The sequence below is a fragment of the Anabrus simplex genome, chromosome 11, assembly GCF_040414725.1.
Source record: "Anabrus simplex isolate iqAnaSimp1 chromosome 11, ASM4041472v1, whole genome shotgun sequence".
In the NCBI taxonomy this organism is placed as follows: domain Eukaryota; kingdom Metazoa; phylum Arthropoda; class Insecta; order Orthoptera; family Tettigoniidae; genus Anabrus; species Anabrus simplex.
The window spans coordinates 52,179,475-52,251,563 of record NC_090275.1 but is presented as its reverse complement, the minus strand read 5'-3'; the positions used below and the strand labels follow the sequence as shown (position 1 = coordinate 52,251,563).

The following is a 72,089-nucleotide window of genomic DNA, read 5'->3' as shown; positions in this document are numbered from 1 at the left end:
GGTAAGAGGCAGGCACGCTACCCCTACACCACGGGGCCGGCTTTTATCGCCTACACTTCCCTCAAAAACCAACTAAACAAACCCTGGATGTCCTAAGATTTGTCCTATCATTCTATCTCTTCTTCTGATCAAATTTCGGCATATAGTTCTCCTCTCAAGAATTCGATTTAGTATCTCTTCATTCGTGATTCGATTTTTCCATTTCACAGGAGGGACATTGAATTTTATTAGTGAAATATAAAAATGTTTTTTAATTATCAATTTTTCGTAATTCTTTAGTATACAATGCATTTCTATAGAATGACCAAGATCTGGTTAAGACCACCCAATTTAAGTACCTCGCTTCCTACACTAGGTTATATGGTGAATAGCTTCTTCATGCTCGAATACAAGTAAATTCAGCGTTGGTGAAAAGACAACAAGTCACCGAAGTTCTCTGAGATAAAATAAATACCTGATTATCTCAAGGGGAAAGTGTATAAACACATAGTTGTAACCAGTTGCAGTCTATGATTCAGAATGCTCGCCAGCCTCAGTAAGAGATGGGCAAGCCGTCCCTGGAATGGAAATAAAAATGATTAGTTGCTTGCTCATTAGGACATATGAAACTTGACCACGTCAAAAACGACCGCATCGGACAACGGATGGGAGTTGCACCAGTTTCTGACAGGTGCGAGAAGCCTGCTTCCGATGGTATGGATATATTATGAGAAGAGGCGATCGATTAGTTACTGACACAGCTGACAAGTACAAACCGGGAGGAAATAGATCACGCGGCCAATCACAGGAAAGAGTACCTTGATCGTCTGAAGGGAGATATGATGATGCCCTTGACAGAATCAAATGGACAAGGGCGTGTAAACTAGCGAACCTTACATTGTCGCGGGAAAGGAGAAGAAGTTTCTTACTATTTGCTTTACATCGCACTGACACAGATATTTTTTTTGCTAGTGGCTTTACGTCGCACCGACACAGATAGGTCTTATGGCGACGATGGGACAGGAAAGGGCTACGAGTGGGAAGGAAGCAGCCGTGGCCTTAAATAAGGTACAGCCCCAGCATTTGCCTGGTGTGAAAATGGGAAACCACGAAACCCATTTTCAGGGCTGCCGACAGTGGGATTCGAACCTACTATCTCCCGAATACTGGATACTGGCCGCACTTAAGCGACTGCAGCTATCGAGCTCGGTCTGACACAGATAGGTCTTAAGACGACGAAGAGTTAGAAAAGGGCTGGGAATGGGAAGGAAGTGACCGTAGCCATAATTAAGGTACAGTCCCAGCATTGTTCTGATGTTAAAAGGGGAAAACACGGTAAAAACATGTTCAGGCCTGCCGACAATAGGGCTCGAACCCACTTTCCCCCGAATGAAAGATGACCCAATCCACGCAACCTCTTGGTTGGTGAAAGAAGAAGAAGATACAAAAAAATTCTTACAAATTATTAGACAGTAAATGCATTATTGTAGTTTCAAATTTTTCAGCAATTCCTCTCCTAAATCTGATGTCCCTGATCATGCTGACAACGATTGACTCATATTGAATTACTTTCTTCACATCATTCAGTTTTCCCCCTGTAGGTAGGGGCGGTAGGATAACGCCCACGGCATAGGCTATATCTGCCTGTCGTAAGAGGTAACTAGAAGGAACCCCAGAGCGTGGGTTGACGATGATTAGATGATTCCTGTCAATACTTCAACATACTTGTGCAAGGCTCCTTGCTTTCATCTATCCTGCCCGACCTCCCTTGGTCACCTTTTGTTCTCTTCGAACTCGACGGTATTAGGTCTGCGAATCCTAGAGAATCTTTCATTTTCACGCCCTTCGTGTCTTTCTCTGGCCGATATCTTCATTTTTCGAAGTATCGGATCCCTTCCATTTTTTCCCCTCTGATTAGTGCAAATAGAGGTTGGTTGCCTAGTTGTACTTCCTTTTTTAAACAATAATCACCACCACCGCCACTCATCCAATTTTTTTAGAAATTTCTACATTTCCAGTATATACTAATGAAATACCATCCAGTATTCCTGGAATGACTTCATCTCACTTTATTAAAATATTCAACACATCTTCCAGTGAAGGAACGAGCATGAAGTTAACCAGGCGTGACAGCATTCCTTAAAATTAGTGGACCTAGTCAATTGGTCACGCGGTAAGGGGTGCGCTGCTGTGAGCTTGTATTCGCGAGGCAGTGGATTCGAACCACACTGTAGACAGCCTTGGAGATGGTTTTCCATGGTTTCTCATTTTCACACCAGGAAAATAATGGGGCTGCACCATAATTAAGGCCATGGACGCTTCTTTTACACTCCTATCCCATTCCTATCCCGTCGTAACCATCAAACATATCTGAGTCGGTGCGACGAAAAGCGGACAGTAAAAAAATAGTGGGTGTAGTGGGTGAAAACATTCTTTCATTATGAGGTTTGTCAGCCTGTTTTTCTTTACTTTTTAAGGCAACTCTACGAAGATAAAAATCGATATTTTAATCATTTTGGAGAAATTTTTTATGACTGAAATTGAAAGGATTTAGTTTCTTTTTTTTTTTCTTGTCACGAAGTTATTCCGCTGAATTCAAACAATTTATCACTGTAATAATGCTTTGTTTGCCAATTGTAATTTTACATTAAAATCCAATTTTTCTCCCACGATATTCTGCCAAATGTAACACAATGTGTATGCTACAGTTATCACAGCTACATTAAGAAACATGCGACCGGGCGAGTTGGCCGTGCGCGTAGAGGCGCGCGGCTGTGAGCTTGCATCCGGGAGATAGTAGGTTCGAATCCCACTATCGGCAGCCCTGAAGATGATTTTCCGTGGTTTCCCATTTTCACACCAGGCAAATGCTGGGGCTGTACCTTAATTAAGGCCACGGCCGCTTCCTTCCAACTCCTAGGCCTTTCCTATCCCATCGTCGCCATAAGACCTATCTGTGTCGGTGCGACGTAAAGCCCCTAGCAAAAAAAAAAAAAGAAACATGCGTATATAATTTTTGATTGAATCATTTTTCAAGTATTAGGGATTTTTAAGTCCAATATTTTAGAACGTAGAAATTACACAAACTTCAGTACGATATATCCTCCTTATAGAAATTATGTACAGAAAAATCGATACGTAGTGCTTTTAAAATACAGATTATCTATCTAACTACGAATTTATATTATCATGTTAATTAAATTTCATGAAAAAATGGAATTAAAAATTTCAAAAATATATTTTGGGAAAACTATTAATTGTACACGAAAGAAATGTTCGTGATATCTCTACATTTATGTAGGTGACATTCCCACAAAGGTTGGTGAAAATTCATGCATTAGGCAAAAACATCTCCTTATCTCCGGAGTGTCACCTTAGTCATTTAGCCCCACCAATAAAAATGTGTGGCCTCCGAAAAGGCCTTTTGCACGTCTTTCGAGCTGTCGCCATATAAGTAACCTACGTGCTCATCTGCGAGGACGGGACCCTACCTGTGATCAGTTCTAATGTTGAAGACACCACAGTCACCCAGTCCCCGAGCCATGGGAATTAACCAATGAAGGGTTAAAATCTCCGACCCTGCTGGGAATTGATCCCGGGACGCCCAGTACGCTAACCATTTATCCGTGGAGCCGGACTCTTCCCACGAAAACAATGGGCTATAATTAAAAAAACACGCAGATCGTTACACTTCTACAATACAGGACAATACTTAAGTGTTACGTACATTTACCACGAATTAGAGTCCGGCTCCATGGCTAAATGGTTAGCGTGCTGGCCTTTGGCCACAGGGGTCCCGGGTTCGATTCCCGGCAGGGTCGGGAATTTTAACCATCATTAGTTAATTTCGCTGGCCCGGGGACTGGGTGTATGTGTCGTCTTCATCATCATTTCATCCTCATCAAGACGCGCAGGTCACCTACGGGTGTCAAATCAAAAGACCTGCACCTGGCGAGCCGAACTTGTCCTTGGACACTCCCGGCACTAAAAGCAATGCGCCATTTTTTTTACCACGAATTAGAAAAGTCATAATTTAGTTTCAATCTAATAGTAATAATAATAATAATAATAATAATAATAATAATAATAATAATAATAATGTGATTACGTCCCGCTAACTACTTATTGACGGTTTTCGGAGACGCTGAGGTGTCGGAATTTTGCTACACAGGAGTTCTTTGATGTGCCAGGAAATCTACCGACACGATCCTCACGTATTTGAGCACCTTCAAATACCACCGGACTGAGCCACGATCGAACCTGCCAAGCTGGGGTTAGAAGGCCAGCGCCTCTACCTTCTGAGCTATTCAGCCCGGCGATCTCAATCTAGAAACACGTTGTTTTGAAGTAGAAAGTGTCATATGACAGGTAACGTAATTCCGTTCCTCTTGAGTAAGTAATGTAAGGCGATAGTCTATGACGTCTCTCAAACGGAGACTCGCATTCAGTTACAACATTTTGCAGTAGAAGAAAGAAAGGAAAAGAACGTATAAAACTTGTATGGTGATGTTAACAGTCTTCATAACATCGAACTGAAGATATTATTAAAAATGCAATTATTTTATACACTAAATTATTGACACATTCGAGTCTTTTTAAGTTCTTTTGGGCCGCCTGAGGACCACGGTTTCTGTGCTTTAGCTGCGTTTCTTTATTTCTTTCTTTCTTTCTTACTCTGCTCACAGAGGCCGACCGATTATTATTATATTCTTATTGTTATTCTTATTCTTGGGGGCGTGATTATCTCAGTGGCTTAGCTTCTGGCTTCCCACCAAGATGGCTGAGGTTCAAATCTCGGTCAATCCTGGGTCGAGATTTTTATCTAAAAAATCACGCGGCATTAGGAAGGGCGTCCAGCCTCAAACCCCCGGCCAAAATTAACAATATTCCTGGGTGGCTCCAGCGACCTTATAAATACCTGGGATAATCTGAAGATTATTATTATTATTATTATTATTATTATTATTATTATTATTATTATTATTATTATTATTATTATTATTATTATTATCATCATCATCATCATCATCATCTGTTTACCCTCCAGGTTCGGTTTTTCCCTCGGACTTAGCGAGGGATCCCACCTCTACCGCCTCAAGGGCAGTGTCCTGGAGCTTCAGACACTTGGTCGGGGGATACAACTGGGGAGTATGACCAGTACCTCGCCCAGGCGGCCTTACCTGCTATGCTGAACAGGGGCCTTGTGAAGGGATGGGAAGATTGGAAGGGATAGGCAAGGAGGAGGGAAGGAAGCGGCCGTGGCCTTAAGTTAGGTACCATCCCGGCATTCGCCTGGAGGAGAAGTGGGAAACCACGGAAAACCACTTCCAGGATGGCTGAGGTGGGAATCGAACCCACCTCTACTCAGTTGACCTCCCGAGGCTGAGTGGACCCCGTTCCAGCCCTCGTACCACTTTTCAAATTTCGTGGCAGAGCCGGGAATCGAACCCGGGCCTCCGGGGGTGGCAGCTAATCACGCTAACCACTACACCACAGAGGCGGACATTATTATTATTATTATTATTATTATTATTATTATTATTATTATTATTATTATTATTATTATTATTATTATTATTATCGTATGGCTAGACTTGTACTTGAGTATATATATATATATATATATATATATATATATAAACATCAAGTATAAAGTTGTCCGCCTCTATGGTGTAGTGGTTAGTGTGATTAGCTGCCACCCCGGAGACTCGCGTTCGACTGCCGGCTCTGCCACGAAAATTAAAAACTGATACGAGGACTAGAATGGTGTCCACTCAGCCACGGAAGGGCAACTGAGCTATTCTCAAAGTTGTTTCCCACTTCTTCTCCGGACAAATGCCGGGATGTGGTACTTAACTTAAGGACACGGCCTCTTCCTTCCCTCTTCATTGTCTATCCCTTCCAATCTTCCTATCCCCCGGCAAGGTGTCTGTTCAGCATAGCAGGTGAGGCCGCCTGGGCGAGGTACTGGTCCTCCTTCACAATTATATCCCAGACCAAATGTCTCACGCTCCACGACACTGTCCCTGAGGCGGTAGAGGTGGGATCCCTCGCTGAATCTGAGGGAGAAACGAACCCTGGATGGTAAATGGATTAATGTTGGGCAACAATTATACAGTTGTAAGTTACTATATACTTAAATTTGACTGCCAGATTTGGAGGTGTGGTACGTATATCACACTCTGAAGAATCTCCAATCCATCTTCGAATGCTCTCAGTGTATGTCATGTTTTATTCTTCTGCACCTCACAGGCTGGTGGCCATTGTCCTTAAGGTAAGAAGTTTTGATGATCGGACACCATGGTTAGCTGGTTCGATTCCCTTTGGTGGAAAAAGATTTCACCATCAGAATGTTGGGCGGCAGGATAGGAGAGGTGTGTGCCGGAAGCCTCTCGGCAGTGTTCATATGGAGTGAGGACATCTAACGCTGCTGATGGTGATTTGTCCGTCTCATGAGGACATCATCAAGCCTTGAGCACACTCGATGGTGTTATTCGATAGGACCAGGCTGTGTGCCAACACCGGGTTTCACCATCTCCCTACCTCATTATCATCAGCATCACACACACACCCATACAACAGGTTGCAAATGTGAGATCATATTTGAACGAAAGTAAAACTACGTACATGCTGGTGTAACGAATCTAGTAACTGGCCGGTTAACTGTAGGTAAATTGGGTTTCAGATCAGTACCTGGAGGATGGCTCACGTCATGTAACGATGTCCTCTGCGTAAACTCTCCATTTATGACCGCCTTCAGCAATGGCTTGCTTATCTACGTACCTAATGACTAGATCCCGGATGTTGAGGGTTTTATAGGTTAGAATGTAAACTTCGTGAAGGGAATAACAAGTATACTTTAGTCCGGATAACAGTTCTGCCTCGAGATTTGCATAAACATTAGGGGGCCAGCCTGTTAGAACCCCTAGAAGTTATGTTTCTCTCAGTACCGAACAACAGTTCTGCTTTGAGGCTTGCATAAACATCAGAGAAGGCAGGTGCCACCCATCCTCATCGGAGGGCCTGTCTTACAAGGGATGCACTCGGCTAGAAACAGCCACACGAAATTATTATAATGCACCTGTTACTTTGTTAAGTGTGTAGTCAAATACTAAATGATTTTTAACTGTATAATCACGCCATATTTCTATTTAATTGTAAAACATGTGTAGCTATTGTTACTTTGGCAAGAGTTTTATTTTATGGCATTGGATCAAAATCTAAATACAGCAGTTAGGTTGGAATACTGTGAATTTTTACCTCTCTGCCGAAATTCGCTGAGAGAGCATAAAAAAGTTACCACTTTTTAGCTATGATTTTTCAATTTGGTGTAACACCACCACCCCATAACGCTAAATCCCTCAAAATCGGGCACTTCTGTTCGTGTAAATTATTATGCCTCCCCCCACTCGTAATTCACAATCCCTGCTACTTGTTCTAACCATACGGACTCTATAACCTATTCGAGTACTACGTTGAATAAAGGAAGGGGTTGTGCATCTGACTGGATTTAACATCAAATTTTCCCGACATATCACCGCCATGCATCACTGCCACATACGATCCTATTTCAATCTGGAACAATTCTAGCCACTATCAAAACGGTTGACGTAGAAATCTCTCGTATCGTCACGATATGTCTGCGACCTACACCGGTGGAGAAACTGTACTTCATTGCTGGGACTGTACCTCCTGACACTGAACGAGAATAGCGGCGGAAAGCGAGGTCGTTGACAGCTCTGTAAGGCTATCAGTCGGCAAGAATAAAAACCAAAATCGAGGAAAATTTTCCTCAAGTCAACAGGAAGTCTAACAAGGACACCTCATCGAGCCCGAATTGATAAATGACGTGCAAGGTACAAGAATAGAATAGATTATTCCTCCTGGTCATACAGACAAATGGTTTTTGGTAGTTGCTTAAAAGGCTACGCTGGGGTGTTGCCAAGTACAAGAGCAGTATTTAGAAGTAGGGTCACCACGTTCACAGCGTGGCGTATGGATGTGGAGCAGAACCGAGAACACCTCACCTTCTGAAGTGCAGACTGTGTCCCTCTATATGCTCAATGAACGATGTCGCAGATACAACACCGTATGCAATGATTGTTGCGCTCTTTTGGGCAGCGGCTGTTTGGAATGGATTCTCAAGCGTATATATTTCGGCTCTATGGGTAAATGGTTACCGTCTTCGCATTTGGTCCGGGGGTCCCGGGTTCGATTCCTAGTCCGGTCGTGGAATTCAAACTTAGTTGTTTAATTCCAATGGCTGGTGGGCTTGGTATGAGTGTGCAGTCTTCATCTTACTTACTTACTCGTACTTACTTACTAATTAATTAATTAATTAATGTTATTGGATTTACGTCCCACCAACTACTCTTTTACGGGTTTTCCCAGACGCCGAGGTGCCGTAATTTAGTCCCGCAGGAGTTCTTTTACGTGCCAATAAATGTACCGACACGAGGCTGACGTATTTGACCACCTTCAAATATCACCGGACTGAGCCAGGATCGAACCTGCCAAGTCGGGATCAGAGGGACAGCGCCTCAAACATCTGAGCCAATCAGCGCGGCTAATTACTTATTTACTTACTTGCTTACTTACTTAATTATTTATTTTTCTACGTGTTTAAAGTCACACTAACACATGGAAGTTTTGGGGTGAGAAAAGGGTGGGAAAGGACTAGGATTGGAGAGGTAGCGGCCGTGACCTCAGTCCCAGTGTTCGCCTAGTGTGAAATTGCGAAACCATGGAAAACCATCTTCATGACTGCCGACAGTGTATTCGAACCCGCGATCTCCCATATGCAAGCTCACAGCTGCATGAACTAAATGGCGCAGCCACTTCTTGCTGTATTTCATGTCTTCGCATTTTTGACGTGTAAAGTAGGCATCATCAATATTATCATGATAGACTTGGAACTTACACACCTCTGTCGTCCTGGGGCATTTCCAAAAATCAAAAAACTCCATCCTATCAGGCCTTCCGCTTTCTTTTGCCGATACCCTTCATTCTTACATGATTCGAACCTCTTCGATTTTCGCTCTGATTAGTGTTAATAGAGAATGATTGCCCGATTGTACGGTGAGTTTCACTCATCGGTTGGCCGGTAGGTGCGCCCAGCTTATCTGCCACCGTTGACTCATCACTGCCCGCTAGGCGGCATTGCAACAAGGAAAGCACTTCGCTCACTTTATCCGTGCATCACATGAGATAACAATTAAAATTAAGAAAATTAGTAATTAAGAAGAAAATAAGCTCGTACCTTATGACAGGCATCCAAACATTTCTGGCATTATCTTAGGAAACTCCGATTCACACGCATAAGTTCGTCTTCCCTAAGTGAGGCTTCTTCTCTCCGGATATTTTCTTTCAGTTCGTCCAGCATGTGAGGGCCCTTTGCATACACTTTACTTTTTAAGCTCGCCCGTAAATGAAAGTCGCAAACAATTAAATCTTGGAACCGTGATGGCCGTAAGTCCTTACTAATAACACGGCCTTCAAATATTTCCTCAATTAAGTTTAATGTGTCATTAGTTGTATGCGCGATGGTAGAGTCTTGCTAAAAATATCCATTTCGAAAGCCAGTGCCAGTCATTTCGTCAAAAATTGGTTTGAGTGTACTATTCCTGTACCTTTGTGCATTCATTGTGCCCCGAAAAAACATATATATCCCATAATTCTGTATCTATTCACTGCTCGCCATACTCCGATCCGTTCGTCATGTAGAGGAATTTTGTATATGCTATTTGCTTTACGTCACACCGAGACAGATAGGTCTTATGACGATGATCAGATAGGAAAGGCCTAGGAATGGGAAGGAAGTGGCCGTTACCTACACTAAGGAACAGCCCAGCATTTTCCTGGCGTGAACATTGGAAACCACGGAAAACCATCTTCAGGGGTGCCGACAGTGGGATTCGAACACACTATATCCCGGATGCAAGCTCACAGCTGCACGGCAAGTTCACATGGTTCGCAGGGGAGGTTTTACATAATTTACATAATTATCGTACATAAATAAGCTTTCCTCTACCGTGTTCATATGTGGAGGCTTTGTGAGAATTACACCCCGAAGTAACACTTCACAACTCGAGAACAGGTGTAGCGACAGATCAACACATAATCCACGTTCTAAGCACGGACATGAACTGCGAAGTGCGGGCATTCCCGTGCTGTCGCTGCACTGTGTAACGGGCAGTGATGAGTCAAATGGGCGTAGATAAACTGGGCGCGCCTGCCGGCCAACCGATAAGAGAAACTAGCTGTACTTCCTATTAAAACAATATATCCGATATATTTGACAGTCCATGGGAAACGGGGCCTTATATTTCCAAAGCTCGTTTTGCAGAAGAGACGAAAAACATCATTCGTGTCAAAATACCTGGTGTTTGGGTGACTGCAGCAATTTTATTTATTTATTTAGTCTGATCCAGGACACCCTAGATTTGCCATAAGACACAGAATAATACACGATAACCATTTTGAGGGAAGATAAAGAAGATTAATGTTTAAAAATATGATAGGTTACAATTAACCATGTTAAATGGCATGAACTCCATATAAATGGTGACGAAAGATCGAAACGGAGTATTTGATGAGTGAGACGACTATCTCATCTTGTGGACTTCTCGCTAGTTTATATTTTTGTCGCCATGTGACGAAAGATTTGGGAATTGTTCCCCTCGCGCCAAAGAAATGTCCAGTCACCGTAATTTTTTTAAGGTTATAACGACTCAAGAAAGAAAGGGATGGTCGGATTATAGATATCCTTTTTCTCATTGTCTACATCAGTCGGCTGAGAGGCTGAAGATTCAAAGCCTACCGTAGGATCAATAATTTCTGCTTCGTTCCTCCGTCTGTCAATCGTTATAATATCAGTCCTGTGAGTGCTACCTCCTTCGGCGATCCAGTGGACTTCTTCGTACACTTCTAGATTTTTGAGACGAAGAGCATTAGCAAGCAGGTTTCTGATGATGTTATGGCGTTTGATCCTAAGCATTTCTCCTTGAGGGCAACTCCCCAGCACATGTGGTAAGGTTTCATACTCACTGCAGAGTCTGCAGTGGCCTGTGCTGGTAGAACGTCCCAGCAGAGTACGTACTGGTGCAACCATCGCGGTCATCTTCAACATCTCCCTCCATTCCGAACAAGTTAAACCATCCCTTCTGGTAACCTAAGAATTAGCAGCAGGAACTTGAGCAAATAACTCAACACCTCTTCCTTTCTGTGGATATGCACATCAAGCTTCAAATTCGCGTGTTCTAAGTATATCGCGCAATTTTCTAACATATTTCGTTGATGTCTCTTTATTGAGTTGAAGTTCAGATACGCAGCGAGTTTTTATTGCTGTTTTAGGCTTGTTGAACAACTTCCAGAAGAATTAATTAATTTTTAGACACTATATGGCAAATAAGTTCAATTCTAGCGGCCACTGCAAAGAGAACTGGAGGGGTCGTATCTTCCAGTCGGGTCTGATACATAGGGTTGGTTTGTCAAATGGCAGATGAAAATATCTTCGTGATAGAATTCGACAATACTCCCATGAAGAATCATAGGATCTAGAGTGTCTCCAGCATGGGCCATGAAAATCCAGTACCAGTTCCTGAAAAAACCCACAGGAGACAAACAAGGAAATATGACTTCCTAACATTTCTCTCTTAATTGGTGCAATAATAATACTCACGGTTATCTTTTCACTTTACAAGAAAATGTTGACTTATATATGGACTGTACGTATAAAAATAGTCCGCCTCTGTGGTGTAGCGGTTAGCGTGATTACCTGCCACCCCCGGAGGCCCGGGTTCGATTCCCGGCTCTGCCACGAAATTTGAAAAGTGGTACGAGGGCTGGAATGGGGTCCACTCAGCCTCGGGAGGTCAACTGAGTAGAGGTGGGTTCGATTCCCACCTCAGCCATCCTGGAAGCAGTTTTCCGTGGTTTCCCACTTCTCCTCCAGGTGAATGCCGGGATGGTACCTAACATAAGGCCACGGCCGCTTCCTTCCCTCTTCCTTGCCTATCCCTTCCACTCTTCCCATCCCTCCACAAGGCCCCTGTTCAGCATAGCAGGTGAGGCCGCCTGGGCGAGGTACTGGTCATTCTCCCCAGTTGTATCCCCGACCAAGAGTCTGAAGCTCCAGGACACTGCCCTTGAGGCGGTAGAGGTGGGATCCCTCGCTGTGTCCGAGGGAAAAGCCGAACCTGGAGGTAAACAGATGATGATGATGATGACGTATAAAAATACATGGTCATTTCATTAAAAACGGGGATATGCTTTGATCAATTATGTTGTTTATATCTTTAAGCTATGTCACTTTGGTATCATTCTAATGAAAGATGTGGATTCAGCTGAAAGTTTCATATGAGATGGTGCACAATAAAGTATACAAGCAATAAGCCATATATGTAGAGTAAACACGAACTGTTGTTACTATTTCAAGCAGGGCTGAGTGGCTCAGGCGGTTGAGGCGCTGGCCTTATGACCCCAACTTGGCAGGTTCGAACCTGGCTCAGTCCGGAGGTATTTGAAGGTGCTGAAATACGTCATCCTCGTGTCGGTAGAGTTCTTGGCACGTAAAAGAACTGCGAGAATAAATTTCGGCACCTCAGCGTCTTCGAAAACCGTCAAACTGGTTAGTGAGACGTAAATCAAATAACATTATTATTACATTTTCAAACCATTTGTAACAAAATGGAGGTTTTCTTGGAACTTACAATTCAAAATCAAGTAAAAGCTACTTTTTTCTGAATTTTTCTTCTTTAAAATGCAGTTAATGAGGGCTACCACGCCGAGACGGTAAAAACGTGCTCGGTTCACTAGGAACGACATAGGTTCGATTCCTCGTCAGGGGATAGAAGAATTAAAAACTATATTTTAACTTTCCGAGGTGCACATGGCCTTGAGGTGTATTCAGCCTACACCAAAAATGAGTATCAGGTTAATTTCTGGAGGCACAAACGGCCGGGAGTTAAGCTAACCACTCTACCTCCCAACAAGTGCCGAGGTTAAGGATAGTGGAAGCTTTCACCTTCCACCCCTCCAAGGGCCTTCATGGCTTTGTGTAAAATGTTATTAATAACTTATTTTGGTCCAAGTGGAATATGATGTTTCTATTCCCATGGACTGAAACAATTTCGTATGGCTATAATAGTCTGGTTACCGAGCTCGATAGCTGCAGTCGCTTAAGTGCGGCCAGTATCCAGTAATCGGGAGATAGTGGGTTCGAGCCCCACTGTCGGCAGCCCTGAAGATGGTTTTCCGTGGTTTCCCATTTTCACACCAGGCAAATGCCGGGGCTATACCTTAATCAAGGCCACGGCCGCTTCCTTCCAATTCCTAGGCCTTTCCTATCCCATCGTCGCCATAAAACCTATCTGTGTCGGTGCGACGTAAAGCAAATAGGAGAAAACAAAAAAAAGTCTGGTTGGAGCCCTTCTTATGCAGACCCTCTGAGAATGGTGGGTAACGTCTGCTGTGTGAGGCCTTTGTCGTGGAGGTACGTGCAATGTTTTGGGGTCGAACCCGGGCTTCCTAAGTCCAACCACTAGAGCGCTGTCACTCAACCAGGGAAACTGACTCTTAAAACAATAATCATCAAGATCATTTACCATGGAAAAACGAAAGGATTCCTAGGCCTCACAAACACAACATTGGGGCAGAAAGAGAACAAGAATTGACTAAGAGAGGTCGGACAGAAGAAAGTAATGAGAACGGCTACTCAGGTGGGACTCCAGTTGGGGGGAGGGGAGTGTGGTTCGTTTATGGAAGATGTAAATTGTCTGTAGTCCTTGAAATGACTAGGAAGTGCCAACAATGTTGATGCCATATGGAACACAGGTTACATCAGCTTATTGATTGCATCAGCCTCCACAATGTTACATATAAAGCGAGCTTCTGAGATTCACAGCTGTAGTAAAGTATCCGCTATACAATCAGAACTAAGGAACGATCTCATTCCTCAAGGCAGCTGTTGAACTCGTAGGTATAGAATAGGAATCGCGCGTCTAATACATACGTTCCTATCTCCGTAGTCCTTATTTTCTTTCATCCAGGATGGATGTTATTCCTGAGGAACTAGTACCCAGAGTCTCACAAAGGAGCAAATAATTCTGGCGGACTTGAGGGAAATAAAATACCTCGCGCGGACCAAACACAGACACCCTGTGGGTGGGGGAGGCAGACCAAGAATTCACCCACGGTATCCCCTGCCTGTCGTAAGAAGCGACTAAAAGGGGCAACCAAGTGATGATCAAATTAGAACCATGAAACTACTTGTGATTAGTGCCATCACGCGGGGAACGCCATGGGTCCATTTTACTTGCGCGTAGTACCACTATGTTAGGTACCAAATAGGTTTGTAATTAGTAGCAAACGAGGGCTCGACAGCTTTTACAGTACCTGTAATTAGTAGCACTATATGAGCGACACCATGGGATGAGGGAACCCAAGGTTCTGGCTGGCCTGTGATTAGTACCCACTATATGAAGAACACCAGAGGCGGTAAAGGCGTGCTCGGTTCGCCCGGAAGGACGTGGGTTCGAATCCCCGTCAGAAAGTCGTAAGATTTAAGAAACGACATTTCCACTTCCGGAGGTGCATATGGCCCTGAGGTTCACTCAGCCTACTCCAAAAATGAGTACCAGGTTAATTCCTGGGGGCAAAGGCGGCCGGGCGTACAGCTAACCACTCTACCCCATCACGTGCCGCGGTTTACAATGGTGGAAGCCTTTACCTTCGACTCCTCCAAGGGCCTTCATGGCCTGTACAGAGGTGACTTTGTCGTTGTATATGAGGAACACCACGGGACAGTACGCGTCCCTGTGGTTAGTACCCTTATGGGATGAACACCACAGGTTTGCGTTGCCTGTAAATGGCGCCGCAATGTGCGAAACAGCGTAGGTCTGTATTACATGTGCGAATTTCATTACCTGTGAGTAGTACCATAGTGTGTGGAATACCGCGAGTCTACGCTACTCTTGATTAGTACCGCAACATGACAAATACCATGGTACCATTGTGTGGGGCCGCTGACTTGGATTTTGGACCCCTTCTAACTACAAGTATCATCGATTCAGTATTGTGCTATAGAAGCAGTCCCTTGGTAGGTACTACTATTGTTCTACGCCAGATTCTGTGCATGTGAGACACTGTGGGTCGGATCCACTGATCGTTTTAAATTCATATCCATCCATTCATTCATCGTCCTCGCGTTTTGAATTGTGGTCAGTGGATGTTTTGGGGCTTTTAATTTGTCATTTCATTTCGTCTCATTTCGTACCATTAGGGGCCAATGACCTTGATGTTAGGCCCCTTTATACAACAAGCATCATCATCATCAATTTCCGAGGACTACAAGCGATGTATTCTGAATGTTCAAGGTGCTGCGCACAGGTGTACGAACGTCCTGTAGCTTGTACAAGTAGCTTAAGAGTAGTAAGCACGTAAAACTCTCGATTTAAGGTACAATAGTTCTAACAAAAGGCTTAAAGATGATAAATGACCAAACGTCGTTCTTTTATAGGGTTGACCTTCTGGAGGATGATAAACTATAACTACTACATTGCACTTCGCAAACTGCTCGCACGACGTTACTGTATCGAAGACGAAATCTATCCAACCTTTCAGTACTAGCGGAAAATTAAATACATGTAGATCAGAAGCAAATTTGAGGGGGTTTTCCTGTGCAACATTGATTCACTTACAGGTAATCCCCTAGCACGGGTTCATTTGAACCTCAAGAAAGCTGCACTGTTCATTTCTTCGTATGGCTGTCACCATCTTTTCTTGATGTCGTGCAGGGCTGAGTACACAGTTCAAGTGCTAGAGCGCTGGCCTTCTCACTCCAAATGGGCAGGTTCGAACCTTGCTCAGTCCGGTGATAGTAGAAGGTGCTCAAATACGCCAGCATCGTATCGGTACATAAAACATTTCTGCGGAACAAAATTCTGGTTCATCAGCGTCTCCAAACACCGTAAAAGTAGACAGTAGGACGTGAAATAAATTACATATATACTTTTATAAGTTACTTTACGTCGCACTGACACAGATGGGTCTTATGGCGACGGTGGGATGGGAAAGGCCTAGGAGTGGGAAGGAAGCAGCCATGGTCTCAATTGAGGTACAGTCCAAGGATTTGCCTGGTGTGAAAATGGGAAAATACGGAAAACCATGCTCAGGGCTACCGACAGTGAGGTTCGAACCCACCATCTCCCGGGTGCAAGCTCACAGCTGCGCGACCCTAACCGCACGTCCAACTCGCCCGGTACAGATAGGTCTTATGGCGCCGATAGGATAGGAAATGGCTAGAAGTGGGAATGAAGTGGCCGTGGCCTTAATTAAGCTACAGTCCCTGCATTTGCCCGGTGTGAAAATGGGACACCACAGAAAACCACCTTCCGGGCTGTCGACAGGTTTCGAACAAGCTATCTCCCGAAAGTAAGCTCACAGCAGCGCTCCCCTAACCGCACGGTATTATTATTATTATTATTATTATTATTATTATTATTATTATTATTATTATTATTATTATTATTATTATTATTACAGTGTCGATCTCCGGATCCCTATATAGTCGGGTTCAAACCCAGCCAGAGGAGTCGGAATTTTGAAGGGCGGAAGAAAGTCCATTCGACACTCCATGCCATACGATGTCGGCATTTAAAAGATCTCTGGTGACACATTTGGTGTTTACCCGACAAAATTCACTAAAACTCAGCCATAGACGCCCAAGAGAGTTTCGGTATACACTGCCGTCTAGTGGGCTTAGAGTAAAACGGAACGTCTGACGAGCAGACAGCCAGATGACGTAAAATTAAAATGTCTGCACACGCTACCCGAGGCCATACGATGATTATTATTATTATTATTATTATTATTATTATTATTATTATTATTATTATTATTATTATTATTATTATTATTAATGTTTTATTCACATTTCTTCCTATTTCTTTCTGTAATGGTTGCGATTAAATTACGGTGTTTTAGATTTCACTTGTGGCTTATCAAATATCGTCTGCTGTATCACGAGTTATTCCTTTACCACTCTATTTAATTTATTACAGAAATTCGTTCTTCCAGTGAAGAAAACATTCATTTTTTTCTCTTTTGCAAACTAATTTATCTCTAGCAAACAATGACAATAAGATATTTCAAGTATATCTTATTGTATTGATAGGATATCCAGCCTCATCTTCCCAAAGATCTCATTAATTTTGCCAACTTGAAAATAAGGGAAGTACAATACCACACTGTAAATTGCTATTGTTGTAACTTCTTCTTATTGTTATTATTTTAATTTATTATATCTGGAGTAGTAATGACTTTGTTGATGATAAACAAATCAAACTAAATTAAATTTTTCACAGTATTCTGGTTGTCCTAATTGGTAATGTCTTTGTTCATGGCCGTTGGCCGGGGGAAGGGTGGTCGTCTTGAAGAGGGTGACAATACATTGGTCTTATGCGAATATCGTTCGCGCCGGATAAACGTGGTCCAGAATAGGGGTGGTTGGCTTAAACTGGTGGTCATCTAGAGAAGCTTCACTGTGCGTGGTCAGCGTTACCCACAGCCTTAAAACGCATCCGTGTAAAGTGCCGTAGTCATAGTTACCATTGTTAGATATGGCTTCAGAGTGTGAAAACTAAGATTAATGATTTTTTCAGGAATAAAAAAGTTTGCCGTAAGACAAAGTACTGTGAGGTTTAAAGAGTATATAAAGAAGTACGGACCCACGCACACCCGTCTCGGCAATCGTGGTTAAGTAGCTTTCCTTGAGCGCAATTCTCTTCCACAACTCAGCCATCATCTCCGGTATGGAACCTCTTGCACCCACTAACAATCCATAAACAGCGACTGAGTTTCTTCGTGATGTAATTGGATAGTGAAACGTAAATTGCATGCTTCTCAGAGTACATATCGTGCGGCCGTTGCTCGCCTGATTCTAGACGTACTGTTGCGTCCAGTATTACAAAGCGATCTCTCTATTTATCGATAGCTAGAATTTCTACTTTACTAGTGCCCCATTCTCAGCTAAGCAGGTAACTTCTTCATCCGTTGTGGCGAAAGGTTTCGCAATAAGGTCGCGAATTGTATGATGGCGAGTTTTCCTAAGCAATGAGCCGAAAGGACAGTAGCCGAGAACATGCCCTGAAGTTTCAATCCCACCGCAGGCACGCCTAAAGTGGTTGTTCTCCTAGCTTCTACCACACAAGATTCTTACTTGCCATCATTTTGATGCCTTCAGTCCAGACCTACCTTTCCTGCGAACCATTTATTTCTGTGAGGTTGCTGTTCGAAGAGAGTAATTCCTAAACATTTCTTTTTAGAAAGTCAGCATCATTTTTTAATTCCTTCCTTCTGATTCTTTCCCTGATGGCTTTGCTATTTGTTTCTCCCGCAGTAATGTTCAAATTACGGAAGCAGTCGACTCTGTATTTCTCAGTATTTCTCCCACAGAGTGCCTATATGTCGTTAAGGCCCGGTTGTATAAAACGTTTGATCTGAGATTAACGAGGAAAAATGGCTGCCAGTCAAGTTGAACTTAGATTTTCCGTTGTATAAACGCTAATCTAAGATCATCTCGTCCCGATCTAAGTTCAGATTTGACTGGCGAATATTCATCGGTTAATCTCCTTGAACCTAGATCATTATCATTCATATTTAACATTGAACTAGCCCTGAAGACTTGAGAAGTGTTTCCTTGTATCGTATCTGCGTAAGAATACCGCACCTTAATAATATCGAGATGAGTTATAAATATCTTGAATGCTAGTCGTTAAATAATATTGCTAAAGGTCGCTCGATTTTTTCAGAAGTGAGGTTATGTGAATATCATATAAACAATAGCCTACTGCCATACCAACACGTTGTTGTTACTTAGTTTTATGATACTGCTTCAATAATGAATTATTTTAAATTGTGTTTCAAGTTTACAAAACTAAGCAACTGTGTAATATATATATTTTCTTTAGCAGGGATGTCAGATTATTCCGACTTTTCGTCTGATGAAGAAGAGTTGATTTTACGATGAGCTCCTCGCGTCTTTCGGTACAGACGGAACGGAATCCGATGATTGAAATGGGTGATCAAATGTTCAAAATGAGATTTCGTTTCTCGAAAGATGTTGAGAAACGACTGGAACTGAAGTTAAGGGACACACTACAAAAACCTACTCAAAGAAATTATCCCCTGTAATCCATGTGTATGTTTTATGCTACAAGAAGTTTTCAAATGGTTGTTGGAGATCTCTTTAAATTGACAAGTTAACGGCTTTCTCTTTCAACTTTGATGTCACCATATCAGTTCTTTTATTTTCTATTATATGTTTGTACCTTGACAGTACAATATCCACCAGATCGTCCTTTTATTTCGGTCTGAAATTCGCAGAACGCTCCTTTGAATTTCCTTCCATGTTTACTTCGCGAGATTTCAATATTATCTTCTTCTCCTTCTTCGACAGACACGGCAGTTTCGTATTTCATTTGTTTACAGTCACGGCCAGGTCAATCCCGCCATTTATGTATTATCCAAAGGGCCGAGCTATTTCGTATTTCATTTGTTTTGCGGTGTTGCCACGTCCACGTTTTTGAACTCCGATTACATTTGAACTAAACATGTGTAAACCGAGTTCAGTTTTATACAACACGATGAAGTCGTAATCTCAGTTCATTTTCAGAACTAAGTTCTTAATTGATCTCCAGTCAGATGTCAATATACAAACAGGCCTAAATATTTCAAGGATGTTTACCACGTTAAGATGTTGGATACATGCTTCCCACTGGATCTTTACTAACACTAAACCTTTGGTTTTTTAATGTGAATATATAATGGCATCCGAAACATCAATAGGAACTGAAAGAATCCCTTTCAGCGCACTATTTAACAACTCATCCACGTCTTTAAAAATTATTTTGGCAACTGATCGAGCGGGGCATTCTGTAACGGATACATAAGTGTTGGCCATGTGTGGTTATTTAGTATCCTTAACCCTCGAATCGTACACCAGTGTTTCAGGGATACTAATAGTACACCGGGTCACTGAGTACCGCACAAATGAAATACGTATTTTACTTATTCAGACTTACGATTTATTTTTAAACTCTCATGAAATCAGTGAAATGGGATATTTTCAATGCGTGAATATATATTTTCAAATTCGAACAGCTCTGCAATCGTTGGCAATTAAATAAAATTAAAACGTCACAATTTTAAAATATGTACCCTTTGGTTTTGGTACTAATATAGGGATCACTTTGCAAAATTTGGATAGTATTTCAGCATATAGTTTTTGCATACAAATATATTTCTTCCACTGCAGGTAATAGTGATTTTAGACTCTCTGGACATATTCCAGACCTGAAACTGACTGGTTTTGGCTGACTGGGTATCGTGAATACCAGTTTCTACGCAACAGATAGGCAGATGCTTCTGCGTATTGATGGGATTTCTAGCCTCATCTTACCTAAGATCTCATGAATTCTTCTGCCAACGTGAAAATAAGTTCATCTAAAACACGAAGGGAAAACATATATTTTATCATATCTTCTTCAACAACATTATTATTATTTCCACCATCGTCTAGAGCATAGACAAAATCAACAAAGATATTAGGCTCAGATCTACCAAGTGTATGCATAAGTATTTTCCGGTTTCACTAAGGGATGGAGCCAGCGAACAGTACGCAGCGTATACGCACATACGTCAGTTTGTTCGTCTGACATTAACCTACCAACACACACAAGTTGAATCCGTTGTATCGTTCAGTGATCATATCGACGTTCGTGCCTGAAAAAGAACATTTGCGGCACGCATTGCTTTTCGTATTTAATCAAAAGTAAAAGGCTGTGGAAAGTCATCGTTTGCTGGTAGAAACATATGGTGAACACGCTCCATCGATTAGAGCATGTGAGACATGGTTTCGACAAATCGCTTCGGCAAGAAGGCCATGCTTTTTGTCTGGTGGGACCAAAGCGGTATTGAACCCTTGAAACCTGGCGAAACCGTTTATGCATGACCCTATCGCCAACAAATCCTTATATTAAATCACGCATTGATCGAAAGACGACTAGAATGGGCCAGAAGACGTGGCAAAGTGATTTTGTTACACGACAATGCACCGTCTCAAACAACATAACCAGTGAAAGTTACCTTGAAATCGCTTGGATGGGACATCCTTCCGCACCCGCCGCCGTACTGCCCCGACCTGGCACCATCTGATTATCACCTCTTCGTATCAATGGGACACACGCTCGCAGAGAAACTCTTCAGCAATTTCGAGGAAGTTGAAAAATGGCTCGACGAATGGCTTGCCACAAAAGGCAAGTAGTTTTTCTGTCATGGTATTCATAACTTACCTGGAAAATGGGCGAAGTGTGGAGAAGCCAATGGCCAATATTTTGAATAAACAAAAATTAATTTACGTTGAAAATTACGTAATTTATTTACCACAAAATCCGGTAAAACCTTATGCATACACGTGGTATATGATTTCTGACAAAATCTGCTCACAGCCTTCAAAGCAAGCGATTGCAAACACAACACAAAGTATAAAGGTACATGTTAAAAAAGTATGAAAAATCAAACTGGCTACAAGAAATAAAGTTTCATCAACTGTACACCAGGGAACTCTGATCCCGTATCTTTTGATTTACAAGCAGTTGTCACTCGTTAGAATTTTTTTGCTACGGGCTTTACGTCGCACCGACACAGATAGGTCTTATGGCGACGATGGGATAGGAAAGGCCTAGGAGTTGGAAGGAAGCGGCCGTGGCCTTAATTAAGGTACAGCCCCAGCATTTGCCTGGTGTGAAAATGGGAAACCACGGAAAACCATCTTCAGGGCTGCCGATAGTGGGATTCGAACCTACTATCTCCCGGATGCAAGCTCACAGCCGCGCGCCTCTACACGCACGGCCAACTCGCCCGGTCTCGTTAGAATTAGTCCACGACCTGAGAGAGTATGAAGTTTAAATAAGAATCACGGAATAGGTGACTATAGGGATGGCGAACACCAAATTACTGCGAATTAAAAATTCTCTGGGGCACAGTGTACGGTTCCAGGGTTTATTTATTTATTTAGCGTATGTCCCATACAATCAAATTGAGTTTAGATATAAATTATATACATATTTACATAACAAGAAAACAATGAACAAGAAAAGGCTCCCTACAACTGAATGTCAAGATCACTGATCCACTGTATTGCTTCTGGAGTTGCCATCAGGAAATCCACTTTGCTGCCTGTGTATGCCGGCGTTTCACACTCTCTGACAATATGATGTATAGTTTGTCGTGCAGCTCCACAGTCACACGCGGGTGTCGTTAACTTGTTCCATTTAAACAGCATGTCTCTGCATCTGCCATGGCCTGTTCTTATTCTATTCAGAGCAGACCATGTTTTACGTGGTAGTTGGAATCCACTTGGAAGTTTGACATTCGAGAACGTACTGTGCAGGTGCGTCTCCGTTGCTGCTTCTCACCGTCTTTTCCACTCTGTAGTTGGGTTGTAGCTTCTAGCAACCATGTCTGAGGCGTTACGTAAAGTTGGATGGCGTGAACGTAATCTGTTTTGGTTGATAGTTCGTAGATATTCGTGTTACATTTATCTATTAGCGCATTTTAAACACTTTTAAGGCAAATAGTTTCTAAAGTGGTGGAGAAAAGGCGAATAAAAACACTCATTTTCAGGAGACATGATCAATTCGCAAACTTCTTGATGTGGTCTCAAGTAGAAACGTTTATCGCCCTGGGCTGGAATCTATCAAGAACTAGCGCCATATATTTCCCGGCTCTATTGTAACCATGGCAACGAGTGTTCGTCTATGTACACTCGGTCAGAAGCGCCATCTTCTAACTGTGCGTTTTCTTCCTGTAACTAAGAGCGTGAGAAACTCTCGTATCTAGTGAACCCGGTTCTACTCGTCAGTCTAGAATTAAAATCCTTGATCTGGCCAGAAAACGCCCCCAGGACTGTATAATAATAATTGAAGACTTCCTCGGAATACATGTGTAACCAAGAAATATTTAAAAAGTGAGATTTCAGTGGAAGTAAGGTGTATCATCACGTCTCTATTCTGTGGTGTTATCTTATGTCTTGCATTTGAACTTCAAGCTTTTTTTACAGCCAGCAAAACTTTGTCCTCCGTGGTGTGAGATGGAACATCAGTCAAGATGATGGACAGTGTGTAATGCATCATTTAAATAATTTCCACAGACGAAATCACATCTATATCTCGAAATATTTTCTGGATATTTTTATTTGTTATTATTGTTATTAAACTAATATTATTTGCCATCATTTGTGTTGAAAGTACATGCACAGGATTTATCTTCTGTTATATACAAACGTAAGACATATTGTAGATTATTTTGGCACTGTCTCGCTTCCAATTCATACATCATTTTTCAAATCTTAAGTTATAGCAATAAAATATTCATTTAAATTGAGGAAGTAATTTATATACTTGCATATGCAATTGGTTCAAACAACGCATACCATGAAATAAACCCCCCAAAAAATAATTTTCCACTCTCCTGAAATGTTATTGATTTTTTGGTTATATCCTTATTCAGTGGGGGGGGGGGGATGTTCAATTAGATTGACATTATATTTACGAGGCCTAGGAAGTCTTTGATTTTCTCACAATTCCTGAGCCATACCATCCTATTTTTGCCTGCTGCCATTTCTTGATGGATACAGTACTTTTGTGTCCATCTCTTGGCACAGGCCAGAGTAAAGTGTAGCTTCCACCGAAGTCCCAGTCTCATCCATGGCTGTGACAATATGGAAGCTGCTGGGGTATGGGTGGTGCTGAGTAATGACATTTGGAGCTCAACTAGTGTCTGAGTGTTATGAAAGGTGTTGCTCATAGGGTCAGTCGTGCAGCAATAGCACTTTCTGACCCAGTGAGGAAAGCAATGGCAAACTACCTCACTCCTCGTCTTGCCTAATACGCCTCATTCTGGTGCTGCCATTGGTTTTTGCGGTTTCCTTATAACCGCATAATCTTTGGTGGTGCTATTTGAGGATCCAACCAGCCTCTGGGCTGATGACCTAACAGACAGACAGCCACCATCCTATTGTCGATATACAGTACTCAGCTTTATTTATTGGTACTTTTTATCTCCCCTGCGGGTGGAGTGAAAGGATGCTTCTCGTAATTGGTTACTAAGAGGGAACAACCAAAGAATCTGTACTTTCTATCTCTCTCTCGTCTTCTAAGTCCAAAACATATTTGCGACTTAATTTATAATGATTTTCTGTTTTTCCTTAATGTTGAAAATATTTCGTAGCAGACAAAGTAGGGGTCCTCACACTATGAAAAATGTAAAATTAAGCAATTTCCTCAATTGTGCCAAAATTTGAAGGTATAAAGGGCCCGGAAAAGTTTAAAATTTTGAGTCTTGGATAGCTCTATCGAACTAAAAAACAAAATTCGAAAATCACTTCCGGCCTAAATGCAGTTCCTAAAAATCCGCCTAAAATCGCGTGTTTCTTTACTCGTTTTTTAAAATTCAAACCCTCGCCGAATTAACTTATTTCTGCATTGTGTTCCTTGGTTTAAAACCTTCAGGCTTTTTTTTAAGATTTTTGAAAAACGTCCACACCGAACGTAGTTATAAGGGCTTAAGTGAAACTCTGCATTGACTCACATGTAGTGATAGAAAAGGCAAACTGCTAATCTAATCGACCAGATACAGATGATAAAAAATGATTTTAATTTTTACCTGAAATTCGTAGCTCATGTCCCCAGGATGTTTTCAACTATGAGTTGCTTGCCTGAAGGGCCAGAACTGTGGATTTTTTTCAAGTGGATGGTCAAATGAAGTAAGGAGTGCTCATGGCAGGTGTTTACAAGTCTACTGCTCCGAAGATCCTCATTTGCGTCCTATTACTAATATATGCCTTAAGGACGCATCAGACGATGTATTTAATTTCAACACTCAGATCTGTTGCGCTCCCAGGCAACAATTATATTTATAAATATATCTGTTATGTTAGCAGGTTCCGGACACGAGTAAACAAAATAATATTGCAATAGGGACCTGTAGAAAGAAATTCTTAACACAGAACTACGTTGGCAAGTTTAGTTATAATTAAAACGAAATTGAACGGACGTATCACAATTTTTTCAGCTACGATATCATTGTAACAAAGGATTTCACGGCCCGCAGTTTATGAGTCTGATAAAATTTATGCATCTGGCAGAGAAGTGCAAGATTAAATGTGATATTGTAATCTCGAATCTTGCTCGTTCTGATCAAGACCTTTTTATTACACAGAAAGAGGTGTCATGTTAATGTGGCACTATATATCACTATATCACTGTACATCTGATTGGAGTGGTGGTGATTATTATTGTTTTAAGAGGAAATACAAATGGGCAACCATCTACATATATATAAAATATCATGCCCTAACTGACTGACTGACTAACTGACTGATTCATCATCGCCGAGCCAAAACTACTGGACGTAAAGAAATGAAATTTTGGGGATACATGTATATAAGAGAGTAGTTGCTCACTAATCAAAGGGTTTTAGATATTCCGTCGCTAAGGGGGTGAAAATGACGAGGGTGAATTGTTTAAATGAGTATATCTAAAAAACTTAAAAGTTTACAGACGTAAAAATTGGTATTTGGAATCTCCTTTCAAAATAAAGAAATTTTTTTTTTTTTTTGTCATCGGAAAATCCACTTAAGGGTGGGCTGAAAGAATTGAAAAATTAGTTGAACATTTTGTATGAGGATACTTATATCTCGAAAACTAGAGATGTTTCAGACATAAAAATTGGTATTTAGCATCTCCTTTAAAAATAAAGAAACACATATTCTTTTCTTTTCAGAAAATCCATTTAAACGGGGAATGAAAGAATTGAAAAATTAGTTGAATTATTTGTATGAGCATAGTTATATCTAAAAAGAACTAAAGATGTTACAGACGTGAAAAGTGTTATTTTGAATCTCCTTTAAATTATAAAGAAACACGCATTTTGTGTGTGGGGGGGGGGAATCAAGTTGGGGGTGTGGGTGAAGAAGGAGTTGAATTATTTTTATGAGGGTACATATATATAACCTGAAGATGTTACAATCGCGATAGCTGGTATTTGGAATCTCCTTTATAAATCAAGAAACACGTATTTCTTGTTTTTGAAAAATTCATTTACGTGTGGAGGGTAAAAGGAAGTGAAAAATGAATTATTTTTAAAACAGGTATTTCTTTGTTTTCGGAAAATCGAGTTAAGGGTGGTTAAAATACGTAAAGAAGTAGTTGAGTTCTGTTTATGAGGATACTTATATCTCAAAAACTCATAAACTCTAAAGTTGGTATTTTGTATCTCATTTAAACATCAAGAAACATGTACTTTTTTAAAAAAAAGTCCATTTAAGTGGGGAGGTGGTGGGATGAAATGAAGAAGTAGTTTAATTCTTTTTATGAGGATACTTTAAGATGTTACAGACGTGACAGCTGGTATTTGGAATGTCGTTTAAAATACAGGAACATGTATTTTTTTTTTGTTGAATAGAGTTGAATTATGTCTTATGAGGATACTTACGTCTCAAAAACTGAAGATGTTACAGACGTGGAAATAGGTATTTAGAACCTTCTTTAAAAATAAACATGGTTTTCTTCGGCTTGAGAGAAGATTGTTTCTCACATGTAAAGTTCTATGTCGCATGGTCGTCTTAAATCCAAAAGGCAACATCACAAACGTAGTTTACGAAGAGTTTCTGGGGTAGGTGCAACTCAATTTTCGGTGAGTTTTTATTCTTTAGGGATTTTCAGATACCGGTAATGTCTTACTACAGTACCGAGGAACGATTAGTTTGATCAAATAAAAAAATCCACGCGAGCGAAGCCGCAGGTAACTGCTAGTCTTCTATATACAGGATGATCAGAAACAACGTTGCTATTTGCTTTACGTCGCACCGACACAGATAGGTCTTATGGCGATGATGGGACAGGAGAAGGCTAGGAGTGGCCTTAATTAAGGTACAGTCCCAGCATTTGCCTGGTCTGAAAATGCGAAACCACGGAAAACAATCTTCAGGGCTGCCGACAGTGGAATTCGAACCCACTATCTCGCGGATGTCCGCACGGCCAACTTCCCTGTCGGAAACAACGTGAACCGGGTATATGAGCGTTAGAAGGTTGGTCATACTGATAAATAATTTGAAAACATTAATTCGATATCTCATGCCGTCGCCATATTATCAGCTGCTGAAGTTAGCCAATCAGATCGCTTCGCGGGCGAATTCAAATTGGCATTGCGCGGCGGTGTTGCTAAATCTGCACGTGGCTTGCGACCAGCCTACTGAGAGCCATGGCGAGAAATCAGCATCAAACACAAACACACAGTAGCGTACTTACTATGGCACGATCCAGACAGCTCAAAGGTCTGTATTCGAACCCGTCCCCTGGCGAAGTTCTATTCTTGGCTAACTTCAGCAGCTAATAAAATGACAACTGGACGAGATATCGAATTGTTTCTTTCAAATTATTTATCAGCATGACCCCCACATACCAAGTTCACGTTGTGTCGGACCATTCTGAATATGATTGCTCCTGTTCCAGTATCATGCTCCTATCATCAGAGCCATTCAAAAGTAATAAACATGTATACAAGTAGTGCAAAATAATTTGGGAAGTATTAAATGAAAATATAATGTGTGTGTGGATTTAGGAGCTGTTAAATAAGACTGGATGCGCTTGAGAACGGTTGGCTGTTGAGAGAGCTCTTGCATTATTGTAGTGATAAAGTAGTGAAAACCTATTGAAATAGCTTAATTTTGTGTATATCTGATTCATTTAGTGCTGTTTATATAGTGGTGTTTAGTGCTTGTTGGTAGAAATTGGGAGTAGTAATAATTATTTAAATTTTGTAACAAGTAATTCAGTTGGTCTTCAGTAAATTACGTTTTCTAGGTTAAGTAGGCTAGCTAGGTGCACCTTGTTTCGAATTTAGGTTTAGGTAATACTTTAGGTAACAATATTAACTTTAAAAATATTTGTAAATGCCGGTATCTGTAGGTTCATTGGTTGTACTTACAAAGGCAGATTATCATAAGGAATAGTACCGTAACTTCTGCAGCAACTTCTCCGGTATTTCGTATAGATATACGTTCAAACTATCGCGAAGGTAATAATTTACTACATTAAAAAACACGATACGCCTGTAAACTTCCATTTAAAAATAAGTTAAAGAGATTACACGGTAATAGTTAACAGTCGTATTGTTATGGATTATTGTCGCTCCTCATATTCAAATATTGCATTGTTGGCTACAGTCGTGAACAAAGTGTGTAGTGTAGTCAAATAAATATAAATAAAAATCAGCTGACCTTGTATTCCATTCATTTGTACTTCTGAGTAGGTAGTTAGTATCCGTAATTTATATTTCGCTCCCTCGATCTTTCAGTATTTATGAGCGGTTAGCTAATAATAATAAAGTTCATATATCCCAGTAATTGCAGTTCAAGTCCCTGGAGTAATAGTAGTAGTAGTTTTGACAGAAATATTTGAGAAATTATTGTAGACAACCTCGTATTTTTCAGTAGGCCTAATTAAGGACACTTTTTTTTTCTCCGTCCCGTGGAGTAGGGAAAATAATAGTAATCCACCAGCTGTAATAATCACATAACCACATTTCAGTAGAATTGTAGTGAAGATAAGGTATAATATATTAGATAGTATCTTGCCAGTTATATTCGTGTTTTTCTTCGTGTACGGCAATCCTTTTGATACTTAAGCATTTAACCAAACGCAGTATAGTGTAGTGTAGATACATTGTAGTATAGATACAGTACGGTACATTTAGATAGTGCCGTATCTTGCCTGCTATATTCGTGTGTTATCTTTCGTGTGTATCTATTAGACCCTAATACTAATAATAATTTGTCTAAGCATTTAGCTTCGTTGGCAATCTTTGAGTACAGTAGTTCTTGCAAATTTCATTTCTGTTGTGCTTAGTAGTGACATACGGTACGGTACCGGTATCGTAATTAGGATACGTCTGAAAGTAGTTTAAAAATTACTGTAGTGTACTGTACAGTAGTATACGAGTAATATACTATTAGAATTTAGTGTGCTTATTTTATTATTGTAAAATGTTTGTGTAGTACTGGTGTAGTAGAGGTATCCGTAGAAACTCTTACTAAAATATTGTTGAAATTAGGATAGGCTTAATTGCAGTTTGGAATTGTGTAGTTCTTGTGTATTACTTTCGATATTCAGTAATTAACAGCAGTTTTTATCCTGTTAGGAGATGTAGGATAAAAAAAATAGAGCACGACTAAGTAGTATTGTAGTGTAGTCGTATATTAATTACCTTATTGTTGTGTACTATCCCAGACAATATATCCCTCCGTTCATTTATTTTTTTGCAAATAAGTTACTTAATTTTTTTAATTTTTAATTTTCCCCCCGTAAAGAATGGCTAAGGAGCGCGAGTGTACTTATTGTGGGTGTGGTGAGGCATTGAGGGGTATGAGGGAGGAGTTGGAAAGTTTGAGGGAGATAATTAGGATTCACACAGAAGACAGGAAGGACGATAGGACTCCCTCAAACAATGTACAGGTTACAGTAGGTGTACAAGATGGAGGGGAAGGAAAGGGAGGAGTTGTAGAAGACAGGTGGTCTAATGTTCTAAGGGGAAGGAGATTGCAGGCCAAGGGCTCTATTCAGGATCAGAATTCAGGACAGGTGTCTGTGCGAAATCGGTACGAGTCACTCCAGGTAGAACAACAGAGGGAAGATGAGGGACAGGGAACTGTTGCTGAGATGCATGGAAGTAGGAGGAAGGGAAAAGGTAGGAAAGGGAAATGTAGAGTAGAGGATAGGAAAAGACAGGTGGAACAGGGTCATGGGAAGGAGAAAAGGGAGGAGGAAGTAGCTTCTGCAGCTATCAGGAATGATAGGGCTGACCAGGAGGGGAGGGGATCAAATGAGGTGGGTAGGGTTGAGGCTCTGGTCATAGGGGATTCCATCGTTAGACACGTGGGGAAAGTGTGTGGAGGAAAGGGAACCAGGGTGGAATGTTATCCAGGAATTAGGTTGAGGCAGATGTTGAGGAAAGTAGAAGAGAGGGAGGAGGGGAAGGAGAAGGTGGTAGTGTTTCACGTTGGTACCAACAACGTAAGGCAAGCTGATATAAGTACCAACATAGTTCGAGATGTGTGGGATCTGGTAAATGCAGCACGGGTGAAGTTTAAGAAAGCGGAGATTGTTATTAGTGGAATACTGTGTAGGAGGGATACTGACTGGAGGGTGATTGGGGATTTAAATGAGACTATGGAATGGGTATGTGGGAAACTGGGAGTGAAATTTCTAGATCCTAATGGGTGGGTAGGAGATAGGGATCTGCGCTCGGATGGCCTTCATTTAAACCGCAGTGGTACGTATAAGTTAGGAAATTTGTTTGGAAGGGTAATAGGGAGGTACATTCAGGGAAACGGGATGGCCTAGGGAGCGGTGATAAGGGAACAGGGAACTGGAAATCAAGTAGGGATGACATAAAATTGTTAGTGCTGAACTGTACAAGTATTGTAAAGAAAGGAATAGAATTAAGTAATTTAATAGATATATATTTACCAGATATTGTAATAGGAGTTGAATCATGGCTGAGAAATGATATAATGGATGCAGAAATTTTCTCACGGCACTGGAGTGTGTATCGTAGAGATAGGATAGGAAAGGTGGGAGGGGGAGTTTTCATTCTGGTGAAAGAAGAATTTGTAAGCTACGAAAAAGTTAAAGATGAGACACATGAAATTCTAGGTGTAAGGCTCATTTCTAAAGATAATAGGCAACTTGATATATTTGGAGTGTACAGATCGGGAAAGGGTAGCACTGATGCGGATTCGGAATTATTTGATAGGATAGTCAGCTATGTGGGAAACGACATGGAAAGAAATGTGATTGTAGCGGGAGATCTGAATTTGCCAGATGTAAATTGGGAAGGAAATGCGAACGACAGGAAGCATGACCAAAAAATGGCAAATAAGTTAATATGGGAAGGACAGCTGATTCAGAAAGTGATGGAACCAACCAGAGGGAAAAATATTTTGGATGTGGTGCTGATAAAACCAGATAAGCTCTATAGGAAAACTGAAGTAATAGATGGTATTAGTGATCATGAAGCTGTTTTTGTGGTAGTTAAAAGTAAATGCGATAGAAAGGAAGGTCTTAAAAGTAGGACTGTTAGGCAGTACCATATGGCTGATAAAGCAGGTATGAGGCAGTTTCTAAAAAGTAACTATGATCGGTGGAAAACGGTAAATAAAAATGTAAACAGACTCTGGGATGGGTTTAAAGAAATTGTTGAGGAATGCGAAAACAGGTTTGTACCTTTAAGGGTGGTAAGGAATGGTAAAGACCCACCTTATTATAATAGAGAAATAAAGAGACTAAGAAGGAGGTGCAGACTGGAAAGAAATAGAGTTAGAAATGGCTGTGGAAGTAAGGAGAAATTGAAGGAACTTACTAGAAAATTGAATCTAGCAAAGAAGGCAGCTAAGGATAACATGAGGGCAAGCATAATTGGCAGTCATACAAATTTTAGTGAAAAATGGAAGGGTGTGTATAGGTATTTTAAGGCAGAAACAGGTTCCAAGAAGGACATTCCAGGAATAATTAATGAACAAGGGGAGTGTGTATGTGAGGATCTTCAAAACGCAGAAGTATTCAGTCAGCAGTATGTAAAGATTGTTGGTTACAAGGATAATGTCGAAATAGAGGAAGAGACTAAGGCCAAAGAAGTAATAAAATTTACATATGATAACAATGACATTTACAATAAGATACAAAAGTTGAAAACTAGAAAAGCGGCTGGAATTGATCAGATTTCTGGGGATATACTAAAGACAATGGGTTGGAATGTAGTACCATATCTGAAGTACTTATTTGATTATTGTTTGGTCGAAGGAGCTATACCAGATGAATGGAGAGTTGCTATAGTAACCCCTGTGTATAAAGGAAAGGGTGATAGACATAAAGCTGAAAATTACGGGCCAGTAAGTTTGACATGCATTGTATGTAAGCTTTGGGAAGGCATTCTTTCTGATTATATTAGACATGTTTGTGAAATTAATAACTGGTTCGATAGAAGGCAATTCGGTTTTAGGAAAGGTTATTCCACTGAAGCTCAACTTGTAGGATTCCAGCAAGATATAGCAGATATCTTGGATTCTGGAGGTCAAATGGACTGTATCGCGATTGACATGTCTAAAGCATTTGATCGGGTGGATCATGGGAGACTACTGGCAAAAATGAGTGCAATTGGACTAGACAAAAGAGTGACTGAATGGGTTGCTATATTTCTAGAAAATAGATCTCAGAGAGTTAGAGTAGGTGAAGCTTTGTCTGACCCTGTAATAGTTGAGAGGGGAGTTCCTCAGGGCAGTGTTATCGGACCTTTATGTTTTCTTATATATATAAATGATATGAGTAAAGGAGTGGAATCGGAGGTAAAGCTTTTTGAGGATGATGTTATTCTCTATAGAGTGATAAATAAGTTACAAGATTGTGAGAAACTGCAACGTGACCTCGAAAATGTTGTGAGATGGACAGCAGGCAATGGTATGTTAATAAACGGGGCTAAAAGTCAGGTTGTGAGTTTCACAAATAGGAAAAGTCCTCTGTGTTAATATAAGGAAATATCTTCATTGGGGTAATCACATAAATGGGATTGTAAATAAAGGGTACCGATCTCTACACATGGTTATGAGGGTGTTTAGGGGTTGTAGTAAGGATGTAAAGGAGAGTGCATATAAGTATCTGGTAAGACCCCAACTAGAGTATGGTTCCAGTGTATGGGACCCTCACCAGGATTACCTGATTCAAGAACTGAAAAAAAATCCAAAGAAAAGCAGCTCGATTTGTTCTGGGTGATTTCCAACAAAAGAGTAGCGTTACAAAAATGTTGCAATGTTTGGGTTGGGAAGAATTGAGAGAAAGAAGAAGAGCTGCTCGACTAAGTGGTATGTTCTGAGCTGTCAGCGGAGAGTTGGCGTGGAATGACATTAGTAGACGAATAGGTTTGAATGGCGTTTATAAAAGTAGGAAAGATCACGATATGAAGATAAAGTTGGAATTAAAGAGGACAAACTGGGGCAAATATTCATTTATAGGAAGGGGAGTTAGGGATTGGAATAACTTACCAAGGGAGATGTTCAATAAATTTCCAATTTCTTTGAAATCATTTCGGAAAAGGCTAGGAAAGCAACAGATAGGGAATCTGCCACCTGGGCGACTGCCCTAAATGCAGATCAGTATTGATTGAGAGAGACAATTGGACATGAGTCAAAAACTTAAGTTGAGAGGGCAGTAAGTTGAAACTCAGGAGGAATGAAAGCACGAACTCAAAAGACTGTAGGAGTGACAGGATTGATTCTGCAAGTCGTGGCATAATGGGATAGCTCGCGACTAGGGGGAACAGCCTTGTCGAAAAACAATGGCGAATTGGCTAATATGTTCCTTTTCCTTGCAAACTTTTGCATTATTCCCAGTCCTAAACGAAAAGAAACCAGTGATTTCCTTAATAATAAAATTCTGTAAAGTAATTGTGATGTTAGTGCTTACCTGTTTATAAATTCATTTGTAATCGTGCCCGAGTAAATTATGTATCAAATAACTAATCCAGCCCAATAATTTTTTTCTTGTTCTCTTCCCATCAGTGGTGGTTTCCCATCCCGAAACTGAGGTTCCATCCAGGATTGAGAAACAACACGTGGCGTCAAAAAGGGACGGTCAAACAGAAACGAGTCTGGGTAGCTGCAGAAACCCTAGAAATAGCTGGAATAAGCTGGAGTGCGTTTATTCTTATGCAAATAATGTTTCTGAGAAATGGCCATCGAACAAATTTGATGAACTTCTTTGATACCTTTAACTGTTTTTAAAGATGATTATATTTTTGGACGGAGTTAATATGTGTAGATTTATCCCAGTTTTACCTCCGAAAACCCCTCCTGACACTGACCCTATTTGGACGGATATATTTACCACAGCATGTTTCTGTGCACAGTACTTTGGTAGTGTGGTGTGTCTTGTGTAGACGAAGAGATGTGTATTAATACGAATATAAACAACTAGTCCACGAGCCAGAAGAATGAACGATAGGCATTCTAATCCCTGGCCAAATCGGGAATCGAACCAAGTGTCCTCTTAACAGAAAGGCGTGGAGTCGAACAGGTTGGAGCAATATGAACCATTCCTCTCTTTTTCGTCCAGTTCTGCAAATAATTTAATCTCAATCGGCCATTCATAAAAGAAATTGCAGTGACTGCCTTGAAATATTACATCCAAATCCTGAAGAACCATATCTCCCAAAGTTTTTAATGCAACAACATAGAGGATGGCAAATGTGCTAACCAACTCACAATTACTTTTATTATTCGTCTTGTCTTTTTTTGTATATGTTGTCCTCAGGGGCGATCTCCAGTTGGGGAAAGTCGAAATAAATAAATAAATAATTAAACAATTAAGATCACACTTAAAGTGGCTTACAGCGAATTATGATTTTTTTCACACAAACTTAGGTTAGTGCCACTTTAAACAATTAATTAATTGGAGATACTTTAGTAACATAATTAGCCCTTCATTTTCTCCTAGCGTAATCATGACGAGGCAGTCCTTGGACCTACCATCGCAGGATGCTGTGAAGGTTACATTGTTTCGCCGGTAACAGGACAAGAACGCTGGACCTTGCCCCGCGGAAGGCAGGTCGTTGCTAACTGGACTGCTTGTTAACTGTAATATGTAAATTAAGAATGAATTAAACAAACACGCAGGTTGAAATCTACGGTAACCACTACGAGCAAGTTAAAGTTATTCTGCAGGTCTTCCAACTCTTGAGCACTCAAATCACTAACCATCACTTGGAGTATATGATCAAAATTTTACGACTGGAATAGTCCTAAGAGTTTGAACATTTTAATATTAGCAACCGGCCAAATTAAATTATGATTTTATTGAGGGAATTTCACCCTTTTTTTTGCTAGTTGCTTTACGTCGCACCGACACAGATAGGTCTTATGGCGACGATGCGATAGGAAAAGTTTAGGAGTGGGAAGGAAGCGGCCGTGGCCTTAATTAAGGTAGGCTAGAGACCCAGTATTTTCCTGGTGTGAAAATGGGAAAAAACGGAAAACCATCTTCAGGGCTGCCGACAGTGGGGTTCGAACCCACTATCTTCCGAAGGAAAGCTCACAGCTGCGCGACCGCACGGCCAACTTGCTCGGTTATAACAGCCTATTCACAAAATCTTAAACATCGTAAAAGTAAATTCCTGTCCTAATACCAAGGTGCGGACGCTCTTTCCATGAACACTCCCAATGGAGGTGAGCTCCATGTACCAGCTCTTCTGCTAATCTGGAATTTCTGGGGGTACCGGGAATCATACCCGGCTCCTCGAAGACGGCAGCCAATAGAGCTACACGTTACCCTACGGAAGAAGATGTAATAATAGTTCCATCAGATGATTTAATGTGAAATATCAGATTTCGAGGTGAAGGGAGTTGATGCCGTAAAAATCGAAAACTTTTAGAATTTTTATCCCACAAAGAAATTTACCTCAATGAAAGTTTAATTATCCACGACAAACGATTTAAGACGCTTCATGATCAAAATGTTACGACTGAAATGATCTTAAGAGCTTGGACATTTGAATATTAGCGATCAGCCAAATTAAATTATGGGATTCTTCAGGGAATTCTATCCTTGAAAAAAAGTTGTTCTCTCATTTTTTACGTCGCACCGACACAGGTAAGTCTTATGGCGACGATGCGATAGGGAACGTTTAGGAGTGGGAAGGAAGAGGCCGTATAGGTACAGTCCCAACATTTGTCTTGTATGAAAATGGGAAAATGTTCGTAAATAATCAGAAAGGGCATTACATGATTTTGGAGGAAGTACACAAGACATGGTCATTTAGCAACGTTTCTTTCGGGCTTTTGCTACGTCAAGAAAACATGGGGAAATTACTCATGTTTCGCGGGAACGTTGCTCCACGTCTTCGTAAGAAAATATCATCTGTGCACTTCTCTTCCTTGTGGACCTGTGAAAGCATCTATCTAACTAGAACGACAAAAATTATGTCTTGTTACAGAAGTTCCGGTTTTTGGTCTATAATATATAAGGGGAGTAGATCTCACTGCATGTTCAATAATCATGGCTATATATACGTTATGTTTTTGTTAATATATTTGCATATTTCTAGCGCATACAGCTGCTTGACATTAAATATATTTTATTCGGCATGTAATCAACCACTTGAGCATAATCTTCCTTTCTGGTAAATTATTCGTAGTATGTTTTGAACAACTTGTATTGTATTTTATTTGTTTCACTCACCTGAACTGCATTAGTTTTGTCCTTCCTCGTATTTCAAGACTGTCAGTAACAAGAATGTCTAGTGTGTGGTACTCATAGAAAGCTACGCTAAGATTAAACATGAGAATGAAATAAATTCTCAATGAAGGAGTGTGAAAAGAAAATACATTGATGCATAGTTAAAACAACAGCAGAGAGCGAACTTTAAAATTAAACAAAGGGTTTACTTGACGGAGATTTGAACCTATGGACCTTAAAAAACGCAGCGAGTGCCTTGACTACTAGGTTACGAGAACGCTGTTGTTTGAAAATTGAAACGTCAAAATCTCGAAGATGAAATGTTCATTCCGGTAATAAATAGATCTCTCTACCTAATGTATGGTTTTTCATGATTTTTTTTTCAGGGAATTTCTTCTAAATGACATAACAGGTACTCCTAAGACTTATCGGATATAGGATTTTATGAAATAAATGGGTTCCTCCAAAAATTTCAAATCCACATTTTTCTAAGTTCTATTGTAAATTTATTAAAAAATTGGGATTAAGTACATAGTACGTGTGCATTGGTTTTCCTACACACAATAATAATACTGATTGTACGTCCCAATACCTACATTTTTATGATTTTGGGAGACGCCGAGGTGACGGAATTTTGTCTAGCATCAGTTCTTTTTACGTACCAGTAAATATACTGACGTATTTCAACACCTTCAAATACCACCGGACTGAGCCAGAATCGAACGTGGCTTAATTGCGTTCAGAAGACAAGTGCTATTCCGCCTGAGCTACTCAGCCCTACTTTTTTTGTAAATTATATTAGGAGATACTTTGTATTTAAATGAATGAAATTATTTTGTAGCAATATTTAGGATGTAACAATTCCTTCTAACAGAAAAGATATACAATCTAATTTTCCATATACATATTTTCTAATATAACTCTAGAATAAATATGGTATACATCTTGGTATAGTGAAATGGATTACTACAGGAGAGAAATTAAATTAAATTTTCTAAAGTTAAACCAAATTTTTCATGAAAAATGAAATTCAATACGTAAACATCGTAAATTAAAGCAAAAAAGGTAAGTTGAAGTTTTCTATGCTGAATTATTGTTACCTAAGAGCTTCCAGAACAATATTATGTTCTAAGAAAAATGACTTACATATCCATTTTTTATCTCCATACTGTCCATTAAAATCAATCTGAGAGAGTTCCTAAATACTAATTTAATCTGTAGCCATGTACAGTATATTAACCTCGTGAAATCTCGACATAATCGGTGTCCATCACACTTTTGAATGGCAGGAATATTGAAAACGATCCACGTGTTTCGCCAGCACGTTTCAGAGAGTCTCAAGTGTGAAAGCGGTTCTCAAGTTATCCAGACGTAGGCGGGATACCAGGCACTGAACCCCACGCCGTGGGGTCATTCGTGCTCCTACAAACCAACTTTCACTTACAGCAACTGAGGCGGGAGTTAAATAACGCTCAAAATTGCAAAGCAGTGCAGCGGGATTGTCGGACGGCTCAGGTCAGAAACACAAAGCGGACGGCCTTGCTTTGCTCACGCTATATAAGACATCCAAGGCCTCCTCCACAGGAACCAGTCTGCTACATTGCCACCATGAAGCTCTTCGCCTTCTTCGTAAGTACACCACAATCGTCCCTTAGAACCGGCTTATGTAACAATGCACTTAGATATATGTAATAATTTGTAAATGAACTTGTAAATTGCTCTACATTACGTGGTCATCAATAGACTAAATATTATCTGGAGAATGCGGATTTACAGGAAATAGCATTAGAACAATCTACGATTTGTGATATTACGAGAGGGCGGGAAGATTGCTTTAGTGGGTTAAGAGACTTCATAACATTATACGCCCCTTGTTGTAAATTCCCCCGAAATACAATCACCTTATAATAAAAATGACTTAAAAATTATTTTTTTTACTCCAGACTTTGCATGAAACCAAATCTGAGGGAATTCCTAAATAGGAATTTAGTTTGTACCTTGTGAAATTTTGACATAATCGGTGTTCATCATACTGCTAGCGCAGTCATTGCCATTTAGTTTCTCATATTCAGCGTCTATTTTAATTCAGTGAACACCGGTGTTAGCATCATCATCCTCGTGTTTCTTTTTTTTTGCTAGTTGCTTTACGTCGCACCGACACACATAGGTCTTATGGCGAAGGGCTAGGAGTGGAAAGGAAGCGGCCGTGGCCTTAATTAAGGTACACCCCCAGCATTTGCGTGGTGTGAAAATGGGAAACCACGCAAAACCATCTTCAGGACTGCCGACAGTGGGGTTCGAACCTACTATCTCCCGAATACTAGATACTGGCCGCACTTAAGCGACTGCAGCTATCGAGCTCGGTCGTCCTCGTATTGACGCGCGGTTCCAGCCATCGACATTTTTTTTCTTTTTTAACACACTGAATTGTCGGAATTATCTGGGCATGCAAAAGGTTTTATATTTAAAAAGGTAATTGCTTAATAATGACGTGTATATATATATCAAACTATAATTTTTCGGCTCTTTGGCTGAACGGTTAGCGTTGTGGCCTATAGCTCAGATGGCCCAAGGTTCGATTCCTGAGTGGGTCGATGATTTTATTCACGTCTAATTAATTCGTCTAGCTGGGAAATTTGGGGGGAGGTTTCTCAGAACACACCTCCTCATTTCCACACATTGCACCGTACTTCCAACAATGGTAGAAGCACGTTATAATGAACTCACTGTAGGGTTGGTACGAGGAAGGGCTACGTCTAGACATGCCATAGAGCTGGCAGCTGCGACATTTCTAGGGCGTTGCAAATACAGCAGAAGAATAATAAGTTATATTTACAGGCTTAAAAGTAAACAAACGAACATACAAATAAACAAATCCCTGATAGGCCTGAGCCCATCAAGCAACCGCTGTACAATCTGAAAGCCTGCAGATTATGAGATGATGTGTGGTCAGGGCAACGAATCCTCTCGGCCGTTATTCCTGGCTTTAGAGGCTACGACTGCTATCTCACCATCTCATAGCTCCTTGATTGTTCTTAGATTGCTTGAGTGGTACTCGGATCAGCTCTCAGTTCTATGTAAACATGCCCGACTTGGTCCGTAATCGAAGACCGGGCCTCCCGGTAATAAGCTGGGTCGCTACCCCTAGAACATTAAACCGACGGTTTACTAAATACGTATCCCTTCAGCGATGCCTAGGCCATCTATGACAGTTAATGGTGGAAGTTTTAAGGATCCAACCAGCCTTCGGGCTGAGGACTAAACACATACATACGTCTTCTAAATAATACAACAGGTACTCCTAACACATATTAAATATTTTACTTTAAATAGTCCGTGAAAAAAATGGACTTTCTAAGTTCGAATGCATATTTATTAACATTTAGGACTTCAGTTCATAAATATATTATTTCCATTTTTAATTAATTAATTGTTTTATTTATTTATTTATTTATTTATTTATTTATTTATTTATTTATTTATTTATTTATTTATTTATTTATTTATTTATTTATTTATTTGTTTATTTATTTATTTATTCATTCATTCATTCATTATCACCATTGAAGAAAAAGATAATATATTTAATAATTTTGAAGCTTACATATTAAGTTATACAATGGGTGGAAAATAAATAGGTAGGGTTGTGTCTTTTATAACTGGTGGTCGGAATGTTTCGTGACAGGTGAAGCGGCGGTGGTAGTGGGGGTGGGGGTGGGGAGGGGATCTGTTCTTCTGACCCCGGATTGGCAGGTTCGATCCTGGCTCAGTCCGGTGGTATTTCAAGGTGCTCAAATGCGTCAGCCTCGTGTCAGTGCATTTACCGGCACGTCAAAAGAACACATGAGGGACAAAATTCTGGTACTTTGGCGTCTCCAAAAATCGTAAATTCAGTTAGTGTCAGACGTATTATTATTATTATTATTATTATTATTATTATTATTATTATTATTATTATTATTATTATTATTATTATTATTATGTTCTCCTCAGTTCTGTAACAATTAGCACTATTAGCAGCCAATCACGGAGGCCCGCGTTCTATTCCCGCTACTATCAGAAATTTAAGAATTGCAGGAGGATTGGTATGTAGTTAAAGATGGTACATGCAGCTCACCTCCATTGGCGGTGTGCCTGAAAAGTGCTCCACCCCCTAGGATTGAGGACAGGAGTTTACGTTCATATTATTATTATTATTATTATTATTATTATTATTATTATTATTATTATTATTATTATTATCGTCAAGGTGTGGGATAGTTCGAGAGTGAGGGGTAATATCTATCGTCCTTTTCACATTGCATTGTAATAAGATGCGTCCACAGTACATATGTCTTACGAAATGTAATAACAATTTCTTCACATTTTTTTATACCGGCTTTACGTCGCACCGTCACAGATAGGTCTTCATGGCGACGATGGGATAGGAAAGGCCTGGGAATTGGAATGAAGCGGCCGTGGCATTAATTAAGGTACAGCCTGGTGTGAAAATGGGAAACCACGGAAAATCATCTTCAGGGCTGCCGACAGTGTGGTTCGAACCCACTATCTCCGGGATGCAAGCTCACAGCCGTGCGCCTCTAACCGCATGGCCTACACGCCCGGTACACATATTATTAATGGCAATAGAAAGCATTCCTTTTTACACTTTGCCTTACGTCGCACCCACACGTCCATGATGTAGGAAAGGACTAGGATCCGGAAGGAAGCGACCGCTGCTCAGCCCGAAGGCCGGCAGATGAGGAGGCGTCATGTGGTCGGCACGACGAAACCTCTTGACCGTAATTCTTGCCTTTCTAGACCGGGGCCGCTATCTCACCGTCAGATAGCCCTTCAAATGTAACCCCGCAGGCTGAGTGGACCTCGAACCAGCCCTCAGATCCATGTAAAATTCCCTGACCTGGCCGGGAATCGACCCTGAGGCCTCCGGGTAAGTGGCAGGCACGTTACTCCCACACCACGGGCCCGGCTTCATTAACTTACAGCTCCAGCATTTTCCGGGTGTGAAAATGGGAAACCAAGGAAAACCATGTTCAGGACTGTCGACAGTGGGGTTCGAACCCACTATCTCCCGAATGCAAGCTGATAGCTACGTAATCAAACCACTCAGTCAGTCGCTCAGTTAAAAAAAGAACTAGTCAAGAAGTTTTTAGCTTTCAAGGAGACAGAGCAGGAGTCAGTGATGAAAAAGGAAAAGATCCTACATACAGGAACAGCAAAATGAATTGGGTGAAAGGATGCAGGAATTTATTTATTTACTTATTTATTTATTAATTTATTTGTTTATTTATTTACTTATTAGGATCGTCTGTATCACGTTGTAAAAACGTGCTAGGCTCACAAGGAGGTCAGAAACAAGTGAATTTGATTTTTCATTAGGAAATTGGAAATTTAAGAAACGAAACATTCGCTTTTGGAAATTGACGTCACTTTGGGATTCACTTAGCCTCGAAGGAAAATTAATATCAGATCAATTTCAGGTTTTGAGGAGGCCAAAGAGGGCACAATGAATACGGACAACTATTTTCATTGTATTAGTCCCGAGGTAATGAATAGTAGATGCCTTTTCCTTCCCCCACCTCCAAGATCATCCAGGACTCTATGGAAGTGAAAAAGATATTTCTGTTTATTTATTTATTTATTTATTTACTTATTTATTTATTTATTTATTTATTTATTTATTTATTTATTTATTTATTTATTTATTTATTTATTTATTTATTTATTTATTTATTTATTTATTTATTTATTTATTTATTTATTTATTTATACATTTTCACCATTGTAAAGACATTCACCGGTCCGGATCATTTATTTATTTATTTATTTATTTATTTATTTATTTATTTATTTATTTATTTATTTATTTATTTATTTATTTATTTATTTATTCACTCATTCATTATTTCCCCTATTCATTCGTTCACCTACTCATTCATTCAATTTACGCATTCACTCTACTGCGTCCTATTTACACACATTCTCACTCACTTGTATATTCATCTGTTCTGAGTAAATTACAGATCCTCTCACTGGCAGTGTACATTACGAATATGAAAGAAGGGGAGCGTATCGCTTTGCGTGGCTGTTGATATCATGATCATAGACACAGTATCTCCAATTTTAGGTAGAACTCGAATCACGAACCGTGAATTTTCGTTTAAAAATCTCTGCATGTACGTACTAACCGGGAAGCTAAAATTACTCAACTCAATGGCACTGAAGTAAAAGTAAATTACGTCTCCATGGCGAAATTGTTAGCGTGCTGCCCTTAGATTCAAGGGGCCCCGGGTTCGATTCCAGGCCCTAACAAGTATGTAAAGGAAAACTGTAAAATATTAGCTGGGTGCATGGTCGAATAAGACCAAAAGCCAAACGTTTAAAAAAAAACTAAATTTAGATTTGTAAGAAGGAAATGAAATCAGCAACAAGATGGACTGTTAGCTGTTAATATTCTGAGTCATCTAACCTCTGGCTCCCGGCTGAAATCTCTATCACGCAATACTGGGTGTGGTCTGAATTACGAGACAAGAGCGATACTGCTCATTACAGTCAGCGCAATACCTTGCCTGCCTTATTGGGATCAAATATACTGGAAGAAACGTGATGTCTGCACACCACCTTCTCGTATTTTCTAACTTCGATCTAATCAGAGTTTTGTACAAAATACCTTGTATTAATATTTACAACACCGTTATCAGACCGAAATTAGAATATGTGAGCGTGGTGTACAGCCGTAGGTGCAAAAGTACAAGGTAGCTTTAAAAAATCGGGTAACAAGAAGACCCAAGGAGAAACTTTATTTCACTGGCAGATACGAGGATAAGGAGTAGTAAATCACTGAGACGCATTACTAGAACCCGAATTTTTAGACAGTAATTGTTCAGAATTCAAACTAATTTTGTTATTCTGAAGTGTCGTCTAGCACGTTCTTCAGTAATGTAGCGAGAATAACATAAATTATAGTTTTTTTCTGATGAGCCTTACCCCTAGTTTTTATGCAAACCTTATAGCACATACGTTCTGCAGGCTAGTGTATACGTTTTAACACCCTCCCCTCAAGTAAGTCAGCATGCTAACCTATTCCTGCTCAAAAATCCCGGCTCTACGCATTATTACTCACTATAGTAACCATTCTTGTCCAAGCACTTGTACAGTGCACCAAGACACGTCATGAATGGCATGTCGAACGGCCGTATTGGTGTTGAATCACTTACCACCTCAACGAACTGAAGAGATAGAAATCACTGGGTGTGAAGAGTGACTGCGGATCGGATGCAAGAACAAGACTTTGAGCGGATACTTACGAAGTCTAACTCTGCTCTAAGTCTCTTTCACTGACGCTACTTCCTCCAAAGTCGACTTTGGCTGAAGTAGACTTTGTGGACTCGAGATTTTATGAACTGTATTTGAGGTTGGCCATGATAATGTCTGTAATAATAATAGAAAACAATAGAAGAGCGGCTTCCGTTATTCCTGATAAGGTCTACCGTATCTTAATTGTTTGTTTTTTCTTTTTTCTCAACCATAGAAGAAAATAACAGAAATTTAGCTTGTGAAAACTTGACAAACTGAGGCTTTTTCCTGGCAATCAGTAAAGATACACTTCTAATTATTCTGGCAACTGTTGACTAACTTACTCTTCGTAAGTCAGCAGAAACTAGTTGAAAATTACCTGTAACAAAAATATAAATTAAGCCTATAACTAGAACATTGCGAATATTCATTTTAGAAACAACATCAGTGAGTTGCGTGTAAAACCGTTACAATAATTAATAAATTTTGAAGTCTAATAATTCGCATTTACACGTCGCATAATATCTTCAAGCAATCAGCAGTTGTATTGGAGGAATGGGTAGTCCTCCTTGATTTTCTCTCATTTGTGCAACTTCGAACATCGCGAAAATATCTAATACAGTGCATTTATCTAAACTGTACCTAATTTTTAATTCGCTATCCCTGTAGAACTGGTTTTGCGCATCTCGTATAACTTGACGAGGACTATGTAGGGCTTGGATACTCTCTTGGACGTACTGAAAATCTTCCACAAACTGGATTAGAATGTCCGACGTCGTATTATCCTCTACAGTCGACTTTGTGAAGTCAAAGTACGGGCCACCGGCGAGTTTGAGGAAAAGTGTCGGCCAAAATCTACTTTCCGCAAAGTCTCGACTATAAATAGGAAAATGGTGACTTTGGTCGGTACAAAGTCGACCCTTTCTCAAAGTTCTGTCCTTGAGTACGACTCTCCATAGTTATGGCTTCGCCGTGTGAATCATTTAGCTGCTGCTGTTCTACCTTTAACCATGAGGTGGAAATTTCATCTAAAAACCACATGGTATCAGGGAGTATGACCAGAATCAAGATCGTCAACTTAAACCCCACGGGCATTCACGTGGTGTCAATGAGGACATTCAGACTTAAAGGTGTCCCTACTAAAATTATGGACCAAAAACGCCCCCATCCCCAAGAAAAAGATCGGATTCTGGTATTAGTGGATGCGCCAAAATTTCGGAGAAGATGGTCGAACCTATTTCTCTTTGTGCGGCCACATTTCAGGCTCACCCGCACGTTTTTTATTTATTTATTTATTTATTTATTTATTTATTTATTTGGGAAATCAAAACTAAATTGCACACTTCCGCAGTGAAAAATATGTTTACAACAGAGTACCACAATGCAGATTGTAAAAATATAATGAAAGAGCAACGTAGAAAAATCAACTAATGACAAAACAAAGCGGAAGAAAATTAAAAACTAACATGATAAATGTAGCAAAACGACAATTAGCAATAAAAATAATGGCAAATGAAAGGAACGAGGAAAAAGTTATTCTGAAATTAATCCTACAGGTTAAACAGTTTTATCCTGAGTAGTTCAAACTATTAAAAACTGTCTGGAAACTTTCATAAACGCACAAAAACACCCACGGTTCTTAGAACGCCATTATTAACAAAAATGTTAAAAGCTTTTAATCTACAACAAACCTTCCTGAGCTTAACAAACTTCAAAACAAACAAACAAACATTCTTGTGCCTGGAGTATTTTGAAGAAAGACCTCTATTTTCGGGAAAAGGAGCTATAATTAAGAAACTAATTGCGCACATTACAATAAATTATTAACTTTTTGGGTCATATTAACAGTATCTGTACCGAGCGAGTTGGCCGTGCGGTTAGGGTCACGCTGCTGTGAGTTTACTTTCGGGAAATGGTGGGTTCGAATCCCACCGTCAACAGCCTTGAATATGGTTTGCCGTGGTTTCTCATTTTCACAACAGGAAATGCTGGGGTCAGCATAGCCGTTTCCATGGTGACTGAGTACGGAGGCATAGGAGGGTGTCTGAATACAAGTCGTTGACTTTGGCTGTTAATGCTTTAAGGAATTACTTCGCAACAACATTTCGTCATACCAATGTCCACCAACGCCGCCGGTGATGGCAATTAAGGAGAAAAACTTTCACTGAATCTTAAGATACCGTAATAGTCTTAATGAGCAAATTAACAAGGCCATAGGCATGATGGAAATTTCCTGACAGGAAGACTTCCTCGGAAGGTGCAATGAACATTCAAGGTCGTCAGTCGTCAAAACAAAATGATGATGATAATAATAATAATAATAATAATAATAATAATAATAATAATAATAATAATAAAAATAACCATCAACCATCTGAGCCACTGAGGCCGGCAAAATGATGTTTACTTCTAAAATAAACTTAGAAGCCTAAGATGATGTCCTCACACCCTGTTCGACTTGACCGTGTCATTATTATTATTATTATTATTATTATTATTATTATTATTATTATTATTATTATTATTATTATTATTATTATTATTATTATTGTTATTATTATGTTATTACTTTATGTCCTACTAACTACTTTTCACGGTTTTAGGAGACGCCGATGTGCCGGAATTTTGTACTGCAGGATTTATTTTACGTGTCAGTAAATCTACCGTCACGAAGCTTATATATTTGAACACCTTCGAATACCACCGGACTGAGCCAGGCTCGAACGTGCCAAGTTGGGTTCGGAAGAACAGGGCCGCAACTATCAGAGCCACTGAACCCGACAAAATGATGTTCGCTTCTAAAATAAACTTAGAACCCATGAGTAACAGGATGAACATCTCTGAGGACTTAATAGGCGAGTTAAACTTTGAGTACGACGTTAAGCCGCTAGCAAAAAAGAAATGGTCCATCGTGTTAAAGCGATTAGTATCCAGGAATTTAAGTTCTATGTAGGTTTGATTTCTAGCTTATTATTCTTCTTCTTCCGCCACTTTCCCTCACAGCCTGTTCGACTTCACCCTGTCCTAATGCCATTCCTGACACCAACCCTATGTAGAAGGACGTATTCGCTATTGAGTATTTTGTTTTGGTTGTAAGCGTGTCTGCTTGTAACAGTTACATTCTTACATAAAAATTAACAACAATGAAACATTTGTAACAGTTACATTTTTGCATATAAATGAACAACTATGAAACATTTTTAACAGTTACATTCTTTGATATAAATGAACAAGAATGTAACTGTTACAAATTGTATTACTGTATTATATCGTGTGTACGAAGAGGCTTGTATTGAGACAAGCAAAAACGCCCAGTCCCAGAGTCAGAGATCTTAAGCAGACACGCTTAAAACTCCGATCTGGCTGGAAACCGAAATCATGATCGTAATCATTCTTCAAAAAAGCCGTATGTTTGATTTCTAACATACCCATAAACGTTTCTCCCAAATCATTAACTATTTGCTAATTCATGCGAAAACCAAATTTGTCTTCCCTTTGGGTATTATTCCATATACAGTGTGTCCCAGCAGAAATGGTCAATTTTCAGGGGTGCAATATGGACCTATGCCCTATTCCGAATGGTTCCCAAGATAGAACACATTTAAAGTACATTTATTTTTGGGCTAGTGGCGAGCACATTCATGTCTTGCCCACCCTACCTCTTTGACGTTTTGATGTGGATACAAGTTTTCCACATGTAATGTTTACCATACACGTGTTCGTGTGACATTGACAAGTGCGCAACGTCCCCGTGTGCTGGTAGTAGAGATACGCTGCATCATTTCAACAATGTGTTGCTGTTCTTGCACAGGTTGTTGAAATACACGTTCAGAAGAAAAATGGGAACCTGGAAGAATACTTGTTTCCGACAATGTGTTGAAAACTCTGGTAAACACTCTACGATCAGTAATTTGACGTTTCGAAAAGCGCCCACGATATTCTCCGACAGCAGCAAGAGCACTGATATCGCAGAAACCGTAAACATACACAATATCTATTTATTTGTGCAGCATTTTAGCTAGCGCGTGTACAAGCACAGTTAACTGATGCTTCTCTCTGTTACACGCTCAATTCCTGACACTACTTCACACACAACACACCATGGACAGCTGCGCGTTCAATGGACTAGTTTAATGGCATAAAGATATCCCGATCAAGGAGGATGAAATTAACCATGAAACATCTGTAAAAATAATTTACACATAAATGAACAACTATGAAATATTTGTAACAGTTGCATTTTTACATATAAATGAACAACTAATGAAACATTTGTAACAGTTACATTCTTAGATGTAAATGAACAACTAATGAAACATTTGTAACAGTTACATTCTTACACATAAATGAACAATCAAGAAACATTTGTAACAGTTACATTTTTGCATATAAATGAACAATTATGAAACATTTGTAACAGTTACATTTTTGCATATAAATGAACAACTAATGAAACATTTGTAACAGTTACATTCTTACATATAAATGAACAATCAAGAGACATTTGTAACAGTTACATATTTGCATATAAATGAACAATTATGAAACATTTGTAACAGTTACACTCTTACATACAAATTAACAACTATGAACTATTTGTAACAGTTACATTTTACATATAAATGAACAACTAATGAAACATTTGTAACAGTTACATTCTTACATATAAATGATCAACTAATGAAATATTTGTAACAGTTACATTCTTAGATATAAATGAGCAACTAATGAAACATTTGTAACAGTTACATTCTTACACATAAATGAACAATCAAGAAACATTTGTAACAGTTACATTTTTGCATATAAATGAACAATTATGAAACATTTGTAACAGTTACATTTTTGCATATAAATGAACAACTAATGAAACATTTGTAACAGTTACATTCTTACATATAAATGAACAATCAAGAGACATTTGTAACAGTTACATATTTGCATATAAATGAACAATTATGAAACATTTGTAACAGTTACACTCTTACATACAAATTAACAACTATGAACTATTTGTAACAGTTACATTTTACATATAAATGAACAACTAATGAAACATTTGTAACAGTTACATTCTTACATATAAATGAACAACTAATGAAACAGTTGTAACAGTTATATTCTTACATATAAATGAACAACTAATGAAACATTTGTAACAGTTATATTCTTAGATATAAACGAACAATCAAGAAACATTTGTAACAGTTACATTTTTACATACAAATGAACAACTAATGAAACATTTGTAACAGTTACATTCTTACATATAAATGAACAACTAATGAAACATTTGTAACAGTTACATTCTTACATATAAATGAACAACTAATGAAACATTTGTAACAGTTATATTCTTAGATATAAATGAACAATCAAGAAACATTTGTAACAGTTACATCTTTGCATATAAATGAACAATTATTAAACATTTGTAACAGTTACATTCTTATATATAAATTAACAACTATGAAACATTTGTAACAGTTACATTCTTACATATAAATTAACAACTATGAAATAATTGTAACAGTTACATTTTTGCATATAAGTGAACAAACATGAAATATTTGCTACTTGCTAGTTGCTTTACGTCGCACCGACACAGATAGGTCTTACGGCGACAATGGGACAGGGAAGGAATGGGGAGTGGGAAGGAAGCGGCCGTGGCCTTAATTAAGGTACAGCCCCAGCACTTGCCTTGTGTGGAAATGGGAAACCACGGAAAACCATTTTCAGGGCTGCCGACAGTGGGGTTCGAATCTAGTATCTCCCGAATACTGGACACTGGCCTCACTTAAGTGACTGCAGCTATCGAGCTCGGTATGAAATATTTGTTATAGTTAATTTTTTACATATAAATGAACAACTATGAAACATGAGTAACAGATATAGAGGATGTGATTAAAACATGTAATTGATTGCAAACTTATTTTTTAAGGGTCGCAAGACATAGAAAAGCTTGAAATCCTCGTCTGACGTGCCTAAGAATTGAGAATAATATTCTTTGAAAGAAACTATCTCTAGCACTTTCTCCTTGTTCTGGGAACAAGTAAGTAATATAATGAGACCATTATGTGGTACACTGAGTTGTGGTTATGGCGGATCCATTCATTCACGTAACAACGCCGTTTTGGAAAGCGATTTCAGAACAGGTAGGAAGTACGTCGTTAGGCAATTGTCTTCTTCCTGGTCTGCGGTGGTTATGTACGTAAACCGCAACAGAGCTGTGGTTCAGCCAGGTATTCTACGTTTAACTTTCTTCTTCCGGCACTTTCCTCTCATGTGGTTTTGGTCTTGTTTTACGTCCAAATTCCCTACCTGACGCCAACCCTATAAAGAGAGATGTATCCAAACTCTGAATGAGTCTGTGGTATTTCGTGGTGAGCTGTGTATTGAGACTAACTCATTTAGTCCTTCAGACAGAGGAATTAATCAGATGCGGGAAAAAATCCCGACCTGTTAGGGAATTAAACTCGGAACACTCTAATCCGAAGGCTATGACGCTAGCAATTCATCCTAAAAAACGGATACAATTGTTATGTAAATAATAATAATTTAGCCCGGATTTTTATGCAGTAAAAGGTTAGATTGCAAACTAGTTAGATTAGTAGGCAGTGTTGGCCACCCGCTCTTCCATAATGTAGCAAGAGTAACATAAATTATAGGGGTTCTGATAGGCCGTACCCCTAATGTCTATGCAAACCCCATAGCATGGTCGCTGTGAAGGTAGACTATACTTGCTACGCGCTTCAGTAAGTTTGTATTCTGACCTATTAATGCATAAAAATCCGGGCTCTAATAATAATAATAATAATAATAATAATAATAATAATAATAATAATAATAATGTGCTGTTCGAGTCATCAGTCCATAGACTGGTTTGATGCAGCTATCCATGTCAGCCTATCCAGTGCTAAACTTTTCATTTCTACGTAAATACTACATCCTACATCTGCTCTAATATGCTTGTCATATTCAAACCTTGGTCTACCCCTAGCGTTCTTACTGCCTACACTTCCCTCAAAAACCAACGGATCACGTCCTGGGTGTCTTAGGATGTGTCCTATCATTCTATCTCTTCTTCTCGTCAAATTTAGCCAAATCGATCTCCTCTCACCAACTCGATTCAGTATCTCTTCATTCGTGATTCGATCTATCCATCTCGCCTTCAGCGTTCTTCTGTAACACCACATTTCAAAAGCTTCTTTTCTCTTTCTTTCTGAGCTAGTTATCGTTCATATATCACTTCCATACAATGCCACGTTCCGGACGAAAGTCTTCAAAAATGTCTTTCTAATTCGTATATCAATGTTCGAGGTAAGCAACTTTCACTTCCTAAGAAAGGCCTTCTTTGCTTGTGCTAGTCTGCATTTTATGTCCTCCTTACTTCTGCAATCGTTAGTTATTTTTCTATCCAAGTAACAATATGTATCTACTTCATGTAAGACGTAATTTCCTAATCTAATATTACCTGCATCACCTGCCTTCGTCCGACTACAGTCCATTACATTTGTTTTGAACTCATTTATTTTCATCCTGCACTCCTTACCCAAGACTCCGTGCATACCATTCAAAAATTTCTCCAATTCTTCTGCAGTCTCAAATAAAATACCAATATCATCGGCAAATCTCAGGGTTTCGATTTCCTCTTCTTGGATTTTGATTCCCTTTCTATTTGATTTCCTGTACTGCCTGTTCTACGTAAACACTGTAAAGGAGGGGGACATTTTATTGTTATTCTCATTACGTCCCACTAACTACTTTTACGATTTTTGGAGATGCCAAGGTGCCGAAATTTAGTCCTGCAGGAGTTCCTTTACGTGCCAGTAAATCTACCGACAGGAGACTGACGTGTTTGAGCACCTTCAAACACCACCGGACTGAGCCAGAATCGAACCTGCCAAGTTGGGACCAGAAGGCCAGGTCCTCAACCGTCTGAGCCACTCAGCCCGATTGTTATTTAATCAATCAATCGGCACAATACAGTTCACACATTGATTGCTGGAAGTCTCCCTAAACAACAACACTTGGAATTTATGAAGAAGTGGGATGTCTTTCCACAAATGGATCCACAAGATGAGCTGATAATGTTGTTATAGACCGGGCGAAATGTACGGGTTTGGTGATTGACCCCACTATAAGTTTCGAGGTAAATGAACAGCAGTCTCGAGTAGTGTGTGAGGAGAAAAAAGCTCATATCCTGAGGATCTCAGAAAGAAGTATCAAATTAGAAAATGGTAAGTCATTGGAGTTATGATTGGCGCCAGAGGGACAATTCCTCAGGAGACACAGAACTTCTTAAGAATAAACCGAATCCCGGACAACATTATCCAGACCATAGTGGACTCTGCGTTGAAAAATTCATTGGCCAGTGTTAGACATGATTTTTGCCCTCTGGCTCGAAGTACCATGCACTGGAGTTTCTTTTTCAAATAAAATCTAAAAGAGACAATCTGTCTGATGCTGGCAATTGTAATCTTGAGTTATGAATCAAGCCCTGCTTAAACCGAACATCATATAAAATACACATTATTCATATGAAATAATTAGGAGGCCGATATTTTGATTCTCTAACAGGGGTGACTATCAGGTGGATTATCTCTCTTTTTAAAAATATTCATTTGTTTAATAAACTCGGAATATTCGATGAAGGCAGTGCAGGATTGCGTACATGAAAGAATCGAAGATGGTTGCTTATACGAACCAGTGGGAACAATAGAAGGAGGGCATTCTCAATGCAGAGAGAAAAGACAAGTTATGAACGAACAAGTGTGAAGTGAATAAATCTGGATAGCGGAGTTATGTGGGACGGTTGGAGGAAGGTAGATTATCTAGGAGACAATAGAGTTGTCACTGATGGATGAAGCTCCCTACGAGATTGTGAGGCAAATGCGGAAGTCATGTTACCTAGGAGAAAATACTGACAGGGAAGATAAAAGAAGCGATGGAAAAATCTAGAAGGCACTGGCAGGACTCGAGAAAACGTAGACCTTAGTAGAGGAGTCATGTGAGGCGAGTAAATGAAAGCAGGTTTCTTAGGAGACGAGTGAATTGATAGTGAGGCGAAATGAAGCTATGGGTGAAACCATATGGCATTGGATGGGCTTTTAAAAAGTGGACGTATGTAGAGGATTCGTGTGAGGCAAATAGAGGAAGGTTGGTTACACTAAGAGAAAATTAAATTGGAGGTGAAGGGAAAAAATTCATAGTTCTAGCCCTTCAGGGAAGCAACTCAATGTTGAAAACGTCCTAGGGATATGAGCTACGAATTTTAGGTAAATATAATGTTCATAATTAATAAGTATGAGAATATATTCTTTATTCCTAAAAATTATAATCCTTTTCTTAATCATCGTTATCCGGTCGATTAGATTAGCAGTTTGTATTTTTTTGCCACTACGAGCGCTATTGTGAGTCAATGCATTGTTTCACTTAAGCCCTTATAACTACACTCGGTGTGAACATTTTTCAAAAATAAAAAACCACCAGAGGGTATTGAACCAAGGAACACATTACAGAAAGTATTATGTAAATAAGTTAATAAGTTAATAATATAGTAAGTGAGATTGAATCAAGGTGTCGTAAAGCTAATGCAGTGAGCTCGCAGTTGCGATCAGCAGTATTCTGTAAGAAGGAAGTCAGCTCCCAGACGAAACTATCTTTACATCGGTCTGTTTTCAGACCAACTTTGCTTTACGGGAGCGAAAGTTGGGTGGACTCAGGATATCTTATTCATACGTTAGAAGTAACAGACATGAAAGTAGCAAGAATGATTGTTGGTACAAAACGGTGGGAACAATGGCAGGAGGGTAATCGGAATGAGGAGATAAAGGCTAGTTTAGGAATGAACTCGGTGGATGAAGCTGTACGCATAAACCGGCTTCGGTGGTGGGGTCATGTGAGGCGAATGGAGGAGGATAGGTTACCTAGGAGAATAATGGACTCTGTTATGGAGGGTAAGAGAAGTAGAGGTAGACCAAGACGACGATGGTTAGACTCTATTTCTAACGATTTAAAGATAAGGAGTATGGAACTAAACGAGGCCACAACACTAGTTGTAAATCGCGGATTGTGGCGGCGTTTAGTAAATTCACAGAGGCTTGCAGACTGAACGCTGAAAGGCATAACAGTCTATGAAATGAAATGTCATATGGCTTTTAGTGCCGGGATATCCCAGAACGGGTTCGGCTCGCCAGGTGCAGGTCTTTCTAGTTGACTCCCGTAGGCGACCTGCGTGTCGTGATGATGAAGAAATGATGATGAAGACAACACATACACCCAGACTCCATGCCATTGGAATTAACCAATTAAGGTTAAAATCCCCGACCCGGCCGGGAATCGAACCCGGGACCGTCTGAACCGAAGGCCAGTACGCTGACCATTCAGCCAACGAGTCGGATAACAGTCTATAATGATAATGTATGTAATTTATGTATGTATGCATGTAGTTAATTTGGCTAGTATTTGAACACAAAAAGACAACGTGTAAAGAAACAAGCGATTTTAGGCTCTTGTTCCGAAACTGCATTTAGACGGAAGTGATTTTCGATTTTTTTTTTTTTTTTTTTTTTTTTTTTTTTTTTTGCTAGTTGCTTTACGTCACACCGACACAGATAGGTCATATGGCGACGATGGGACCGGAAAAAGGCTAGGAGTGGGAAGTAAGCGGCCGTGGCCTTAATTAAGGTACAGCCCCAGCATTTGCCTGGTGTGAAAATGGGAAACCACGGAAAACCATCTTCGGGGCTGCCGACAGTGGGGTTCGAACCTACTATCTCCCGAATACTGGATACTGGTCGCACTTAAGCGACTGCAGCTGTCGAGCTCGGCATTTTTTTCGAAATTTATTTTTGTTTAGTTTGATAGAGCTATCCAAGACTCACAATTTGAAACCAATCCGGGACCTTTAGCCCTTCCTTCAACTTTCGGCACCATGGAGAAAAATGCTTAATTTTACGTTTTTCGTAGAAGCTACTTTGCTATGAAATGTTTTCAATATTAAAAGAACTACGGCAAAATCAAAGGGGATACTGAATGAATTCGAGAACATGTAAGTTATACCTCAGTAGAGGAATCGTTTGAGGCCAATAGACAAGGGTATGTTACATAGGAGGCAACTGAATTGACAGTACGAGGAAATGAAGCTGTAGGGAAATCTAGGTAGCTATGAATGGACTCGAAACAATGTAAGTTATACCTCAGTAGAGGAATCGAGTGAGGCCGATAGTTACATAGGAGACAACTGAATTGACAGTGCGAGGAAATGAAGCTGTAGGGAAATCTAGGTAGCTATGAATGGACTCGAAAAAATGAAGAGTCATGAGGTGAATACAGGAAGGTAGTTTACCTACGAAACTTAACACTGATCTCACAATTCTGGTCCAAAATGAACCAAATCCCTTAATGAAGCAGCAACAATATTGTTAATAATAACTAGAGCCCGGTATTTTATGCACTAATAGGTTAGAATGCAAACTTACTGAAGCGAGAAGCAAGTATAGTCTACCTTCACACCGATTATGCTATGGGGGTTTGCATATACATTAGGGTTACGGCCCATCAGAACCCCTATAATTTATGTTACTCTTTCTACATTATAGAACAGCGAGTGGCCAGCATTTCCTACTAACCAAATTAGTTTGGAATCTAACCTATTACCGCATGAAAATCCGGGCTTTAATAATAACATAGTGTTGACGACGGGAAATTATCAAGCCCCTAATTAAAACACAAATTTAATTTCCCTCAAAGTAGGTTAGAAGCGTAGGATGAACATTTTATCACCTCATCTGCTTGCAACAGCACGGCTTCGGTTATATTAAGATTTTTAACTTGCCACTAAATATGGCGCAGCAAGTTTCTAAACACGTTCTCACTTTCAGTTTCACGCAGCGCGGTTATCGATATTCACTTTCTCACCTGTTAATCGACAATTTCCATGCACTTATCTCTTCTTATATGGGAACAAACAAGGTGTCAGTTTTCACTCATTTGCAAACCATGTTTATTAATTACTATTTAACGTTACACTAACAAGTTTTCGGTGACGATGAATTAGGAAGGCGCGGGGACAGCGAAGGAAGTGACCGTGCCCTTAAATAAGGTACAACGTGGTGTGAAAGTAGGAAACCACGAAATATCCATGTTCAGATCTGCCAACAGTGGGGTTCGAACCCATCATCTCCCGAATGCAATTCGGCTTCTTGACCCGAACCACGCACCCAACTCACTCTGTATTATTATTATTATTATTATTATTATTATTATTATTATTATTATTATTATTATTATTATTATTAACAATTAACAAACGTCGCAGATGGAAAGGTACCTTCAATTATTTACCTAAAGTTGAGATTCTCTAGAATTTACGTAGGAATTTTACAACATGAGGAGCTCGATGGCTCAAAACATTTCCAACAGTAATAATAATAATGCTATTTGCTATACGTCCCACTAACTATTTTAAGGTTTTCGGATATGCCGAGGTGCCGGAATTTAGTCCCGCAGGAGTTCTTTTACGTGCCAGCAAATCTACCGACACGAGGCCGACGTATTTGAGCACCTTCAAATACCACCGGACTGAGCCAGGATCGAACCCGCGAAGTTGGGATCAGAAGGCCAGCGCCTCAACCGTCTGAGCCACTCAGCCCAGCATTATTTCCAACAGTATAATGAATTAAAAGCAAATCTCTTTGAGTAGCACAGCCAAACTCTTTGACCCGCACGTCCTAAGATTCTAGCCAGAGGGAGGTAATCCCTTCTGGAAATTATACAGTCAAAAGAAGGTGAAGTCTTAGCTTCTACAATACTTACAACGCGCAGGCTTTCTAACCCCAAGAGATCATTTTATATCATAATAAAAATTGCACCTTGTGGGCTATGAATTTACACCCGTGACCACGTCGGACATCATCACTTTATAAAGCAGTAGTACACTACTGTACAAATAGCCCTACACAAATAATATTAATGCTACCCTCGAAAATAGAAATGATTACAGATGCATAAGGCCCACACTACACGGCCGAAGAAAGAGAAAATCAGTTTTAAATTTACAAGGCCGAAACTACGCAGTGCTTCCTTACATTCCAACTATTTCCACAGGGGAAATAAAAATGTAAAAATATAAAGACGAAAAGTTATATTTGTTCTTGAAAGAGGAAGCCCTACATTTAATTTGAGAACGGAGCCGGGGGAGGGGGGGGGTGTAGAAATCTTTCCTAGCCGCACACGCAGTAATTCACTTAATGAAATTAACTGCCATATCTTGTTTGTTATGATGTCATGATGCCGAAACCCCCGCCTCACGAGTCCCGAAGGAGACGGCCTCTCTCCTTAGTCTGTAGAGCACTCGATAAAGCTTCCGCAAGGTCAGACAGACTATCCTCGAAACTCGCGTCTAATATAGGGGTTTTGGCAGAACAGTCTAGATGTTTTGGTGAAAACGTTTTTGAATGAGGTAAAGGAAATTCATATCTGATATTTTGATAGGTGAATTAGCTTGATAACACGCCTGTAGAGGGGCGGATGAAATAAATTGCAGTTTAGGTAACTTCAGAGAATTAAAATAAACAATGGAAGATCAACAGTATGAATAACATCTGAATACAAACATTTTCGCTGACATCTGAACTGTAGATTAGGCAACATTTTGATGTCAGAGATATCTAGTCCTCAAATGTAAAAGGTACTACGGTTTCCTCAAGTTGACAGTTTTTCTTAGAGATGGATGGACAGTCTGAGAATCCACAATTTTAAACTTCACCGGGAGGCCTTACTTATTGCACAATTCTTCTTCTTCTTATTATTATTATTATTATATTTTTACATAGGTCTTTTTTCAGACTAACTTTACTTTGTGGGAGTGCAAGCTGGGTGGACTCAGGATATCTTATTCATAAGTTAGAAGTAACAGACATGGAAGCAGGAAAAATGGTTATGAACTCGATGGATGAAGCTGTAGGCATGAACCGGCTTCCGTGGTGGCGTCATATGAGACAAATGGAGGAGGATAGGTTACCTATCAGAATAATGGACTCTCTTATGGAGGGTAAGAGAAGTAAAGAGAGACCAAGGTGACAATGGTAAGACTCAGTTTCTAACGATTTAAAGATAAGAGGTATAGAACTAATTGAGGCCACAGCAATAGTTACTAATAGAGGCTTGCAGACTGAACGCTGAAAGGCATAAATATATATAATGAAGATATTTGTATTTATTATTATTATTATTATTATTCGATAGTAGGTTTAAAATAATAATAATAATAATAATAATAATAATAATAATAATAATAATAATAATAATAATAATAATAATATCGTAATTCCTGCCTGAACACCAGCCACCATTGATAAATACTCGACCACTGTAACGTTTCTACTTACAGTTTTCCCCCTATCAGGAATCTCGTTTCGGACACGCGACATTCATTTATTAGGCAATAAAGTAACATTAAATCCAACATGTTTCTTTCTAGTCATTGTTCTTAATGGCTACAAGTGCTACACAGCCTTCTAAATTGACGTCATGGCCAACTGTATTTCAGGTAATAAACATTTCATACCTCTTATAATAGGAAGCCAAATATTATATCAGCTCGCTCCAAGGCCACCTGGGAACAAATCATGAGATAATAAGCAAAGGTCATCGTAATTTAATATTATCTTTCTCTTAATTGCACCGTCAAGGTTTTTCTCACACTTTCAAAACAACCACGCCAAAGTTTGGAGCTAGTTCCTTAGGTGAAAGACCCTTCCCCTGGCACTGGAGCAGAACGTAACCTGTTCTTTGACGTGAGTGTAAGCAGATTTACTATGAGTGTTATATTACTGACTGTCACGTCTAAATAGTTTTATCACGTACCGAGCTCGATAGCTGTAGTCGCTTAAGTGCGGCCAGTATCAAGTATTCGGGAGATAGCAGGTTTGACCCCACTGTCGGCAGCCCTGAAAATGGTTTTCCGTGGTTTCCCATTTTCACACCAGGCAAATGCTGGCGCTGTACCTTAATTAAGGCCACGGCCGCTTCCTTCCGACTCCTAGCCCTTCCCTGTCCCATCGTCGCCATAAGACCTATCTGTGTCGGTGCGACGTAAAGCAACTACCAAAAAAATTTTCATCACGTTGTTCTCAAATAATAAAAAGATATTGCATTTATAGAAAAGCCATTTCGGCCGCTTGGAGGAGTAGAAAATGAAGGTTTCTACTATTCGCAACCTTGTTACTTAGAGGATGATGATGATGCTTGTTGTTTAAAGGGGACTAACATCGAGGTCATCGGCCCTTAATGGTATGAAATGAGACGAAATCTTAGGACAAATTAAAAGTCCAAAATCCTCCATTGACCAGAATTCAAAACGTGAGGACAAAGAATGAATGGATGGATGGATGGATGGATATGAATTTAAAACGATCAGTGGAATCGACCCACAGTGCCTCATATGCACAGAAGCTGGCACAAAACAATAGTATTACTGAGCAAGGGACTGCTTCCATAGCACGATGCTCAATCGATTATGCTTGTAGTCGAATCGGGTCCAAAATCCAGGTCATCGGCCCCTCATAATGGTACTTATCGCTAGGAAAGTAGAACCATGCTATTTGTAATGTTGCGGTACTAATCAAAAGTAGCGTAGACTCGCGGTATTCCACACATTATGGTACTATTCACTGGTAGTGTAATTCGCACATGTAACACAGACCTATGGTGTTTCGCACACTGCGGCGCTATTTACAGGCAACGCAAACCTATGGCGTTCCTCTCGTAAGTGGACTAACCACAGGGACCCGAACTATCTCGTAGTAGTCCCCACATATCGGGAACTAAGCATAGGCAAGGCAGAACCATGGTGTCGCTCATCCCATTCTGTTACTCATATAGGGGTACGTATCACAGGTACCGTAAGACCCTCATCCAGATTCACACACTCTCGCTACTAATCACAAACCTAGTGCGTACCTAACATAGTGGTACTACGCGCAAGTAAAAGTGACCCATGGTGTTCCCTGCGTGATGTTACTAATTACAAGTAGTCTCATAGTTCTAATTTGATCATCCCTTGGTCGCCTCTTTTAGTCGCCTCTTACGACAGGTAGGGGATACCGCGGGTGTATTCTACATGTGCGTCCCCCACCCGCAGGGGGTAGTGTGTTTGGTCCGTGAGAGGTATTTTATTTCCCTCAAGTCCGCCGGCAAGCCGGTTAGGACCCCCCTATCCGCCACCTGGGACCCGCCACGTGGGAGTATCACCTCTCCCCCTGTTACGCCAGCGTAGTAGGTTCGTGCTTACTTGGAAGAATACGAGTGGCTATCCTTATGCCTGACCATCTTCTCCGCCAGGAATTCATTTGACATTCATTCCGGCTGTGAGAATCGTCGGGGAATATAAATCTCGTAACGTGAAAGTATATTATCGAAATTTAACGGACAAGTTAATCTACTTGGGACTATTCATTTAAACAGATGAATTGCCGGGCTGAGTGGCTCAGACGGTTGAGGCACTGGCCTTCTGACCCCAACTTGGCAGGTTCTATCCTGGCTTAGTCCAGTGGTATATGAAGGTGCTCAAATACGTCAGCCTCGTGTCGGTAGATTTACTGGCACGTAAAAGAACTCCTGCGGGATTAAATTCCGACACCTCGGCGTCTCCGAAAACCGTAAAAGTAGTTTGTGGGACGTAAAGGCAATAACATTACTAAACAGATGAAGTCTTGGTAGTATTTCATCGCTATAAGTCTGCAGTAAACAACACGAATGAATCACTTACGGAATTGTGACGTTGAAATATAATATTGAGAATTTACCAATAAGTAACGAATAAAAATGTCAAAATGATTTGCATCATCGTTAAGGCGTCAAGTCTCTACTATGATTAGCCGGTTCGAGGCCCGTTGATAGGAAAAATGTCGCCATCAGAATCAAAGCCGGCAGGGTAGGAGAGATGGTGGTATACATTTTCTAATCACTAGACTGCGTGCCAAAACCCTGAATTTAATTACAAACCTCTCCGTCGTGTTCATATGGAGGGAGGGCATATGAAGCTGCTGATGGATATTCGTCCGTCGGATGGAGACGTTAAGCCTTAAGCAGACTCTTGCGTGTTATTCGACAGAAGTAGCCTATATGCCGATACCGGGTTTCACCCTCTTCCTACCTGATTATTATAATCATCATCATCATCATTTTACATCCAGGCACGCAGGTCGCCCATGGGAGTCAAATGGAAAGATCTGCATCAGGGGGGCCGAACTTGTTATCGGAAATTCCTGGCATTAAAGCCAATCGATAACTAAATAAATAGAAAAAAATACATCAAAATTATAGCAGGAAAAGCTAACTAATAATAATAATAATAATAATAATAATAATAATAATAATAATAATAATAATAATAGTAAGGAAGAACAGAATGTTCACATATAGAAACTCAAGCGAGCGTACTGCAGAACATGCGACATTTACAACAAAAATATATTTCAACACACACACACACACACAAAGATCAGGCACTACAATACTCATTAGAAAAAGGAATTCTAGAGAACATTCTGAAGGAAGAACGAAATGTCATGAGGAATATTCTTAGTCCAGAAAAATACTAAAGACGGATACAGTCTGAAATTCCGTAAAGCAACAGCAAAACTGTCCAACCTGGCAGCAGATATTAGAAAACGAATTTTGAAATTTTATGGACATGTTCAAAGACTTCCAGAAATAAGGCTTACACACAAAATCATGACATACAGCATAACATTTAAGAGTCTACCATGGATCCAAGAAGTCAAAAAGGACCTACAGAAAGCCCAGATAGATGTGTGAAAAATGTTAGACAGAAATGTGTTCTGTAAAGAAGGTAAAAAGGTGAGTAGTACAACCAGAAAATGATGTTCCAAAGAGACAAGGAGCCAAGTGAAGTGAACCAAGTAAAGAAAGGAGCCCACGGGGAAAAAAGTGAAAATCATATGGAAGACCAGAAAGGCGAATCGTAAAGCACTGCGTGATGCAACAGGTTCCACACACAAATGAAATAATAATAATAATAATAATAATAATAATAATAATAATAATAATAATAATAATAATAATAATAATAATAATATGATAATAATAATGATAATGAAGGCAAATAAGGGAAGGGCCAGAAAGATGGAGCAGACACTAAACTACGGTTATAAAGCCAGAGGGTTTTTATAGTTCAGAATATCTGATCCTGAACAAGAAAGAGGGAATGGATGAGCGAGAGAAGAAAGAAAGACAAATCTTGAGAAAGATCTTAGGACCCGAAAAAGGAAAGGACGGTAGATGGAGGAATAGGAGAAATGAAGATCTATACAGACAGACAAACAGAGAAGACCACAGACACCATACGTAAGAGGAGACTGAATTTTTATGGGCACCTTACAAGAATGAACGAGACTCGACTTACAAGGAAAATCTTATCTACATCATCAAATTAAAATGAACTACTAAATGGGCGGAAGAAACAAGAGAAGATATGGAGGAAGATGGCATCATCCAAAAGAAATCTTTAATCATAAAATAACTCCGAACGGGGAAAAAGACATTGAAAATACCGAGCCTAATGGAACGAAAGATCATGAGAAAAATTCTACGCCCGAAGCTCGCAGACGGACAATATCGCCCCAGAGCCAAACAGAAAATAAAACAATACAAAAAATAATCACAGTGACTTTACAAAACGCAGGTTAATATTCTATGAACATATGAAAGAATGGACCCCAGACAGGGTTACAGAACAAATAGTCGAATTCTATGAAAACAGGAACATATTTGGAAAAAGAATCACAACCCAAGGAGAGGAAATCTATAAGATTTACCGATGATATTGTTATTATATCTGAGTCTGTAAACGATCTGGACAAATATTGCTGACTGGTATGGGCAGAGTCTTGGGGAAGTACTACAAGATTCAGAAGACACGTGATGGAGTGCAGACGAACGGAGTCAGGTGATGCAGAAAATATTAGATTAGGAAATGAAGTCTTAAAGGAAATAGATGAATATTGTTACTTGGGCAGTAAAATAACTAACGATGACGGAAGTAAGGGGGACATAAAATGCAGACTAGCACAATCAAGGAAGGTCTTAGTTAAGAAAATAAATTTGCTCACCTAGAACAATGATTTAGAAATTAGAAAGACGTTTTTGAAGACTTTCACCTGGAGCGTGGCATTGTATGGAAGTGAAACATGGACGATAACTAGCTCATAAAGAAAGAGAATAGAAGCTTTTGAAATTTGGTGTTACAGAAGAATGAAAAAGGTGATATGGGTAGATCGAATCACGAGTGAGGAGATACTGAAGCAGTGAGAGGAGAATGGTTTGGCAAAATATGACGAGAAGAAGAGATAGAACGATAGGACACATCTTCACATGTTCAATTGGTTTTCGAGGGAAGTGTAGGTCGTAAAACGCATGAATACAGCAAACTGATTATAGTAGATGTAAACTAGTTACGTAGAAATGAAAAGGTTTTCACAGGATAGGGTGGCATGCAGGGATGCATCACACCAGTCCATAGGTTGATGGATGACCCAAACAACAACGTGAAAACAGGACTAAAACCAAAACAGATACTATAAAATGAAATGGGTTGGTGAAACAAAACTGTTCTTAAAAGATTGGAATTACACCAGCAGATGTTCAAAACCGGATAATCTGCAGATGTAAAAGTCACAAATGGCAAGTAGACCAAGAGGAACAATCGGGTCTGAAGACAGGAAGGAAGCTCACACTAAAATAATGGAAAGAAGATTGGCACCTCTAAGTAATGTGTTTTGTCGTAATGGGCATATTTGCAATAATAATAATAATAATAATAATAATAATAATAATAATAATAATAATAATAATAATAATAATAATAATAATAATAATAATAAATACCCATGGCGCAACAGCCCCGAAGGGCCTTGGCCTACCAAGCGACCGCTGCTCAGCCCGAGCGCCTGCAGATTACGAGCTGTCATGTGGTTAGCACAACTGATCCTCTCGGCCGTTATTCTTGACATTCTAGACCGGGACCGCCATCTCACCGTCAGATAGCTCCTCAATTGTAATCACGTAAGCTGAGTGGACCTCGAACCAGCCCTCAGATGCAGGTAAAAGTCCCTGACTTGGCCGGGAAACGAACCCGGGGCCTCCGCGTAAGAGGCAGGCACGCTACCCCTACACCGCGGGACCGTCAATAATAATAATAATAATAATAATAATAATAATAATAATTTCGTGTGGCTGTTTCTAGCCGAGTGCAGCCCTTGAAAGGCAGACCCTCCGATGAGGTTGGGCGGCATCTGCCATGTGTTGGTAACTGCGCGTTATTGTGGTGGAGGATAATCTTATGTGTGGTGTGTGAGTTGCAGGGATGTTGGGGGCAGCACAAATACCCAGCCCTCGGGCCACTGGAATTAACCGAAGAAGGTTAGAGAATAGAATCCGGGACCCTCTGACCCGAAGGCCATTACGCTGACCATTCAGCCAACGAGTCGGAAAATAATAATAATAATAATAATAATAATAATAATAATAATAATAATAATAATAATAATAATAATAATAATAATAATAATAATAATAATAATAATAATAATAATAATAATAATAATAATAATAATAATAATATCACCTTTCAAGGAACTAACTTGCGAAACATTTCTAGCCACTTCAAGAGAGCACTCTACCCATATCCCCTCTGGCGTTGTCTTTTATGGCTCATTATAGTCTTTGTTAAACTCCCACGTCGAGACGTTTCTTCATTCATTGCTGCAAGTAAAGCACTAGCTGATGTAACATGCTCACTCGAAGCACATAAGTACCTATTATAAGATAAATAAGGTCAAGATCACGGCTGAAGTGACGTGCAGTATTGTGGTTTGTAGCTTCTTCATATTGCCTGCCACAACAATTCTTATTTTCATTTTGAATAAACTTTATTTTAATTTTTTTGTAATTGGAGGACACCTAGATTGGCAGAGATTGCAAAGGAATCTTATTCTTTTCTTTCCTGACATTATCCTAGCGGATTGTGCTCAGTTTTATGGACAGATGCCCTTCCTGATGGCAACCCAACGTGGACGGGTGTATTCGCTATTGTATGTTTCTATAGTGGTTGCTAGTGTCGGTTGATGCATGTATTTCAGTGGGATTGGCAGGCTGATATGTAATAGCGATTTCTGGTTCAGTGAGGAAAACAACGGGAAGCTACGTCACTCCTTATTTCCCTAGTATGCCTCTTCAGTGATGCCTAGTCTATCTATGACAGCTAATGGTGGAGCTGTTGAAGATCCAAGCAGCCTTCGGGCTGATGACGAAACACACACTATATTATTATTATTATTATTATTATTATTATTATTATTATTATTATTATTATTATTCAGCCAAGTGGTGTAGAAGTAGCGTGCCTCTCTCTTATTCCAAGGACCTAGGTTCGTTTTACGGCCGGTTCAGTTGAAATATTTTAATTCTGTGGCCAGTTCCAAGAAAGAACTTTGCAACTTCCAGTTCAGATTTTGTTCCACCATCGATTTTCAGATTTGTCTTGCAAAGTGAAAAGTGAAAAGTTAGGAATCGTTTCACTTTTCAAGCCTGTTATGTTCCTCCATCGGTACAGAAATGCAAAGTGCAAAGAAATGAAGGGAAAAGTTTTCAGAAATCTTGTAAAGAGCCGATTCCCTTTTCAGCTGTTAATTAGCAAGTACACTGACTGACAGAGCAAATGCAACACCAAGAAGGAGTGGTCAGAACTTTATGCCAATTGCAGGGTAGACTGACGTCACTGAGGTATGCTCATGATGTGAAATGCGCCGCTGTGCTGCGCACGTAGCGAACGATAAATGGGACACGGCGTTGGCGAATGGCCCACTTCGTACCGTGATTTCTCAGCCGACAGTCATTGTAGAACGTGTTGTCGTGTGCCACAGGACACGTGTATAGCTAAGAATGCCAGGCCGCCGTCAACGGCGGCATTTCCAGCAGACAGACGACTTTACGAGGGGTATGGTGATCGGGCTGAGAAGGGCAGGTTGGTCGCTTCGTCAAATCGCAGCCGATACCCATAGGGATGTGTCCACGGTGCAGCGCCTGTGGCGAAGATGGTTGGCGCAGGGACATGTGGCACGTGCGAGGGGTCCAGGCGCAGCCCGAGTGACGTCAGCACGCGAGGATCGGCGCATCTGCCGCCAAGCGGTGGCAGCCCCGCACGCCACGTCAACCGCCATTCTTCAGCATGTGCAAGACACCCTGGCTGTTCCAATATCGACCAGAACAATTTCCCGTCGATTGGTTGAAGGAGGCCTGCACTCCCGGCGTCCGCTCAGAAGACTACCATTGACTCCACAGCATAGACGTGCACGCCTGGCATGGTGCCGGGCTAGAGCGACTTGGATGAGGGAATGGCGGAACGTCGTGTTCTCCGATGAGTCACGCTTCTGTTCTGTCAGTGATAGTCACCGCAGACGAGTGTGGCGTCGGCGTGGAGAAAGGTCAAATCCGGCAGTAACTGTGGAGCGCCCTACCGCTAGACAACGCGGCATCATGGTTTGGGGCGCTATTGCGTATGATTCCACGTCACCTCTAGTGCGTATTCAAGGCACGTTAAATACCCACCGCTACGTGCAGCATGTGCTGCGGCCGGTGGCACTCCCGTACCTTCAGGGGCTGCCCAATGCTCTGTTTCAGCAGGATAATGCCCGCCCACACACTGCTCGCATCTCCCAACAGGCTCTACGAGGTGTACAGATGCTTCCGTGGCCAGCGTACTCTCCGGATCTCTCACCAATCGAACACGTGTGGGATCTCATTGGACGCCGTTTGCAAACTCTGCCCCAGCCTCGTACGGACGACCAACTGTGGCAAATGGTTGACAGAGAATGGAGAACCATCCCTCAGGACATCATCCGCACTCTTATTGACTCTGTACCTCGACGTGTTTCTGCGTGCATCGCCGCTCGCGGTGGTCCTACATCCTACTGAGTCGATGCCGTGCGCATTGTGTAACCTGCATATCGGTTTGAAATAAACATCAATTATTCGTCCGTGCCGTCTCTGTTTTTTCCCCAACTTTCATCCCTTTCGAACCACTCCTTCTTGGTGTTGCATTTGCACTGTCAGTCAGTGTATCTACACTACTTTCTCGGCATAGAATTTGATTTAGTGATGTATAAACATGTTACGACGAGAGCTTTTATTATCATCAAGTGAGTATAGTGATGAAAAATCCAATAAGGGAATGTACAAAGACAGGATTAATTTTCATAAGATCACTTCGAGATAAGCCGGGCTGAGTGGCTCAGACGGTTGAGGCGCTGGCCTTCTAACCCCCACTTGGCAGGTTCCATCCTGGCTCAGTCCGGTGGTATTTGAAGGTGCTCAAATACGTCAGCCTCGTGTCGGTAGATTTATTTGCACGTAAAAGAACTCCCGCGGGACTAAAATCCGGCACCTCGGCGTCTCCGAAGACCTTAAAATAGTAGTTAGTGGGACGTAAAGCAAATAAGATTAGTATTATTATTATTACTTCGAGATAATTTCACGAGTGTTTTCGTGTTACCCCAACACAAGCTGACTATATTATTTAAGTGATGGTCATTTATTGAAACCTGCAGCAAGAAGAAGTCAATCCCTTTCGGAAAAAGAACAAATTCTTATATGCCTACATTGGTGAGGAAATGGTTGCCCAACTGCACGGCGTAGCAGCAATGCATGGGAGATCAAAATCAACTATTTGCAGAACTGTTACTAAAGTCGTAGATGTTATAGTAAATGTAACATTTCCTATCTTGGTATGTTGGCCTGATAATCCACATAATATAGCGAAATAATTCCTAATGAAGGATGGCTTTCCGTCTGTGTGTGGGCGTGTTGACGGTGTTCTCGTTACCGAGCACGAAGATGCTTATATTGATAGACATGGGCATCACTTTCTCAATATTATTTTTAAACTTGCCATAAAGGATGTCCCGTTTGTCCTTGACAAGTGCTAGCACAGCCAGCTTCTTGTAATTATCCTTATTTCCCTTTATCAAAAAAAAATTAAAACTACCGGTACCATTATTATATCGTCTTCGCCGTAAAAAATAAAACATTAAAATTATGTTGTATTACGAAAAGACTTTTCACTCTCCGAAGAAATTGAAAAACAATACCTAGATAATGGTGGAACAGAAGGATTTTACACTTTGCAATAATTGAAAAGTGCAAAGTTGAAAAGTTGCAAAGTCTGTTCGTGGAACAGGCCCCTGTACTGAGGAGTAGAGCGGGTTTCACTCACACGAGATTTTCTCAAGCTCTTAGTTACAGGAAGAAAGCGCACAGTGAGAAGATGACGCTACTGTCCTAATATACATAGACGAACACTGGTTGCCATGGTTACGGAGGTGTCGGGGAAATTTATGATAATATTCCAGATAGCCCCCAGCGCAAAAACATACGAGCTTAAAATCGTTCTTCTTCCTCTTTTGCCAACGGCCATAGCCGTGTTGAAACACCAGATCCCGTGAGTTCTCCGAAGTTAAGCAATATTGGGCGTGGTCAAGATTTGGATAGGTTGCCACGCGCTGTTGGTGGCGGGTAAGGGATTGGAGGAGCGGAAAGGAACTGGCTACCCTACCGTACGTAAACTCCGGCTCAGGCACACCTCTGCGGAGGTTCGGACCTGCCTTCGGGCAGAATACACCCTTACCTTACCTTACTATACCTTCCTCTTTTGTGGGGCTGAGTGGCTCAGGCGGCTAAAGCGCTGACTTTCTGAGCCTAAGCCTGCAGGTTCGAACCTCTCCCAGTCTGGTGGTATTTGAAGGTGTTGAAATACGTCAGCCTCGTGTAGGTGATTTACCAGCACGTAAAAGTACTCCCGCGGGACAAAATTCCGTCACCTCGGCGTCTCCGAAAACCGTAAAAACTTTGGAAGCATGGTACGTGGTGGAAGTTAGGTTTTGTTGTCATTCTTATCCTTATTCTTAATAATAATAATAATAATAATAATAATAATAATAATAATAATAATAATAATAATAATAATAATAAGAATCATAATAATAATAATAATATGGACGTTTCACAATCTGTTGGGGTCAACAATTGGAGTGGATTTGCTCCAGTTTTACGGTTGAATGCCCTTCCTGACGCCAATCCCATGCTAAAGGATATATTCACTATTACGTGTTTCTGTGACCTGTAGTAGCGTGGTGTGTTGTATGTAGTTGAAGAGAAATGTATTGAGACGAACACAAATACCTAGTCCCCAAGCGAGAGGAATTAACCATATACTGTTAGAATCCTTCGACCCGGCAGGGAAACGAACCCGGGGCCGTCTGAATTGAAGGTCAGTTCGCTTGACATTCAACCAAGGAAACGGAGAGGCTTAAATATATTTAATTTAGATTAATCGATATGATATGGAAATTATTTTTAAAATTGTAGTAAATTTCATTTTGCCGACCCTGCTGCTCATGAATTCCACACCATCACTATAAATAGTTTCTAATCTTAATAAAGTTAACCGTCTTAAGATTTCAGTAATCAGCTGAAAGATGAATGAAATGAATTTCCGGGTCAGGGATGGAATGAATGAAGCCCTCATCTAGCGGCGAGGATAGGAATTGTGCCGGCTGCCGAAGCCTGTCACACACTACTGGGGCAACGATTAGTGGCTGACAGATGAAATGCCATTGGTGTGTGTTGCTGGAGTAAAATGTGACAAACCGCAGTACCCGCCTCCGCTTTGTCCAGCACAAATGTCACATGGAGTGACAGGGATTTGAGCCACGGAAGTTCTGGAAGATAAATATCATTACCAAAAAATATGCATGGTAGACAAAAATATGAATGTAATTATGGGGGTTTATAGTTATGATTGTAATTGTGTTTCCAGAGTACTTTTATTTAATGCATATTTATAATGACACATCGTAAATTGACAGCATGTATTACTGTTTTGGTAAAGATACTTATGGAACATTGTTCAGCATGTAGGCACATTTCGTTTTAATTCAAGAGTGTCTCAGGCCAAATTCTTTACGGGGATTTTCTATGGTTAAAAATGACTCTGGAAATTTTAGTCACTGTAGATTGTTAAATATTCTGGCAAATTCAGTGCCTTAGAGTTTAAACAACGAACTGCCTTAGGTAGAAATTGTTCTTGAATATCATTTCTAAATTACAATATTTTTGTTATGGCTCGTTGTTGAAGGATTTTGTTTTGCTAGATAATTAACTTCCCACTAACATATCGCAAGTTTACAGCGATTACTAGTTACAGTCACTGTTATTACTAATACACTCATTCTAAAATTTCTTTGCCGTGAATATTTAACCAGATATTTATAGAGAGAGTCATTACAGTTACAATTACAATGATCTGTAACAGTTATACTGTGTTCTTGCTGGTTCGACTCATTGGCTGAATAGTCAGCGTTGAGGCCTTCGGTTCAGAGGTTCCCGGGTTCGATTCCGGATATGGGGATTTTAATCGCCTCTGATTAATTCTTCTGGCCCGGGGACTGGGTGTTTGTGTTTGGCCCAACACTTCCCTCTTCATATTCTGACAACACACTACACTACCACCCACAACAGAAACACGCAATAGTGATTACATCCCTCCATATAGGGTTGGCGACAGGAAGGGCATTCAGCCATAAAACAGAGCCAAATCCACATATGCAACACAGTTTGCACCCGCGACACCACAGATGTGGGAGAAAAGCGGTAAAAAAGAAGAAAAGAAGGTACTGTGTTTTTGCTAATGACTATTGTGGTTAAATTTTATGTCATGCCTGTATTGATATTCGACCAAGGTTCTGACTGGGAACGTATTCACGGTTACTGTGATTTTTAACACATAAAAGTTACAATCACTGTGATTTGTAACAATTAAAAATCACGTCACTGAGATTTGAAACGGTCACATTTTTCCTGTTATGAAACAAATTATTTACTTTAGTTCTCGGTCATGATACTGTTTATCTTCGACCAAAAACCTTTGTTTAGTGGGGGGGGCGGGTGAGTTGTCACGGTCGCTGTGTTTAGTAACCGTTCAAAATCGGAGTGAATAACATTTATAAGTGATATTGTATTTACCAATCAACTGTATTTATTATAAAGATAGTGACAGTTACCGTGATGTGACTGGTGTAGGAAACCAAGAATACGGCCGAGAAAATTCGTCGTGCTGACCACACGACACCTCATAATCTGCAGGCCTTCGGGTTGAGCAGCGGTTGCTTATTAGACCATGACCCTTCGGCGTAGTTGCACCATGGGGTTTGTTTTTTCCTTACCGTGATTTGTAACAGTTAAAACTCACAAACCAACAGATACATTTTCTTGTTATAAATTATTAGTTCAAGTCTCTCGGTTATGAATGTGTTTCTTTCTGAACGTGATCATGTTAATTGTGATTTGTAACAGGCACTGTCACAATAACCGTGATTTTCAACTGTTAAAAGTTTCGCTCACTGTGATTAGCAACAGTTAAAGATCTTACAACAGGGATTTGGAACTGTTAAAAATCACAGTCAATATGGTTCTTTACTAGGGTGTGTAACATTTCATCTGTTCTTGTTCCAGGCTATTGTCCTGATGTTCGCGGCCGTCGCAGTGCTCGCCATCGACAAGGGTCGTTACGGAGATGGTAACGGCCACGTACACACTCCAAATGAAGACCAGAAGCCAGGAGTTCACGACCACGGCACGGCCCATGAAACCGTATACGGCAAAGATCATCCTCATTGATGAAACTACTCTCCATCTTTTATCACGTCAACATCATGTACACATTCTCAACAATAAACATCTCTTGTAGCATTTCGCTATTTTAAAACTTGCTGTGTTTGTATATTTGTGTAATATTGACCCTTTTGAGATAGATGTTGGTGATTATTAGAGCCGGGATAGTTAGTGGGTAAAAGGTTAGAATGCAAATTAACTTATCTGGTAGGGGACATACGATGGTTCGCATTGTAATCGATGCAGCTTGAATACTCAGCCTGCGGATGCCACAACCCGCTCTACAGCAACAATAATGCAGGTGTCCATGCACTGGAATGGATAGGAGTTAAGCCGGCAACTTGTCCGTCCACGCCGTGAAGCGGCTACATATACCTTCCAGGCGTTCTGAATGGTGATACGAGTGGATTTTTGTCACCACCTAGCTTGTAAGAAGTGTCGTCTAGCCCGCTTTTTTGATATGCAGCGAGAGTAACATTACTTCTACCGGAGTTCTAATATGCCAGGCCCTTCATATTTATGCACATTTCAAAGCAGAACTGTTGTCCGGGCTAGAGCATATGTGTTATTCGTTTCAGTCGGTTTGCATTCTAACCTATAAAAGCCTTAACGCCCTGGTTTTGGGGATTGTTTTCTGAAGGGTAAGTACAACTTGATAACCATCCCCTCTTAAGGTCTTAATCAGATGTGACGAGCTCACACGTCCCATTACACTGTCCA

The 72,089-nt window shown here is 40.2% G+C and overlaps 1 long non-coding RNA gene across 1 annotated transcript; it reads left to right on the top strand.

Moving 5' to 3' along the window:
• Positions 1-37,812: 37,812 nt before the first annotated feature.
• On the top strand, positions 37,813-71,463 carry LOC136883342 (uncharacterized). The gene is made up of 2 exons (XR_010861240.2): positions 37,813-37,949; positions 71,211-71,463. It is a non-coding gene; the product is annotated as an uncharacterized lncRNA (long non-coding RNA).
• The last annotated feature ends 626 nt before the right edge of the window (positions 71,464-72,089 follow it).